This window comes from Myodes glareolus, chromosome 21 (genome assembly GCF_982192425.1).
Source record: "Myodes glareolus chromosome 21, mMyoGla1.1, whole genome shotgun sequence".
NCBI lineage: Eukaryota > Metazoa > Chordata > Mammalia > Rodentia > Cricetidae > Myodes > Myodes glareolus.
Window position 1 is genome coordinate 9084406 of NC_142046.1, and position 72089 is coordinate 9156494.

The following is a 72089-nucleotide window of genomic DNA, read 5'->3' on the forward strand; positions in this document are numbered from 1 at the left end:
CATGCACCACTCTGTCTGTGTGCAGACATGCACCACACTGTCTGTGTGCAGACACGCACCACACTGTCTGTCTGCAGACACGCACCACACTGTCTCCGCAGACACGCACCACACTGTCTCTGCAGACACGCACCACTCTGTCTGTACTCACGCACCACTCTGTCTGTCTGTACACACGCACCACACTGTCTCTGCAGACACGCACCACACTGTATTTCTCTCTGCCTTGCTTTCACATACATTGTGAACAGCTGAACTGAGATCATCAGGTTTGCACAACAACCTTTTATCCACTGCGCAACCTCCCTGCCCGAGTTCTAGTTCTCACTGTCACTCACACTAGCTTTTGTCGAATCTCTTCATCGGAAGACTGTGGTTGAGAAGGAAGGGGAGCACATCTAAGACGTTGGCACTTTCCGTGAGCCTGACTAAAAGACGGGCAACAAGCACTTCCCAGCCTTCTGCGCTCCACTGTGATGTCAACAGTCAACTGTGGGACCGTCTCATGGCCTCTGTAGTGTCCCAAGGCTGGAAACAGAGACAAAAAGCTGGGCGTATTTTCAGCCCTTTGGATACTTTTTCCATCACAGGTAACTTCCCACATGATGAGTCTGTGATCTCTCCAAGATCCAAGCCAGTCAGAAGATTCAGTTCCTCACCCCCGCTTAGAGCTGGGTTCAGACATATAAGCTTGTCTCCAGGGATCATATATGAAATAAACATGACCAAAATAGGAAGTGAGCTGCAGGCACCACATAGAATCCATTTTCTAACAAGGATAGTGAGAGTAACCACCAGCTCTCCAGACCCATGGATGTGATCTGAGATGACAGCATCCTCCAGGCCAGAGGCCTCTGTCCTTAGGCAAGAAGCTCGCAAGCCTGGTTCTGCTCCTGTCAACGTCTGTGTGAGCTACGCAAGCCTATAATAACATTCTTCCCTCTTCTGAAAGGCTAGCATGGCTTCTATTGTTTGTACTGGCCACCCTGAATAAAAGCCAAAGAGCAGTCCTCCACGGAGGCAACCGTGACAAGGTACAATTGTGTATAATACATACAGGGGAAAAAAATCTTTATGTGGGCAGTTGGTCTCACACCGCTGTTGGCACTGGCAATCTAGACACAGGAAGGAGGTTCACAGAGATGGTGTTGGCAAGTCATGAAGCAAGCTTTTTGTTGGTGGTGGTGGTTTTTCAGAAACAGGTTTTTGTTCAAAAGCCTTACAACTGACTAGAACAAGCCCACCTACATCACCAAGAGTAATCCTTGCTAAAATCAGCTGGTTCTAGAAACGAGCTGCATCTAGAGACTGTCTTCACAATGGTCCCTGCAGCCCAGCCCCCACCAACCCAAAACCCCAGAAGGGGTGCCAGCGTGCCTCCTTTCACTTTGACTGAGACCTCTTGTTTAAATCAACATGTTTGGTTTGAGGAAACTTTTATCCAGGCCAGAGCAACGGCGCAGGCTCCAAGCATAACTCCTTGAACTCAGTGTCTGGTGATCTGACGATGCGGATGGAGGAAATCTCACAGGGCCCAAATAAAGAAATACAGGCAATTAATGACTGCTGAGAGAGGGAGAATCAGTATTCCTCAGGAATGAGTCCTATAAATGATTATCTAATAGCAAATGGTCACCCCTAAAAGTGTGTGTGTGTGTGTGTGTGTGTGTGTGTGTAAAACACTAAATTGACTCAGCAGGTTATATCTACATATTTATCCACATATACGGAACAATAATAGCTAAAGAGGCATGAATTTGAGGGGAGTGAGCATATATGACACTGGAGGGGTTGGAAGGAAGAGAGGGAAGGGGAAGTGAAGTAATTACATTTTAATTAAGTTTTTAAAAGGCTGACATTAGAAAGGACCAGAAATGGGCAAATTATCAGGTATTGAAAGGGGGAAACAGATACTTGGTAAACAAGAACAAGACACCAGCGCACGCTGGTCATGTTTGATACCCAAAGGATCCGTATGTTAGAAAGAGTTGGGAAGTGGGGTGGCAGTGATTAAATTCTTGGTGTGCAGCAGGGCCAGGAAGAAATTCTGAGAGTGGCCCCTAACTAGACAACTACGAACAGGCTTTCTGAAGGCCAGGACCCAGCCCTGAAGACCTCCAGCCGAACCCTAGTCCCTCTCTTTCCACGGCCACAGTTCTGGCAGTATGCTAGGTCAGAAGAGTGGAGCACAAAGGCTTTTCCTGACCTTCACTGCCATAGAATCTGTGCGGTAAGGTAAAGAGAACCAGGATAAGACTGGAGAGAAAAGGTGCCAACAGCCAGATCTCCACTGTGGTGCCTGTTGTCTGTTCCCTCTCCATTGAAATATGAGGTCTGAAGAGCAGAAGCCTCCTCAGAACTGGCCCCTCACAGCCATGTCCTCATCAAAGTGCCCCCTGCACAGTCAGCACTAGAGAAGTAAGCCCTGGCCATGAGCAAGCATCCAACACAGCACATAAAGTGGAAGCCACCTTCCCACCAAACCCGAGCCTCTCAGGTTGACCAGAGGCCAGAGCCAAACAGGAGGGAGATGAACTGGCTTCCAAGCCTGGTTCTGGGTCCTATGGGACGGGCATGTCACTTGGTCATCCTGTAGCTCTCAGGTTATACCACCCACTCCGCACTGTCCCAGTGACAACAAATGAGAATCAGGTGTGGAAAGCTGGCATAGAATAGTACGCTCTTCTTCCCAGGTGTCCAGGGTCTCGCCTATCTCTTCCGTAAGAGGATGCCATTTTAGTCGGCTAACAGGAACTACATGATACATCTCCAGGGCTTGGGAGTTAATATTCTAGGTGAACAGACTGACAAACGCTGATTTTGGCCCAAAGATAGAGATGACGCATAAAGGAAAAGGCAGGTGTGCTAGGACAGATTCCAGGGTTACCCTTGGAAAGTTTCATGCCACGCCTCATGCACACGTGGCCTGTGGGTAGGGCTGCATCTTATGCACACGTGGCCTGTGGGTAGGGCTGCATCTTATGCACACGTGGCCTGTGGGTAGGGCCTCATCTCAGGCACAGCTGGCCTGTGGGTAGGGCCACATCTCATGCACACCTGGCCTGTGGGCAGGGTCGCATCTCATGCACACCTGGCCTGTGGGTAGGACTGTGTCTCAGACACACTTGGCCTGTGGGTAGGGCCATGTCTCAGGCACACATGGCCTGTGGGTAGGGCCACGTCTCAGGCACACATGGCCTGTGGGTAGGGCCACGTCTCAGGCACACATGGCCTGTGGGTAGGGCCACGTCTCAGGCACACATGGCCTGTGGGTAGGGCCATGTCTCAGGCACACATGGCCTGTGGGTAGGACTGTGTCTCAGGCACACCTGGCCTGTACGTAGGGCCACATCTCAGGCACACGTGGCCTGTGGGTAGGAGGAAAGCCTCATCAGGGTATTCTTGCAGATGAGACTTAAAGAGATACTTAACAGGCAACTTTGGAAAGATAATTTTATTAGCTTTATGAACAACAGCTGCCACAAGGAAAGAGCTGGAGGGGGACAGAGCTGTGGTGGATTCCCACCTGTCCCCTCTACACCTCTGGAAAGGGTCTAAGTGTGGCTCCTAAGAACAACATCGTACTTGCCCTTCAGCATAGGAACAGAAGTGGGCAAGGCAGTCCTTGTTGGACATTGGGGCCTTTTGTTCTGTGTCCATTCCACCGAACAGGAGAATTAACCAGTTCCACATTCTAGACATTCAGATCTGGACTGGTCTGGCCCATGTTATGGACCATTGACCAGGAACATGACCTTCTGAGTTACCAATCAGAGTCAACATTCTGGAGGGGCCCCAGATTCTAGGAAGATAATTAAGAAACCTTTTACCTTTCAAGGGATTTTGTTAGGAGCTCTACATCCTAAAGTTGTTTGTTTGCTTGCTTGTTTGTTTGTTTGTTTGTTTGAAGACAGAGCCTCACTGTGTAACCATGGCTAGCCTAGAACTTACTATGTAAACCAGACTGGCCTCAAACCTCACAGAGATTCACTGCCTCTGCCTCTTGATTGCTGGGATTAAGGTGTGTGAGACCACACCATGCCCTATAATATAAAGTTTTAAGTCTATATTCCAAATCAACAAGAAATCTAACCTTCTGGGTTGTCAACAAGGAGTCAGGTTCTGGGAAGTCAGTTGAAAACTACTCCTATAGTTTTAAGGGTTAACGAAGAATTCAGCATCCCAGAATGGCAAAAATCACAACATTCTAGACAAGAGTGAGATCCAAAGTTCTAATTGCCAGCTCTCTCAGTGCTGTGCCGAGCCAGGAAACAAACTCTGACATCCATCTACCTCACCTCAGCATCCCAGAAGGACAAGCACAAAGCTTATCCTTCCAGAAGGTTGCCTCCATGCCCCTCACAGCTCGGAGGACGGTCTCTCCACAGCAGGCCCATTGTCTCCGGGTGACTCTGGCACACTGAAGGAAACATAGGGGCAGGTCTTGGTGTTGAGGCAGATCAGTTTCTTCAGTGAGGCTGTGTTGACAAGGTTGAAGCCCACATCACCACCGAATGTGCTGGGCTTCCAATACTCTGGAGAACAAATGGGATTCCCTAGGAGACCCTTGAGGGAAAAGGGAGCCCCAATCTCTATCATGCTCTCCCCAAAGATGGAGTTAGGCTGGCACTTTTCCAGAATCAACCCTGGGTAGAACTCTAAGGCATCGATGTCACCGTACAGCTCCTCCAACTCAGCTGCCATCTCCTTCTCTCCTGCAGGGCAAGAACTTACCGTCAGAATCAGTTTTGTTAAGTTCAACCTGGGGATGGAACCTTCTAGATTCAGTTTTTCTCTAGGGATGACAGAGACCCCAAGAGAACAATTTTGTCGACTGGGAAAATGTCCTAAAATTTGGCCCTGCTGGCATCGGGGAATAATTAGGAACGAAAGAGCAGATAGACACTTTAACTCAGACTATGGGGTGACAAAGGGCCTAGAGGCCTAGATCAGTCCCCAAACAGTTCGTGACCTCAAACTCATTCCATTCTCTGGACTTAATTCTTGGGCCATAACAACATGGAGAAAACAGCCTGTATTGATCCCCTCGAGGAAGATTTCAAGGTCTTACCTCTGCCCAAGCCCTCTAGACAGGACAAACTCAAGCCTTCAGCACCCACGATTCTAGTTCAGTGCCAATCTCCCTTCACCACATGGCATCTCCCAAGACAAGCCCCTTGCTCCGGTCACATCTATGGCTGTCCTCCCAGAGACCTACTTTCTTCGCCTCTGTGCCTTTGTTTCCCTCACTTGCCATACCTGAAGTTCTTCTCTCTCTATTTCCAACCTGGAAAGTTCCCATTTATCCCTCAAATCCACCGGGAAGGTCATCGTCTCCCCACGTAGGGTGCTGCCATATCACTGCCTCCCCTCACAATGCCCAGTCACAGTACTGGCCATCTGCAGTCCAGTCTCTGTCCTTGTGATCTCCCTCACTTCCTTGGCATGTCTCAAGGATAAAGACTGTGTCCAGGAAGCAGTGGCCGCCGCCTACCTGTGAGTTCCTGGAAGGAGGTGTAGGGCTTCAGACCAAACCTCTTCCGGTATTCATTGAAGGGCTGTAGGCGCATCTCTCGGGATTCCTTGATGACATCCATGGCCACATGAAGAACGTGGTGGTTAAAGTTCCTACCCCCACCAATCTGCCAAGAGATTAACACAGCTGTCAGCCTAAGAACCAGGCCAGACTGTCCTGTGTAAGGTCCTAAGAGGAGAACTCCAGGTCTTTCTGAACCAGGACAGAGAATGAGGTGCAGCCCAGTGGTCATGACACTGTGGTTTGGCTCTATCTCCGCCTGCTTTCCCAACACTGAAGTGTGCAGCACTTTGGAGTCACATTAAGAGGTAGTGTCACTTTTGTTGAAAGAGAAAAAAAGTCTACGTGAAAAAGAAGGACTCTGGATCCCCAGGACTTGTGGACCGGCCTGCTTAGCACACTTGGCAAGCTCCAGGCCAAAGTAAGAGATCCTGTCTGAAAAGTCAAGTGAACAGCTCCTGAGGAGTGACACCCACAGCTGACTTCTGCCACACACACACACACACACACACACACACACACACGCACACACACACACATACAAGACCCCACAAAAAGTCATAATAGTTACAAGGCACCAGTTTAAAGGAAGCTCTACTTCTGAGATCTGTTTTGATTGCACAAGTATAATTGAGCTGGAAAGAAAAACAGTTGAATTGAAATCATACAACTCAGAGCAAAGCAAACTTGGAACAGCAAGCAGAGAGTGATTCCAACCCCAGCTCTGCCCACGCCAAGCTGTGCGGCTGGAATTGTGCCCCCACCCAAAGATGCACTATCTAACCTGCAGCACCCACAAATATGACCTTAGCTGAAAACGTAATGGTCTCACCTTGCTGATGGCTTGGCTTCACACACTTTCCATCACCCACAGGAAACTACAATCTGATAATATTTAATGGAAAATTCCAGAAATAAACAATTCCTAAGTTTTAAATTGTGTGCTATTCTGAGTAGCGTGATGAAATCTAATGAGGAGTCTCTCGATCCTGCCCAGAATGTGAATCATGCCTTCATTCAGCATGTCTGTACTGCACAAGACCCCTGGCTTGTCAATCATCAGGCATCTGTCAGGTATCAGGTCGACTGTCATGATATCGAAGTGGTATGTCCAGGTAACCCCTACACGGTACACTAAGCATCATATACCTGTCTCATTCATCTCACCCTATGTCCTCACATAGACACAATATCAGCTCACATTATCCTGAGGGGCGAGTACTGTACACCACTGAGAGGGAAAAATCACACTGTATACTTTTATTACAGAAAATTATTATGCATATATTCAATGTTTCTATTATTACTATGTTTCTTAGTGTACCTAATCTATAAGTTAAACTTTCCCACCACAGTTCATATGTACATAGGAAAAAAGTATGTATGTGGTTCAGTCCTCTACCATTTCAGACATCCATTTGGGAAGAAGTCTTAGATGCATCCTCTATGAATAGGAGAACTATATAGTCTTCACTGGTATAGACAAAATAAAGTCATGCTTGATTAGGGAAGATCCTAATCCAAGAAGTGATGCCTTGTTTGTTTGTTTTCAAGTTTTGAGGCAGGGTCTCATGTAACCCACGCTGACCTAGAACTAGCCCAGGAGCTGAAATGACCTGGTGTTCCTACTTCCACCTCCAGGGTGCTGGAATTACAGTGTACCTCTGTGCCCAGCCCAGAGACACAGAGAGGACACCATGTGACAAGAGGAGGAGGAGGCAGGCAGTTGAGTGACACTTCTTCTACAAGTCAAGAACTAACCAAGGACTGTGGGAGTCTAGTGAGAAAGGCTAAGGACAGATTCCTCTCTAGAGCCCTCAGAGAGAGTGGCCACGCTGCCACTCAACAGTGAAGGACATGTCTCTATTACCTTAAGCCATCCACTTTGAAGCATTTTGTTGGGAAACCCTGGCAAGCAAACACAAGGACAGACTATGCTTGCGTTTCCTCATATGCAAACATAGGGACTGAGGAAGCATCCGCCTGATGTGCTGTAGTAAAATGAAGGGTTGTCACAACGCCAGTCACATGGCAGCATCACACAGTGGCCATCATGATGTTCACTGGAGAAAGGCCTGCTTTGTCCTGCCTCTGCTCCTTTTTAATACCCTAAGAGTCAACAGCTGCTATCTTCTCCCAGTTTCAAAACTCAGACCTTCCACACACTTAGCAATCACACAGCCCCACACAAAGGCTTCTGTCCCGTCTCACACCTGTGTCCCCACAGAGAGCAGAGGATACTCAGGGGGGCAGCAAATGCTAATTGCAGTCAAATTACCAGGAGGAAATGTAAACCCACTAAATGTCACAGCTTCCTGTGGGCTAGGGGACAGAGAAGACAGAGAAGCGAAGGACTCAAGACAGGTGGAGAATGGGGAGCTTCCAGCTGTAGGGAAGAAGTGATTGAAGAGGGGTTGACTAAGAATCCCAAGAGAATGCATTCGTCTACCAGGGCCATGACAGTGGTGTCTCAATTAACTGAAGCTTAGTCTCCGTGTGAAGTCTAGGGTGCTTGGTCCCTTCTGAAGCCAGCCTCTTTGGTTTATAGACAGCCACTGCCTCCCTGTGTCTGCACGTGGCTCTCCTTCTGGACGAGTCTGTCTTAATCTCCTTATCTTACAAGGATCCCAGTCACATTGGATTGGTGCCCACCTCAATTTCCTAGTTAGTCTTAATTGTCTTTTTAAAGACAGTATCTCCAAATGTTATTCTGAGGTCTTGAAGGTTAGGATCATAGCATATTAATTTGAGGTAAGACACAATTCAGCTGATAGGAAATACAGAATTCAAAAGGCATTTCAAACAGGCACGGTCATGTATATTACCAGATCCTAATAGGGCCCTCATGGCCCTCAGATTCCAAGCCCTCTGACCCTCAAGCCTTTGCACACGCTGTCCTCTCCACCTGGAACACACATCACCTGTCACCATCACCACCCCTCTCCAGGGGAAATCCCTGCCCGTCTTTGCCATCTCGACTTTGCCATCGCCCTAACACCCAACTGGGTTACAGAGTTGACAGAGTACCATGGCTTTCTGAAATATGGTCCTCAACATCTTATCATTCTGAGGACATTAGCGAGCACCTGTCATGGTGCTAGTTCCAATGATGTTAGCTGTCATTGGACTGTCTTCCTTTTACAGTGTATGTGTCAAAGGGACAGGGTCCAAGAACCACGTCAGTCTTGTTCACTACCACATCCCAAGCATCTGGAGTAGTGTCTGTGCTGTGGTCTGAACCTGAAACATATCCCATAGGTTTGTATTTTGAACACTTGCTCCCCAAATGGTGGCACTATTGGAAACACTGTGGAGCCTTCAGAAGGTGTGGCCAAGCTGAAGAAAACATGTCACTAGAAGCCAGACTTTAAAGGCTACAGCTCAGCGCCTGGTTCCCATCTCATTATTTCCCGGTCTGCTGTGATGTGAACAGCCTCTGCCTTGAGCTTCCGCTACCACAGACAGGGTCACTCTGCCGTGGCTTCCTCGCTGTGGCACTGCCAAAAATAACCCTTCTTCCCTTGAGATTTTTCTGTAAGGTATTTGAGACATAATAACATGAATGTGACTAATAAACCCTGGTACTTGTCACCTGAATGAGAGAATTCCTAAAGAGATATTTACAACCACCTGTAGAAGTGACGCTATGAGCCAGGCGGCGGCACACACCTTTGATCCCAGCACTCGGGAGGCAGAGGCAGGTGGATCTCTGTGAGTTCGAGGCCAGCCTGGTCTACAGAGTGAGTTCCAGGATAGTCAGGGTGGTTATGCAGAGGAAACACTGTCTCCCCCCCCCCCAAAAAAGTAAGTAACACTATGCTCATCCCACGATGAGAAAACGGGGCTTTGGATCAAGTCTGTTGGCTCCCAGAGCCCACCCTCTGTTTCTCTGAAGCTTACCCGGCCAGCCCTCTGGCGGGAGAAAGCATCCACCAGGGCCTCGACACCATAATCCACCAGCATGGAGGTGTTAAACAGAAACTGTTCGTAGCTGTACTCTTGCAAGCCCACTTTGAAGGAGTCGGGCATGAGTGGGTGCCAGTGATAGAGATGGTTGAACTCCACGGCGATGCGGTTTTGGTACTGGAACTGGGCTCGGAACAGCAGCTCCGGATCGAACTTGAGCTGCAGGAAGTAGCCACTCAGGTGCTGCACATACTCCTCAATGATGATTTTGATGGTTTCCCCTGCGTAAGGAAGATGGGGAACGGAGTCAGCAGAGCTTCATGTGTGGAAAACCGGGCAGCTCATGAGAAGAGCTTGGTTTTGCCCCCACCCCTCCACTCATACCCACCCCACCCCCACTGTTGCTGATGCTCATTCATTCCCCTGTCACTTCTGCTTTCTGTCCTTCTCAAGGGATGTGAAAACACTATCTCAGATTTGACTGCTCCAGAAGGAGGCCCTGGGCCCTGTAAGGGAGAAATCCAGGGGCTAGAGGGAGATGGAAAGAGATCAAGAACACTGGCTGCTCTTCTAGGGGACCCAGGTTCAACTCCCAGCACCGACATGGTAGTTCACAACCATCTGTAACCCCAGCTCCAAGAGATCTGATGTCCTCCTTTGACTGCCTCGGGCACCAGGCATGCATGTGGTACACAGACGTACATGAAAGCAAAATCACCAAAATACATAGAATAAATTTAAAAAAATGTTTTCCCAGCCCTGATGTAACCTCTCTCCTACAGACTGTGACAAGGGTCTGGAGAAGTCATGGTGGCACAAGCCTCTAAAACCCAGGACTTAAGGAGCCAAGGCAGGAGAGCTGCAAAGTTGGTGTCCGAATGACCTACGTTAAAATAAATAAATAAATGAATAGAATTTTTAAAAAGTTTGTCTCTAAAAAAGAAAAAAAAATTAAGCTGAGAAACTCTGAAAGATATAAAAATCCAGTGCTGTGTTAGTGAGGAGTGTCATTTCATGCAAACGCTTAGTGAGGGAGCAGGCTTCAGAGACACAAATCTGACAGCTACTGCAGAGAAAGTCGCGCTGCTGGGGAGCACAGCACTGCTGGGGAGCACAGCACTGCTGGGGAGCACAGCACTGCTGGGGAGCACAGCACTGCTGGGGAGCACAGCACTGCTGGGGAGCACAGCACTGCTGGGGAGCACAGCACTGCTGGGGAGCACAGCCTTGGGCATTCAATTAAGCATACTATAGTTTTCATGTGTCATTATGTGCATTACAGTCTCATGGACAGAGATTTCCTTTGACTCCTTGGGAACCAGCTAGACACAGTGGAAACAGCCAAGAAAGAAGTAAGCTGGCCGCTCCAGGACAACAGGATACTCGGCCAGCAGGTAGTTAGAGGAAACCGGTGTCTGGGCCAGGCCAGCACATAGCTGGCTTTTGAGCAAACTGACCTGGAGCTGAAGGATTTGGGGTTAGCAGACGTGGCTTCACAGGCCTCCAGCGTTTTCATATGTGAGCATCTGAGCTCGGCTCACCCTTCTTACCTGCAAACTGTGGGCTCTATAAATTCCCACGTGATTTCCGTGTGCCCATGTGTCAGGCCATGGGGAGAGCGGACAACAGGCCAAGTTTATGCTGTTGGTATGGGACAGGCAACCTCAACCACATCAACACAGGTTAGCCACGGTCCTGACTTTGATCACAGTCTCTTCACCAACCGAGGTACTGGGCAACCTCTAACCAGAGACCTGGCCTCTCTGGTAAAGGTCTGTGAGATACAGACTTCAGAAGAAAACTCAGCTGGTCCACCTTCAGAGTACTCTCATCCCCAGGGCCCGGCTCTTCCTGAAGCCAGTGAATACACCGCTGTAATTGGGACCAGCCATGCCCAGTAATGCCCAGAGATGGGTGACTCACACAGAGTCCAGTCAGAACAGAGGTGTCAGGGTCCAAGCTCCCAGGCAGGAAGTCATCTGACATTTTAGGTTATGGACCCACCCCTGTAGTAGACACAAAAATATCTTGTCCCTGAGTCACCGAGCATCTCCCAAACTCCACAAAAGCTGATAGACTGAGAGAGGGGAAGTTGGGAAGTTCCTGAGGGTTGGGTAAACTGGAGTTTGATCCTGGTGTGCTGAGATCTTCGTGCCAAACTGGGTGGGAGCCCAAGCAGGGAGATGGGTACAGAACGGGAGGCGAGGGGGGGGGGCGGGGTATAGCAAATCGTTCCAGCAACACATTCAGGATCTGAAGCTGCAGCCTGGGGGCCCCGACTGAGGTCTCAGACACCAGCAACTGTCCCTCTCACCAATGTGACCACACTGACTAAATGTCTTTTTCTGCTTTTCACTGTTAATTTGTCTTACTTTTATTTGGGTTACTGAGTATGGGTGGCCAACCCTGGCTGGGGGCTCAGGCTGTGAACTCTAGAGTCCTAACGTCCCAGCTCCTCGGGCATGCTCACCTATAAGGATGAGGCGAGTGGTCTGGAAGAGCTGCTCGTCATCCCAGGTGGGGTGCTCCTCCTTCAGCAGGTCGCACACGCGGTTGTGCTCACGCAGCCAGATCGTGGACATGACCATCAGCCCTGGGAGCAACCCAAACACCTCCTGGCCCACGGCCATCTGCTTCTCGGGCGGGACACCCGGTGGGTAGCGCATCATCACGGACGTCTGCTCCACCGACGGTGGGTACACCTCTCCGTCCTGCACCTGTGGGATGGGGCCGCCTGGCAACCTAGGGCCGGGCAGAGCAGCCGCAGCTGACTCCAGCCCTCCTCCAAGAGCCCTCTCCACATCCGGGGCCCTGTGCTCCAGCTCTACTTCCTCAACCCTAACCCGTCTGCCTGGTACTCCCTAAGTACCTGCCCTAGGCCAACTCTTGCTCTTAGACATCCTTCTAGGTACACAGCAGTCAGCGCACCCACTTAACAACAACAGCAAAAACTTCACCTCTAGCATCACAGGCTAGCTATGTTAGCTTGAAACTCTGCCAGCCACCGTCCGCTCTCAGCAGAGGTCAGAAACCTACGTACTACAGACGCCTGCTCCCTCCTTTAACCCAGTCGTTCCTTCGCACACCTGGATCCTGCTGCCTCCAAGCTTCTCACAGCTAAACCCTGGGAGAGCTGACCCTGGCCTCGTCTTGGCTTCTGCAGTTCTGCTGTGACTCCAACTTCTTGAGGAGCCCTCCTAGCCTCAAGGCCCTCCAACGCTAGCAGCTGCTTGGTGGCAGTTATACAATAGTAACTAGGTAGGTGGTCGCTTCTTCATCCATGCATGAAATATACACACTGCCAAGATATATGCCAAGTACTGAAGACGCCCCAGTGAATTTTCCTTCCATTCATTCAGATTTCCATAAACCAATGTAGACACCACTAGCACTCCAAATTTGACTATTTTGTTTCATTTAGATTTTACTTGACTTTTCTTTTAAATTTTTCTTTTTTAAGATTTATTTTTGTATGTATGTTTGTATGCCTCATGTGTGGGGATGCCCACAGAGGCCAGAAGAGGGCATCAATCCCTTAGAGCTGGAGTTACAGACAGTCCTGAGCCTCTTGTGGGTCCTAGGAAGCAACCCCAGATCCTGTGGCAGAGAGGCAAGTTTTTAACTGCTGAACCATGTCTCCAGTCCCGTAATTTTAAATTTTAAAGTGGATGTTTCAGCTATTGGGTACATGAATCTACTTATTGAATCATAATTTTTATGAAATCTAGAGAGAGATCAGCTCCCTCCAATGAAAACCTTTTTAACTTTTATTACATTTATTTATTTATTTATTTATTTATTTATATATTCGGCACAGTGGTGCCGAAGCGAACCTGTGAAGGTCAGACGACAACTTGTAGGAACAGGTTCTCTCCTTTCTCCACATGGGTCACAGGGATCAAACACTGGCTGTCAGGTTTGGAGTCAAATGCCTTTACCAGCTGAGTCATCTTACCAGCCCAAGTAAAGTATATTATTAAAATCCATCTTATCTGTTTTCACTTTTAATATGGCCACTAGGAAATTTGAATTACATATGAGGTTCACACTACTGTTTGACAGCTCTGGTTACCCAAGCAATCTTGCTACAGCTGATACCCTGGCATTCATGTGTGTGACCCCTAATGAACTGTGGTTTCCCATACCCCGGTATTCATGTGTGTGACCCCTGATGAACTGTGGTTCCCATACCCCGGTATTCATGTGTGTGACCCCTGATGAACTGTGGTTCCCATACCCCGGTATTCATGTGTGTGACCCCTGATGAACTGTGGTTCCCATACCCCGGTATTCATGTGTGTGGCCCCTGATGAACTGTGGTTCCCATACCCCAGTATTCATGTGTGTGACCCCTGATGAACTGTGGTTCCCATACCCCGGTATTCATGTGTGTGACCCCTGATGAACTGTGGTTCCCATACCCCGGTATTCATGTGTGTGACCCCTGATGAACTGTGGTTCCCATACCCCGGTATTCATGTGTGTGACCCCTGATGAACTGTGGTTCCCATACCCTGACATTCATGTACATGATCCCTGATCAACTGTGGTTCCCCATACCCCGCCATTCATGTACATGATCCCTGATCAACTGTGGTTCCCCATACCCCGCCATTCATGTACATGATCCCTGATCAACTGTGGTTCTCCATACCCCGCCATTCATATATGTGAGCCCTGATGGACTATGGTTTCTCGATGACTGGCCTATAGCTAAGACGGACTCTGCTCATCACCTGCACAAGTCCCTTCATGGTGACCATTCCACAAAGTGAGTCAGCAAAATGAATGAAAGCATCTCTGGGAGACTAAGGAAGGTCATGGGAGGCCAAGGGAGGCTATGGGAGGCCAAGGGAGGCCATGGGAGGCCATGGGGAGTCATTGGGAGTGTGGGAGGCCATAGGAGCTGTGGGAGGCCATAGGGGGATATGGGAAGTCATTGGGGGCAAGGAAAGCCATGGGAATTGTGGGAGGCCATGGGAGGCCATGGGGAGGTCATGGGAGGCCATGGAAGGGCATGGGAGGCCATGCCTGTTCTTTATTTGCTTTTTGCCCTGTTAGTTTCTCCCAGCCTTTGAGCTCTATCCCATTCCCTACCCAGTCATCTTTGTAAGAGAAAATGAGGGAAGCTCTTCCCACTGCCCCTCCCCAAGTCAGCACTACCTGGTACTTGAGTTTCCCATCCTTGAAGAGGCGCAGGTGATACTGTCGTTCCAAATTATCTCCATAAATGTGGCCAAGGTCTACCTGAGGGCGGAGAAAGGTTCACTCAGATCACCTGGATTCTGGTCATAGCCTGCAAGTGTCATTGAGGTCCCGCCTGCATACTCACCCCGTGGCCCAAGGCCTTGGTAAAGCCAGGACCCATCTTCCCAGAGGTCTTGAAGAACTGGTGGGTGAAGTGTTGAGCAAAAAAGGCAAACAAGATACTGGTCCCCTGGGGGGCTGGAATGAACTTCTTTCTCAGCAGTAGTCGTTGGGCCAGGAGCTGAACATCAGGCAACTGCTTCTTTCCTGGTTAGGGAGGGGGAAAAGAACAGTAGATACCTAGATCCTGTTTGTCTTCCTGCCCTGGGGACCACTGGGCTCCCAGAAATCCCCAGGCAAACTATCCCAAGCAAGAAGGTCAGAGCATCCTCGCTAGGACCTGCCCTTTCTCCCCACAAGTAGCCTGTAACCTGCTCTCCTGAAAGACTTTGAAGTATTTGCCAAGGAAATGGCTGACATTTGGAATTTGTTTTAAAATTCCCTACCAAGAGCCAGATATGATGGTGGACATCAGCATTGGAGAGCCTAAAGCAAAAACATCTCCGATTAAAGGCCTGCATGGGTTATGCAGGGAGACTGTATCCCGAAACCATACAGGAGTCCAGGTAGATGGCTCAGCAGATAAAAATACCTGCCACAGAAGCCGAACCACCGGAGCTCAAGCCCCCAACCCCCAATCATCAGTCACACGTGGTGTCAAAGGTTCTCATGCTGTTGGCTCTGTGCCCAGAAAGAGAAGCATCTGCAGAAGGGATCTTGGCATGTCTGTGAAAACCAAAGGGAGGTGCCTCCTGCCGGGAGCCAACAGTCCTGGGTCTGCCTGACTTTGCTCTATGTCTTTGGCCAAGTAGCTCTCCCTGAGCCTCGGTTTCCCTGACTGAGCCATGTGTGAAGCAGAGACTGGACCTGGATGAACTGAGCAACTGTCTAACTTGACTGCTGAGGCGTCACTGAGACCACAGAGCTATGGAAGGGGATGGCAGGCAGAGGGGTGGGGCTGGACACAGGGAGGGGCTTCACTGTTAGGGGTTCACGGGGTGTGAGTAGGGAGGAAGGGGGGTGGATGCAGAGTTCGCACACCATCTCAGGAGATTTCTTTCCAGCCAGGCTTCTTGCGTTCTCTCTGCTCTTGTCCTCTCCAAGATCTTAGAATACAGACCCCCCCCCCAACTTCACTTAAGTCATCTGAGATTTTTAGGGCAGCTCAGATCTTGGGGTCCCCCTCCCTGCCACTTGTACTTTATCCTTGGTTTTGAAAAACCTCTTTCCTGGAACTGATTGCTGAACCTGGGGAGGCCAGGTGGAGAGGAAGTGAAGGGATGGCCTGATGTGACCATTTCCTGGTGGCCTTTTCTGGTCTCAGCTTCCCTACCTGCACAGTGGGTGTGATGAAACGGGCTGTTCCCTCCCTTCTGCAGAAATGGAAGGCTAGTGGCAGATCCCATTTTCCTAGTGTCTAGATGCTCACACAGATTGGGGGGGGGAGCTCATCTGGGAGGAACCTGTCTCTGACTTTCCTTGTCACCCTAGACAAGAACCTTAGCTGCCTTCTCCAATCCCTTCCTTGGTCCTAAACATGTTGACTGTCTTGCCTTGCTCCACCCATCTATGAAATCAGTTAGTAACGGCTCTTCTGCCTGCTTTGGCCTGAAAAGGAGAACTCAGATCAGCTCCTGACCGCTGCCCCTTACCTTTGGTCCCCATGGGTGTGGGGCAGTCTTTGGGTACGGAGGGCAGAACTCGAGTGTAGTAGCTCATATTGGAGAAGGACTCCCAGCTGATATAGTCATGTGCTAAGTTGTAGGTCGGAGGGCTGGGGATAAGGTTGGACCGTACTGCAGATCAAAAGCAATGGTGACAAGGCTATCCCCTCCCACTCTACTTCCTTGCCTCCTCCCATGCAGGGCCTTGGGAGTTTCTCCACCCACTGTTTTTTATCAGGTGCCAAGAATCCCAAGAACTGGGGGGGATTCCTTGCTCCCCAGATTAGAGGGACCCAGCCCCATACCCACCTGTGAGTATCAGTCGCATGAGTGTTTCTCTGATGAAGGAGGTATTCACAAACTCCCAGAACCAGCGCCCATGTGTCAGCAGGAAGTGGGTGAATGAGGGGCTGGGCCTCAGGAAATTTCGCAGCCATGTCCAGAGCTCAGCTGCAGGGACAGTGAAAGCCACTGAGTCCGTTCTTTCTGATAAGACCAGAGCTACCCATGATGAGAAGATACGGACCAAACAGGAATCTATAGGTAGCGCCCTTAGGAGTGATGACACACGGAAGAGCCAGGACCCAAAATGAGGGCAGGGGACAGGGAGCATGGAGAAGAACTACCACAGAGTGGACGAACCAAGAAAAGAGCCCCATGGAAGCCATGTTTGAGCAGGGTCAAAGCCAAACAGGCAAAGGAAGCCATCGCCAGAAAGGAAGGCAGGTGTAGGGTATAGAGGAAGACCCAGAGGAGCAGGAGAGAGGGGCCTGAGGCGTAGCTCACGGATGGTGCAGTTGGGGCCCGAGTAGCCCGTGTGAGTACAGTCACACTGGTAGCGGTCGAGGCCGAAGCGGACACAGACACCCTGGTTCTGACACGGATAGTAACAACAGGGGTTGACTGTGGATGAGAAACAAGTATTAGGGATACCCTCAAGTAGCCCCCAACCCCACCCACTCCCTGAGTGTGGAGAAAGGGCACAGAGGCAGCTCTCTCCCAAATAACATCTGGACTCCTCTCTGACCAACCCTACTCCAGCGCCAAAGACATAAACCCCTACTCCCTGCCCTGGACCTCCAGCCTAGTCCATGCTCAGGGCCTAGGGGAAAGGCCCCCGCCCTCCCTGTTGCCAGGGGGTCAGGGGAAGAGTGCAGGCCCAAGCAGTTGATACCAAGGCTGGGAAGTTGGGAAGCAGCTGATAAGACAACATGCTGTGAGCTTCTGAGAGCTCACTTCCTGCCCCATCAGACCCAAGTGACAAGGGTTTATGTGTGGGGGCTTCAGAAAGGAGACAAGAGTGTTGGAGGGTTCCTCCCAGATGAGCCTCCCCCCCCCACCAATCTGTGTGAGCATCTAAACACTAGGAAAAGAGCATCTGCCACTAGCCTTCCATTTCTGCAGAAGGGAGGGAACAGCCCGTTTCATCACACCCACTGTGCAGGTAGGGAAGCTGAGACCAGAAAAGGCCACCAGGAAATGGTCACATCAGGCCAACTGTCCATCCCTTCACTTCCTCTCCACCTGGCCTCCCCAGGTTCAGCAATCAATTCCAGGAAAGAGGTTTTTCAGAACCAAGGATAAAGTACAAGTGGCAGGGAGGGGGACCCCAAGATCTGAGCTGCCCTAAAAATCTCAGATGACTTAAGTGAAGTTGGGGGGGGGGGTCTGTATTCTAAGATCTTGGAGAGGACAAGAGCAGAGAGAACGCAAGAAGCCTGGCTGGAAAGAAATCTCCTGAGATGGTGTGCGAACTCTGCATCCACCCCCCTTCCTCCCTACTCACACCCCGTGAACCCCTAACAGTGAAGCCTCTCCCTGTGTCCAGCCCCACCCCTCTGCCTGCCATCCCCTTCCATAGCTCTGTGGTCTCAGTGACACCTCAGCAGTCAAGTTAGACAGTCACTCAGTTCATCCAGGTCCAGTCCCTGCTTCACACATGGCTCAGCCAGGGAAACTGAGGCTCAGGGAGAGCTACTTGGCCAAAGACATAGAGCAAAGCCAGGTAAACCCAGGACTGCTGGCTCCCGGCAGGAGGCACCTCCCTTTGGTTTTCACAGACATGCCAAGATCCCTTCTGCAGATGCTTCTCTTTCTGGGCACAGAGCCAACAGCATGAGAAACTTTGACACCATGTGTGACTGATGATTAGGGGTCGAGAGGGTAGAAAAAAGTCAGAGCAGCCTGGCATGAATGAGACAGTCATCAAAGAGGTCCACATCAGAGGACCTGACCTGAGCAAGGCCTAGCCCTCCAGCCTGTATCCGCAGCTCACAGCTTCCATGGTGCAGGACTCTCCCACCACCAGGAACCTCTGGATGCCCCCAGAACCACCATCACCACACACAAACCAGCAAAACTAGTACAGGGCATGCAAATAGTTTTGCTTAAGCCCTGGTGACTTTGAAAAACCCCACAATGATATTTTGTGATCTCTGGCAGGAGTTTGGAAGAGAGAGGCCAAGGGGAAGAGGGAGAAAGAAAAAGGCCTTATCAAGCTGCCACAGGCAGGCCTGGTAAGCAAGACTCAGGTACAGCAGACCTGACAGGACCCCAGCTTTCCACATCCCTGGATGTCCCCAAGCTAGTCACAGCCCCAGAAAAACCGAAGGGGCCTGGATCCACCTCCAGCCTGGCAGGGCTGGGGCTTTTCCGATCATCATTTGCTCAAGTGCAACTCACCTACCATGAGCCAAGTAGGACTCTGGCATAGGGCTCTCCCATAGCTAGGATGTCTAACCATTCAGAAGACACAGAGGAAAGGTCCAGGCCTCCTCTGGGCTTCAGTTTTCTACTTCTACCTCAGCAGGAGTCTCAAGAGGTCCTGAAGCTCAAAGGGGCTGAGCAACCTCTCTCCTGCCACCACCCTTACCTAGGCTATACTTCTCTCATCTCCCAGCGCTCCCCACAGAAGCCTGCTCTGCCTCCTGCCCAAGCTTCAGCAAGTCTCCACTCTTAAGTCCTCCTTGTCCTTCCTACAGTCTCTTCTCTACCCTGAAGGAGGGACACACCTTCCCAGACATCTACCTCCCTACTGAGTTGGGCTCACAGCCTGGATTTGGCCCAAGTGCACTGGACAACCACTGGAGACCAGAGCTTAATAAATGTGTGTGGAACTAATAAAATGTCCTGATGAGTCTCGCCGTTCCCTGCTGGGCAGAGACACTTTTCCTCCTGCTGCAGCAGGGTTTGCTCCAACTAACCAGAGACTCCTGCAGCACCATGTCCTGCCTCAAGCCAAAAGAGGTCCCTCCCTCCCAACCAGACTGTGGCCGGTTTCCCTCACTCCTCCCCACTCTCTTTCCATAAACACCAAATTTCCCAAGGCAGGAAAAGTCCTCTTGAGCAGGGACAACAGAGTGTGCAGAAAGGAGACCGGGTGCCACTTTGCCATGACAACTGTGGCAGCCATGCTGGGGAAAACTGGGGTTGTCACTGACCAAGTCCATGACCTCACACCCCCAGGGTGTATTTGTCTTCCAGCACCCAGGAGGAAGATGGGCGAGCCTCCTATTGCACAATGAGGAAATCCAGGATCAGAGAAGGCAAGAGGCTTACACTAACACTCAAGCCCCATGGCCTCCTGGCAGCAGAAGCGAAATGTTCATCTCCTTCCCTTTCCCTGCCCAACTCCTCCTGGGAATGTCTGGGACTTGATTTTGGGGAAAGACACAACAGAGTCACACTGACCTATAGGTCATAGACGTTGCTGCTTCTTCAAAGTGACCTTTGCAAGTCCCAAGTGAATATGGAAGCCTGGGGTCTCTGCCTCCTGCTATAAGCAGACCTCCAGTCATTCAGCAGGAGGTTGTCCTTTCAAAACGACTTCATACCTGCAGGATTCCATGCCAACCCAGTCCTCTGCCGAGTAGAGGGGACCACTCTACTGAGACCACCCATCTTTCTTGATGGAATTAAGGAGCCATCAGGAGAGAGAATTGGGAGGGGCAGGCACCCACTCTGATTCAAGTGACCCACACTCAAGCGCAAGTCGGCCACCAAAGAAGAACGCAGGAAAGATGAACTCAGAAGTGGTGCTGTTCCTGGCTGTAGGGCCTTGTCTGTCTGTCTGTCTCATAAGCAGGAAGAATGGGTATCTCAGAGGATGCCTCCCTGACCCCCACCCACCCACCCCTGTACTCTAGAGGAAGCCATGCTGTTCTTCTAGATGATTCCCCTCATTCTCCTGCCCTCAACACAGAACTCTGCAACTGTTCTCACTGAGTGCCTGACACCCATGATGCAAGACAATAGACAGCACTGTGCCTGCAGGACACAGAGATCTGAAGGCCAAAGCAGTCAACCCTTGTCCCCACAGACAGCCATGACCAGGATCTCCCAGCTCTAAAACCCATCCATGGATTTGAGTAAGATATCCTCCAGCCTGAAAGCCGGGGCTCTGGACTTAAAGGCAAGCAGGGCAGGGGACAGGTATGGCTAGGAACACCAAGCCCTCCCGAATATAGAGGCAGCATTAGATAGAAAAGACTGTGCCCAAAGCCTCTAAGAATAATATTTATAGAAGCTGGGGGTGGAGGAGCTGGCAACCAAGAGGAAAGTAAGCCTGAGTAGGCAGTCCTGGGTCTCCCACGCCTGTAGGCAGATCCAGGCCCTATGCCTCCAAGGCAGGCCAAAGAAGCAGCCTGAAGCAAGAAAGAAAGGTTCCTTGGGGTCCCCAGAGAAGCTGGGACTGGAGACAGGAGCAGTCAAGAAAAACAGAGGGAGGCTTTGGCATGTATTAAAGTCTCACTCCACATGTAGGAGTTAGCTGGCCTCAAGTTCCTCAGCCTGGCACACAACTCTACTCACCAGGTTACACCCTCTCCTTAGGTAGGCATGGGGCACCTAAATGGTCCTGGCATTATAGTGCAGGCCTTTCTTTCTTTCTTTCTTTCTTTCTTTCTTTCTTTCTTTCTTTCTTCCTTCCTTCCTTTCTTTCTTTTTCTCTCTGTATAACAGTCACGGTTGTCCTGGAACTCACTTTGTAGACCAGGCTGGCCTTGAACTCACAGAGATCCACCTGCATCTGCCTCCTGAGTGCTGGTTTTAAAGGCATGTGCCACGAACACCTAGCAAAATGTTGGTGACTTTTTTTATTTGTTTGTTTTTTGATATCTTTGTTGTTGTTGTTTGTTTTTCGAGACAGGGTTTCTCTGTAGGTTTGGAGCCTGTCCTGGAACCTGCTCTGTAGACCAACCTGGCCTCAAAGTCATAGAGATCAGCCTGCCTCTGTCTCCTGAGTGCTAGGATTAAAGGTGTGTGCCATCACCTCCCTAAAGAACATGCCTTTAATTCCAGCACTCAGGAGGCAGAAGCAGGTAGATCTCTGTGAGTTTAAGGTCAGCCTGGTTTACATAGTGAGTCTCAGGGCTACATTAGACACACACACACACACACACACACACACATGCACATGCTCTGGAAGGGAAGCATTTGAAGACTGTGGGTCCCCAGCACAGTCTTGAGCTCCAAACAGGGCACTGTCTCTCCCCAATCCATGGCAGAGGCCTCCTTCCCACAAAGTGTCTGCAGCCTTGCACTCCAGTCAGAAGCCCAAGCAGTTCAAGCCTCTGTTTACTACAGACTTGGGGTCAGGCAGGCACCCACCTGTCCTGTCCTCTCCTTAACCCTTGCAGGGGTCTGTGTCGGACTTCTTAGCCTCCAGGCTCACCCCAGAATCATTCCTCATTGTCACATCCCCAGGGACCCTGTATTCACAAGCTCTCCTGTCCAACACCTGCCTGCAGTACCACTCCCTGCTTCTTTCTGTAAGAAAGACCCTCACAAAACGCCAGCCGAAAGCAGTCTCCCCTCCCACCACCTCCTTTCCTTCAAAGTCTCATTGAAATAAATGCCACCTCCTTCAGGAACCCCTCTATTCCTCTCATGTGCACAGATCTCCCCTCCTTGGCGTCCTTTGCTTCTCTCATCCTTAGCCATTGCCCTCACTCGCCTCCTTACGTAACAGTCCGTTGGCATCTGTCTCCTCCATCAGATTGTGAACTCCAGTGTCACCCTGGACACCTACATCACTCCACATCAGACTGTGAGCTCCACTGGGCTCTGCGTCACCAGGGTCCCAGCCAAAGGCTGGCACAGAAGAAGCCCTTGGAATGCAAAAATTCCACTACAGCACATGCACTATGAGCACATGCAGAAGAGATGTTATGGCTCAGATCACAGCTCGGGTACTCTGTGCAGCTCAGGTCACCAGGTCATGCCTGCTCCATGGCTAAAGAGAGCCAAACCCAGGGGCTGGATGTTAAGCACTGTGGATTTCCCAGCAGACTCTTGCCCTCCAAGCTAAATCCCAACCCCTCCTCCCCAGGAATCATAAGCAAGGAAGACAGGTGAGCCAGCACCAGGTACTTAGGGGCCCAGATGAGGTCAGATGAGAGCTGGACTCATCCTGACCTTGATAGTACAGGCGGAGAACCAGCATAGCCAGCCCTGGCTTGACCACCAGCTCACTGGGATCCCCAACAAGTGAGCCCACAGCCTCGGCATCTCAGAGTTCTGTTCTATGAAATAGGTCTAATGCATCTGCCCTGCAGGCCTCTGTGAGCACCAAAGAAAAATCCACCAGAGTTGAACTTGGTAAGCTGCAGTGCGGGGTCAGAAAAGTGCCCTCCCAAAACCCAGGCTTGTGAGGAGGTGGCTATCTCCGTCCTTGCTCAGGTTTCCCTAATTCTTCTCACACAAACAAACCCTCTCCCCCAGGAAGCTTGCCCTGACTCCCCATTCACTCAGATTCTGCTCTTCCCTCCTCAGAGCTCCAAGTCTCGGCAGCATCCAGCAGAAAGTCGGGACTCCCACTTCCCCCTCTCCTCCTCTCCCCGCTGTCAACCTTTCTCGGCCCCATTTTACAAATGGGCATCCAAACTATGGAGAAAGAGGAAGAAAAGGTAGGAGAGGGGGAGGGGAGAGGGGCTGAAGTGGAAGGGTGAATTCTTTTTCTTTCCTGGAACCTGATACTGGCCTGAAGGAGGGATCAAGGACAGAACTTCAGGGGACCTGGCTTTCGGTCCCATTCACGATGAAACTAGAAGGCTCTCCGAGCCATTGCAGGTATTGGGGAGTTCTGAATTAGGTTAGTTCTGAGTTCACACCTACTGAGCCTCAGTTTCCTCATCAGTGTGTGTCCACCTCCCTATTCCCAGGATAGCTGGTGTCCCACCCCAGCCCCTCTCTCTACCAATGGGGGGAGGGGGGAGATTGAGCGTCAGGATTAGTTCTCCAAGTTAGAGGCTGAAAAATGGGAACTCATTGTCCAGCCTGCCTTTCCCTTGGTGCCTGCCGCTTCCTCCCCAAAAGAGCCCCCACAGGAAACTGCATGCTTTTGTGGGAGAAGGGGTTTGGAGGCTGATTGGAAAGTCAGAGCCCAGAACAGGTGAAGTTAAAGAACAGTCCCTACTCCCCCTGCCGGCTCCGATCTCAGTTGGCTGGGTGCCAGAGAGATCCTAGGTAGGACCTAGCCTCTGCTATACCCCTGGAGTTCTCCGGGGAGCCGCAATTCACAAACTCAACACCGCACTCACAGCACCGCGAGCAGAAAGGGGAAGTGGGGCCTTCTGGAAGGGAGAAGAAAGAGATGCACCAAGTCAACACAGGACTCAGGATCAACATGGGCATTGGAGGGGGGGTTTGCCTACCGGGTGAGAGCACCCCAGAATCTGCTAGGAAGACCGGGGATGGCAGCAGCAGCAGGAGCAGCAACAGCGGGAACTGGAACGAGAGACTCCTTCCTGCAGAGGAGAGACAAGTTGAGTCTGGCATTCAAGGATCCGCCTGCAGGCCACCGGATTCCCGGGTGCGTGGGGGCACCGGGTCGGACTCACGGCTCATGGCTCTGGGAGTTGATGGATGTTAAAGCCAACGGCTGGCTCCTGGAGCGCAACTCCAGCACTGCCCCAGCACTGGCGGGTCCCCTCCCACCCATCCCCATGGCTCCACCCCCACTCCTCCCTCCAGTTGTCACCTCGACACTACACGCCCGCCCGCTGACTTCTGCTCGGGCCTTGGCCAAGACAAAGTTTTATTAATTACTGCGTAGTGGCCCATAAGACTGTCACTCAAGATCCCTGAGGTGCACAACCTTTTGAAAGTGTTAGAAATGCTTCCATTGGTATATAGGAAACCGAGAATCGCTGAGGATAGACATTACAGAGGACAGGGCTTAGGGACAGAACAAACGCTGATAGAGGTGGATTTGAACCCGTTTGCAGATGACAAGGAGAAAGGAAGTGAGAAGCCCAGCACCCCCAGCCCTGTCTGTACACGGGGTCCTGCACCGAGCCAGCAGGACCACCTCCCTCCCTGCCTGGATTCTGCCCGCCAGAGATGAAGGGCTGTAGCTTAGATTCTGATTATACAATCTGCCATCTGGGTCATCTTAGACGGGGTACACACTCATCCTTGCTGGTCCTCCGTGTACTTATCCGTGGGCATATAAGACCACCCTAGACAATACACAGATCTCATATGCAGTGGTTGCTCTGTGGTCAGAAGACAAGACTCCAGGGCTGGCCGAGTGTCATCCCCCAGCTGGATAGCTGTCAGCCAGCCTTAAAGGATCTCAGCTTTTGACTCTTTTTCACAGCTGGAGAAACTGAGCAAAGAAGAAAGAGATATAGGAACGAAGTCCCAGGTCCTATCATTTGTAAGTTCCTTCCCTTTGTTTTCCCAGCACACCTAGCCATCCTCTGCCAACACCCAATGTGAGGGCCTGGTGGAAGGGCCCATGCAGCCTTGTGCTGACTGTCAGGCATCTCTGGGTACAGGGAAAGAACCACACCAGGTGGGAGAGGTGAGATCTGCCAGGATGCCCTTCCAAAGAACTGTTCCCATGCTCTACTGGGACAAAAGCCAACCGCTCTAAGGAGACAGAGCAAGCCGGGGCAGACCAGGGGAGGAACCAGAGCCCCAGGACACTGAGATCAGCTTCAGCCTTCTCTGCATCCGAGGCAGGGCCCCTATTAACCACCCAGCAGGACAAGGAGCCCAAGTCAAGTAACTGTCAGCAAAAACAATGAGGTCTGGGAGGGAAGTTGAGGTTCTGTTGCCCAGAGGAAAGGGGACCTTCTGGTGATGCAGAAATAAAAGAAGAGCTGGCATGAGCCTCAGTCCTCTACGCCCAGGCCCACCCTCACCCTGGGCCTAGACCCAGGGAGTAACCACACCTGTAGCCCAGACCTCCATCTCCCTTAGTGAAAACAACAAACACTAACTAGCTCAACCTTGGCGTCAGAGGGAGGAGACTTAGCCTGGGAATCAGGAAATTAAGTTAAAGTCTCCCTTCTTTGCTATGACCATTGCGGCGTCTCTAGGGCCTGCTTCGCATTCGAACACCAGGATAATCGGATCAGGGGTTAATAAGGACAGGTCTCTCACCACTGGAGAGCAAATGAGCCCTTACTATAACCTTGCTTTATGACTAATCATGGAATTCAAAGATGGATGCAGCGAAGGAGATGCAATGGGAGTGTGGAATTGAAGAAGGACGGATGCAGTGGAGAATCCAGAGGCCGAAAGACCAGCTGGGGCGCCAATCCAGGCCTCCAGGGATGGAGACAAGAGAATAGTGGTTGACACCAGAGTATGGACTAGAGAGGTGGAGCCTGTTTAGATCCTGCCAGGGATAACACGCGGGGATGGGCGGTCAGTTGGAACAAGTAGAGCTTGAATCTGGTCCACTACAAAGGAACATGCAGGTGCATACCCAGCTTGGGGGGACATCCAGACCAGCCCTCAACCTTCTTCTGCTAGAGGGGTCAGAGTGCAGGGCCGCCTTTCCTGACCCTCTGCTCCAAAGCCACTGTCCTCAAAGTGGACGGTGTGGAGGGTGGCACACCTTTCACTCTCTCCTGGAGGAAGCTCTTCCCTGCATTGTCCTCTCTCGCCCTGAGCTGTCACTGTCTTGGTCACCGTGACCTCCCTAAACCCAAGCATTAGGAGCACTGGTTGCTCCGACAGAAGATCTAGGTTCGGTTCCTAGTACTTACATGGTGGCTCACAACCATCCGTAACTCCAGTCCCAGGGAAGCTAACACCTTCTTCTATCCTCTGTAGACACCAATCACACCTGTGGTGTGTGTGTGTGTGTGTGTGTGTGAGAGAGAGAGAGAGAGAGAGAGAGAGAGAGAGAGAGAGAGACGAAAAAGAGAGAGAAAACACTTAAACAACATAATCTAAAACAAAAAAAAAATAAATAATTATATAGGAAAAAATCATGTGCCTGAGGAGGCCAGAGTGATGTTTGTCAATGCGCCAGCTGCTAGAGCAACCCTCCAACGGCTATTGCTACCTCAGTTCCCACTGAGCCCACAAGTTAACACTCCTGACAGTCCCATAGGTTCAGCTCCACTTTGAGCCAGAGCTCTTCCAAGCCAAGGCAGCAAGAACTGCTTCCCTACCCAGTGACAAGACTTTGTCTCTCTGAGGGCCCCACCTCCTGCCCCACACCAGCCACAGGCCCTCCTGTCTACCTAGGGCCCACATCTGAATGTCACTGGGGAGGTCTCACCCAGCTGGGTCCCACCCAGCATTTGGAAATCCCAAGCTGACTCTCATCTGAATCATTCCTGAGCCCAGCCCCACCCCGCCCCACCTCACAGACAGGTTCACAGAACAGAGAGTTCTGTAGTCAGCTTCAGATCTCTTCAAATCTTGGTCCCAAACCCCAATCTCCACTCTCACTACCTGAAGCCTTCAACTGACTTTTGTGGGCCTCAGTTTCCCCACCAGAAAACGGGTTTACTAATTCCATTTCTGCAACAGCTGCTCTGAGGACAACAAGAGCCGGTCCATGTGGGCATCCAGCCTTCACAGGGACCTCAGCACTGGCTCTCCACTGCCCCTTCTTTCCTTTCCTACCTGAGCAGGTACCTGCTCAGTGCATGTTTCCATTAAGTATTGAAATAATAAAAATAACAATAATATTTTTATGTATGTACTATGTATATATAATCTATTTTTTAGATTACAGATTCCCAGTAGCCCTGTGAAGCCAATACTGTTATCTCCTTTGACAGGCAAAGAAGGTTGAAGCCCAGGACGGTCATGGTTTGCTCAAGATTCACTAAGAGGAAGCAGAAACCCTTCAGGGCAGTGGGAAACTGGGTGGGGGCGCCAGTTAAATTACACAAGCAAGTCCACCTGAGAAGCTAAGGACTGAAAGCCACAGATACCACTTGTTTGTCTTTCTTGCTTAAATCTTTAAAACAACCCTGAGAGGAAGGAGATGGTGCAGAAGGAGAAGCAGAGGCCCAAGGAGTCCCCGCGATCTTGCGTGAGCTGAGGAGGGAGAGGGGGACAACAGCCCCTACCGGAGCATTTTGTAAGATGAGAGCTTGTCGCTCACAGCACCCATGATGGGCTTTGCTTCTTCTTCCTCTAAGCAGGAAACAAGCTGACCCACCAGGAGCTGTACGCTCTGGGCTCTGATCTGTTGCTGCGGTCCTAGAGCGTGGGTAGTTTATGAGAACTGTAGGGCGAATGATGGACGGCATGTTCCAGCTTCCTGTGTCAGGACTACATTTAGTTGCATATGACAGAAAGCACCATATGAGAGATTTCATCAAAAGAGAGGATGGGAAGGGGGTCTTCCTCAAATGGCAAGAAGTACTTAGGTTGAGATGCCAGTCATGAGGACACATGTCATGAGGAGTGGACTCTTCAGTCAGGCCTTCTGATGGCTATATCTGTGTGTCACCCCCTGCCCGGGCTCCTTGCTCCAAGTGTGGAAAGGCTGAGGAAAGAACAGACACCCCCACAGACCCGCATATATTTCTCTTCTGCCAGACTGTGTACATGGCCTCCCTTAACTGCAAAGGAGCTTGGGAAATGGAGTTGTACAATAGGCAAACAAAGGGCAAGATGCGTGGAATGGAATGGCCAGGTACAGAGTCTGCCAAGAGCCAAAACTATTTCACATGTGTGCTGTGACTCCTCAGGAGAACGAAGGCACAATTAAATGCTGCAGTTCTGAGGTGAGCAACAGTTTCCAGTCAAGGGAAGAAGTCCAGAAATAGCAAGACCACAGTAAGGCACAACCAAGGGCTCCCAGAGAAAATCCAGTTCAGCTGCCTACAGGTAGAAGAATTAGATCCCTCCTCTGTACCCCTCTGGCCTCTTCTAAAATGGGCCAATTGTTACGATTTTGCTGACCTTCCCTGTCAGTACCCTGTCCCTTTAAGAGATGAGCTCTGTCCACTCCTGATCTTCCTCTTCCCACCAGGCAAGCTGACCTCTGCCCCCTTCCCTTTTCTTGTTCTCAGCCCACTGTTCTTCTGAAGAGGCAGGTTTCTGTCTCTCTCCCCATCCTTTCTTCTCTCTCATCTCGGCCCCCTAGCCCTCTTTTCCTCTTTCTCTCTTCCCCCATAACCCTCACCCTCCCATACCCTCCCAACACCACTAAATAAGCTCTCCGCCCTCAAGCGCTCTCTGCAAGGCGTATTGTCTGTCCCTTACCCATGGGACCTGCCAGGGTCACTCACTGTAAATCTTTGATCAATCACGTAAGAAACAGCGCTGCACCAATGCAAGGGCACCACATCCTTGGCAAACAAGACCACGGCTTAGAGACTGAGAGCGCAGGAATTTATACTTCAAACAACTTCTCCATCCTCAGGCCAAAGCGGTACAAGTCCACTGTCTAGAGCCTTGCAGATAGAAGCGGACTGCTGACCCACCCCAGGCAGGGAATGTGTCCCTGCTTTAATGCTTTGTTGATCGCTCAGAACCACTTCGCCATATACAGCCTGGAAACATTCTCACTTACGTCAGCTTCTCATTTGATCTCGGCAGCAAGCCTTCAAGTAGGGGTTTCACCTCTGAATAGGGAGCCCCTGAAGAAACCAGGATCGTTTCCAATGCAAGAGACAGACATCCAAGGTCACTTTGGCAAAAAAGTTGAAAATCAGGATAGAGATGGCTACATCCAAATTCCTATTCATTCCCTCTCCCTCCCAAGACTTGAGTACCTCCAGGTTCACACTGCCCCCGGGGCCCAGTCCTATTTGATAGGATAATGTCTTTCTCCTAAGAGCCCCAAGAGAGGTTCCTGACACTCTTGATTATTCTGCCTTAGCTCCAGTAACCAGTTTTGAACCAATTGCTATCACCAGGAAGGTGGAATGTTCTGAGTATTCTGGCTGACTCGTCTTAGACTGTGCATGACAGACCGGGAGCAGGATGCTTCCTCAAGAAACCTGGGTGCAGCCAACAGATCTGCTGGGGCAATGATGGCTTGAATAGTAAAGATCTAGTGTTGCAAGCATGAAGAACTAGGTTCGGCTCCCCCAGGCCCACATAGAGCCTGCTTCTGCAACACCGCCTGTCATTCCGCACTGTACAGAGACAGGAGGATCCCTGGTGCTCGGGGTCAGCCAGACTAGCTTAACCTGTGAGCTCCACCCTCACTGGGAGACTTACCTCAAAAAATAAGGTAGAACTGGGCAGTGGCAGTGCACACCTTTAATCCTAACATGAGGGCAGCAGAGGCAGGTGACTCTCTGTGAGTTCAAGACCAGCCTAGTCTTGAGAGAGTTCCGGGACAGCCAGGGCTACACAGAGAAACCCTGTCTCGAAAAACAAAACAAACAAATAAACAAAAAACCAGAACAAAACAAAAAGGTAGAATGCAATTGAGGATGAAACCCAGCATCAAACTCAAGCTTCATACACACACACACACACACACACACACACACAAACATCTACACACACAATTTTGTGATTAAGTTAAAAGAGGAAGGAAGAGAGGCAGGTAGGAATAGCTGCGGACCCTCTCTCCCTCTAGGTAACAAGAAAGGCTCAAGAGTGTGCTGAAGCAAGGGGGCTTTGCCTGTAGCCCAAGAGCTGGAGGTGAAGGAAGGTTAACAGCCTTTGACCTTGGGCCTGGATGGAGAGACAGGTGACATGGGGGTGGGGGAACCCAACTGTGGCAGAATTCAGGGCCTTTTCTTCTCTGCCCTCAGGAGACAGAAAAGGGTTGGCCAGGAGTGCTGGGGCCAGGCTTTCTTCTACCTCCTGCTCTGGTTGGGGCAGGAAGGGATCTTTACATCTGGAGAGTAGCCAAGGCCCACAGGACAACCAGACACTGTCCAGAGACAGTGTTCCGGGTTCCCTCGTTAGGCTTCTTAGTCTCCGTAATGAAAAATGGACTCAGAAGGAGGCTCGAGCTTTACTGGAGTGTAAGAGAGAAACAGCAGGGCAGGTAAGCTGTAAATCTTGACAGCTGCCAGGGAGAAGGGAGATGGAGGAGAGGGAGAGGGAGAGAGATCCCTTTAACAACAGACAGCCTCAAACAGCCTGGTGGCAAAGAGGAAGAGAGGCAGGCAGCTTCAGAGAGCCAATGAAAAAGTCCTGTTTGTGTCTGGCCAGTACCTAAGAACTAAGGAAAAGTTACACATTGAGTTAGGGTGCAGATAGTGGGCATGGCCACACAGGGCTCCAGATGTTGCCTGGTGAAAGCTCGGCTAGCAGGTGCCTCAAGGGAGAGGCTTCTGGGAAGAGAAAGTATATTATCTCATTAAGATAACTAATTATATCCTCTCCTTAGCATATCCCCTCCCGATGACTCAGATTTCAAGAGGTGGGACCCTTGGCCAAGTGATTGGCAGTCATACCTGGCTAAAAGAAACAGATAATCCCATGGGTTGTTTTGGGTCTCTTCCAAGGGCCAGAAGTAGAATTTAGATTTTATTTTAACCAGAGAAAGGAGGAAGTAGCTTTGCCTTAATGGGCCTCAACAAAGCCAGATACCTCTGCCTTTTCATACGGTAATTTAAATCCTGAGAAATGATAATGGGGCTATCACCAAGGAAACAGAGGTCCCTCCATCTGAACAGGTAATCTTAAACCAGTTAGGAACCAGACCAGGGACCAAAATCCTCTATACTAGTAGCATTTCTTGGCTCAAAGCCAGGAGAGAATCAAAAACATTTCAGATTTTAGCTGGGATGTGAACCCCCTAAGTGCCTGTCCTGCTTATACCTCCCATCTTCATCAACACGGTCTCTGTCCTAGTAGCTGCTGTGATGAAGCACCGGGACCAAAGGAAACCATGAAGGAGTACTGCTTACTGGCTTGCTCCCCATGGCTTGCTCAACCTGCTTTCTTATAGCATCAAGGACTACAGACCCAGGGATAGCTCCACGCACAGTGGGCTGGACCCTCCCACATTAATCACTAAGAAAATGCCCTACAGGCTTACCTACAGCCTGATCCTATGGAGGCATTTTCTCAATTGAGGTTCCCACCACTCAGATGACTTCAGCTTGTGTCATGTTGTTATAAAACTAGCCCAGTACAGTCTCTAAACATGTTTTTTAGAGGTGGGAGCTGAGCCTCACTGAGACAGTCACTTGTGCAAGTCACACAGTCATAAAATGGTAAGTTTGGAATGACTCCCAGGCTTGCACACCCTCTTGAGCAGTTTATTCACCGGTGTTACTGACATTTTGTGAGGGACTGGCCTGCACAGGGCAGGAAGCTAACAGTGAACTAATAGTAATCTCAGTGTGACAATAGCCCAAATTCAACGTTGGGCCCAGCCATGACAAGCTCAATAGAGGCCTGAGTCTCAGTAGTTTACCCTGAGACAATACCCAATTCCAAGAAAGACCACAAACTGAGACCACCCAGGCACCACCCAGGAACAGACCATCCCAAGAAAATGCCTTATGTTCCAACCATTGTAGAAAGGGCCACCTGCCAGCACACACACACATTGCTTTTCACCAGGATGCCCCTAAACAAATATCAGCCAATCAGGAGTACTGAACCTTAGAAATCCCTCACCCCAACCTCTGCTATTATAAAAACCCCACCCCAACTGAGCTAGGGCCTCTCTGATAGTGCCAATACGTTGGACACAGGGAGAATCTAAGTTCAAACTTAAATAAGAATAAAGGTTCTTTGCTTTTACATACAGGACTTGGTCTCCTAGTTGGTTTATGTGGGACTCCGTGATCTAGGCATAACACTCACACCCTGCAGACTCAACTTCTGCTCCTCTCCTACCACCCTGTGCAAGTCTGGTTCCTTTCCATGGGTCCTGCAACACATGTGTTAAATCGGTGGATGAACTACTCTGGGGCAGTGTACTCAGATACAAATCCTGGCAGGACCATTCACTAGCTGGAAGTCATTGAGAAAGTTACTTGGCCTCTCTGGGCCTTAGTTTCCACATCCGTAAGATGCATCCTCACAGGGCCATTATGATGTTTGAGTTTTTATGAAACACTTAGGATACTGCCTAGAGCCTAACAAACACTGCATCAGTATTTGTTAAGTTAGCAGGACTGTGTGTGTGTGTGTGTGTGATGTCTTACTACACATTTTGCATACACTCTTGTGTTGATGATCTTTCGGGAGCCTTTCCATGACCCTGAAGTGTGTTCTGCACACCTTGAGAAGATGAAGATCCTCTGCAAAAAGAGCTGAGTTGGCCTAGCAGGGGTCTGCAGGTTACAGGTTACTTCACTGCAACCCCAGAACTACAGACTCCAGCCATTCAGCATTTCCCACACCTGCAGGCAGATGGACATTCTTTAAGCTAGAAATGAGCAAGTGCATAAAAGAGCTGCCCAACTTCTGGAAGCATCCTGGCCCACAGTTGTGAAGAACAAGGATCCCCTCCAACCCCAGTTTCTCTCTCCAGCTACTGTGTGTGTGTATGTGTGTGTGTGTGCGTGCATGCATACATGTGTGTGTGTGAATGTGTGTGTGCAGGGGTGAGTCACTGAGGTACTGAAAAAGGAAGCACAGCCATCCAGTCAAGACCACAGGACCACAAGAAAGAACTAGGTGGTAAATGAACATTGAACCATGCCCATGCCCACACACTCATTCTGAGAAAGAGACTGTAAGGCCTGTGGTTCGGGATGGTTTGCAAGTCAGGCAAGGACCTAGAGACTGAAACACAAGAGATGTGGGTCATCCATGAAGAGAGAATGCAGAATGCCGTTTATTCAAGCTTAGAAAACCTTCTATACCTAACTGCTGCACAATGGAAATCCCCCAGGCAGATGGGAAATTACCAGGCTCAAGACAAAGTAAACAATGGCCCTATAGCTAACCACCAGGGAGGGCAGAGGGAGCACAGGAACAAACAGGATGTTTTGCCAGAAACTGCAAACTATGAGCCCTGGGTTATATCTGTGGGCCCTGCCGATCCTTTTTTATAAATTACATGACTAGGCCTGTCTTAGGTGGCATTGGACGTCAGGCAACAGTCCTTACCCATCATGGGAAAGTGTCCAGGTAAAAACACATTTTCTGCCTTATGTTAGGGCAGCCCCGCAAAGAGCTCACTAGTCATTCTTCACCATGTTCAGCCAGATTTGCACTGAAGGATCCTCTGGGGCAATAGCTAAGAGAATTTGCGGAGTGGCAACATTGACCTGAGCTTCCTCTGGCTCCGGCGCCATGAAAACATGAAGATGATGCTTCAGCACATATAAGCACTCCTAAGGAGGCTGTGCCTGCCCCATCCTTAATGAGTCTGCCTGTAAATTGGAGCCCTTTAAGTATGGTCTCAGGGCTAGTGGGTATTGTTAACTAGAATAATCTCATGAGCCAATTTGTAAATTGTGCACTCCAAGGTCCATGAATAGCAGCATTAAACATTTCACTGTATCTGTTCAGTTGTAACCTTAGCTATTAATATCATTTTGAGTGACCAAGGCATTTGCAACCTGCCCCATAAGGAATCCACTGTGCTAGCAGTAGCAACTGGCTGACTAATGGCAACTCCAGCAGCCGTAGCCACTGTGGCAGCCACGGCAACGGCCACCAATATGACTGCTGTAATGCCAAACTCTCTTCTTGCTCGATGCAGGATGAGTTGGTCATCATGGGATGGGTTGACAGGTAGAGGAACAATCCTCGGCACTCGGACCACCACAGCCAGCTCCTCAGAACCCCAGCAACTCTTCAGTTGACAAACCTGCTTAGAACATTTTAAAACTCCAGAAATATTAGCAGGATGATGGACAACAACAAAAGAGAAAGGGGCGGCGATACAAACCCCTGCCTGGAAAGTACAGATTTTTGCTAAATGGGATTTTAGAGTCCAGGGGGAGGCTGTAATGCACTTGGCCCAAAGTATGGAAAGACTTCAGTTGTATCTCAAGCGCCTAGGCCAGTAGCTACTGACTGGAGCTGGGCGAATTCTGCTAACAGAAGTATCTACAACTGAGGAATTTTCCAAAGCCCTGTGATTATTTTGGGTAGTATTCAAAGACACAGTGGTTTACCTTTGCTAAAATTGGTAGATAAGAAATAGGGCCACATAGGGCTGTCCAATCCTACTGGCAGCAGAAACAGAGGGTTCTTTACCAGGGTCCATCTGATCTCTTGGCTCTGTCCTGTCCTCAGGCTCCTGGAGAGGAAAACCCACAGCATGCACCAGATGCTCAGGTACCCATACTGGACCACACCAAGTGCCACCTGCTAGATTCTTCCATTTGACGTGAGGCATCCTGAAGAAACTGGCCACCAATGTTGGTTGGCAGCAGTACAAGATTGAGCATCAACAGTCAAAAAATTTAAAATGTATAAAATAAAAGATAAATGGTCTCTGGGGGTGGAACAATATTCCCCCATTTTTTGTTTTGTGCAAATAGGATTCCAAAGATAGGAGAATTTTGCTTATGTATTGACTGTACAGCAATCAATTCAGTCACCTGAGCACATTTAGCATCAACAGGCTGAATACCAAAATCAGAAGGGGAGGCCACCACAGCCCATCCGGTGGAAGACCCATCAGTAAACACATTCTGAGCTCCTGTCAGAGGTTGCAAAGAAATAACTTTAGGGAAGCATACCTGATGGCTTTTGAAAAAGGTGACCAACATATCAGAAGGATAATGATTATCAAACTTGCGGGAATTAGTACATAAGAAATTAGTACATAAGGTCCAGTCTTCAGCAAAATTTTGCAGCCAAGTTATTTCTGCCTAGGTATATCATGTAATAACCTTACCAGGTAAAATTCCAAAAGTTTGCAAACTAAATTTATATCCTTTCTGAATAACACATAGCACAGCAGAGGGATAGAAGATAACAATTTTTTGCAGTTGACACATGTTCATGTACCCATAGGATGGGTCCTTGCTGCCAAAAAAAAAAAAAAACTCCAGTCGAGGGGAAAATTATCAACAGCAGAGGCTGGCTATAGTCAATATAATGATTATGAGCAGAGGCAAGCTTTTCTTCAATTAAAGGAATGCATTGCCTTGCATGATGTGTCAACTTACAGAAGAAAGTTGGATCTGAATTCCCCTGCAGAATGTCAAAAGGTGGTTTTAAGGCTCCCACAGAAATTCCAAAACTGGGCCGGACCCAATTGAGGTCTTTAAGTACCTAAGCAAAGAGTAACTTTCTTTGGTTTCACTCCTGTCTGCAACAGCTGGCATTACTGATATGGAACTGCCCCAAGAACTGGTATGGAAACTGTTGTTGTACCTTTTCAGAAGCAATCACAAATCCTGCATGTGCTAGGCATTCCTGCAAGTCAGCAAAAGCCTCAAGAACTATACCTGGGTCCCATCCAGCTAATAGAATGTCATCCATATAATGAATGATATACAGTTGAGAATACTTATAACGTATTGGAGCAATAACCCAGGCCACAAACATTTGGCAGATGGTAGGACTATTAGCCATACCCTGGGGTAATATTACCCATTGGTAGTATCTATATGGTTCTTTGAAATTTACAGACAGTACACTGAAGGCAAGTTTATCAGAATTTTTTGGATGCAGTGGAATGGCGAAAAAACAATCTTTGGGGTCAATAACTAAAAGATGATATCCTGCAGGAATACCCACAGGCTGAGGTAGCCCAGGTTGAGTTGTCCCCATTATTTCCATGCAATCATTTACTGCTCTAAGATCTTGCAGCAGCATCCATTTACCAGACTCATCTTAATAATAAAGATAGGAGTATTCCAGGGAGAAGTGCATGGTACTATGCATCCTGCCTCTATCTGTTCCTGAACCAGAGTATGAGCAACCTGTAATTTTTCCTTACTTAGAGGTCATTGCTCTATCCAGACAGGTTTTTCAGTTTTCCATTTTATGGGAATACTTTCTGGCTGCTCTGCAATGGCCCCTAAGAAAAATTTCACAACCCTGCACACTGTCAGGTGACTATTGTATTATTTTCTTGACTGCTAAAATTTTGCCTGCAGATTTTGCCCAACCCCCACCCAGGGACAAAGTCCTGGTCTGTTAACTTGCACTGCACAGGTAGGAATAGTCTTGGGAAGAAGTAGTTCAGCGCTTAAAGGAATTAAAATTTTACCAGGAATTATAGACTATGATTATACTGGAGAAATTAAAATTATGATTGAAGCTGGGGTGGGAGCCCTTGTCATCCCTCAAGGAGCAAGAACAAGTTCATGGTCAGAACTGCTCACATAGCTTGCAAATATCTCTTCCCCACAAATTGAAAGGAAGGTGTTCTAGGACAAATGGTCTTTTAAAAATGCCATTATGGCCTTCTTCATCCTTCCAATATAAATATTGGGTACTGCACTCTGGAGAATTGGCCATTCCTACCCCCTGTAATGCCAGAGTGGCCAGGCCATGGGCCAGTGTTTTCTAGCAACCACAAAAGAATCAGTCCCTGTGTCTGTAAGACCTTGGAACTTTTCCCAATTAATTGTTAATGTAAGTGTGGAGTGGTTCTCTAAACTAGAAATTCAAAAAGCTCCAGAGTCAAACTGTGGAGTCAAACCCCTTATACCCTCATTCTTGTTTAAAAAATGGATTAGCTGAATGACACATGAATAAAAGTACTAGTTGAGCTATTCTTGCTCCTTGAAGGATGACAAGGACTCCCACCCCAGCTTCAATCATAATTTTAATTTCTCCAGTATAATCATAGTCTATAATTTCTGGTAAATTTTTAATTCCTTTAAGTGCTGAACTACTTCTTCCCAAGACTATTCCTACTGACCCCTCTGGAATAGGTTCATATACTCCAGTCCCCAAAGCCTGCACACCCATTTGTGGGGTCAATACTGCCCAGGCAGAGGTACAAAGGTCCAGTCCTGCACTTCCTGGAATACCGCAGACAAGGTTGTGGACAGTGAGGTGTTTCTTTGAGGAATGAATCTGATGGGAGCAGCTGGTCTGCTCACTGCCCTGTACACTTTCATTTGGGGGCCTGGGGCAGGCCCATCCTCCTGTTTCCCAACATGGGAAGGGGATTTCCTTGAATGTCAGTTTTACAGCAGCAGCCATTAGCCCAATGGGCCCCCTTTTGACATTTTAGACAAACACCTGGATTTTCCCTGGGTTGTCTACCTGCCCCTCTACCTGCAGGGCAGTTCCTTTTGAAATGTCCCAGTTGTCCACATTGAAAACAAGTCTTTGATCTAGCTCCAACTTGACTTCCCCTAAGAGCAGAAACAATTACTTGTCCCATCACATGAGTGCCATCAACATCCTTGTAAAACCAGATATAGTCATTTAAATTCCTATTTTTATGGGAACGTATAGCCTCCTGGCAAAAATTTGTTAACATTTTCATAGGCTAATTGCTTTATGAAAGGCTTAGCTATATCCACATCCCCAAAAATGTGATCCCCCCCCCAGTTGTAACAGGTGGTCAACAAACTCAGGATAAGGTTCTGTGGGTCCGTGAAGAACCTTAGACAGTTGTTCCCCTGCTTCTATATTAGGTAGAGCTTTCCACACTTTAATGGCTGCAGCAGCTATCTGAGCATAAATAGCAGGGTTATAATTAATCTATGCTGTTAAGCCCATGTACTGTCCTATGCCAATTAATGTGTCAAGATTACACTGGGGGAAACCCACAGAGGCATTATGCCACATGGTATCTATGCAATATTCAAACTTCTTTTTTAATAGTAAAATCTCCCTTTCTAAAGTCTCTTCTTCCTCTTCTATATACTTTTTATTACTTTTAACTTCCCCTTCCTCAAAGTTCTTAATAGACTTCACAGATTCTTCATCCTGAATCTCCTCAAAGGTTTTGACCAAATTCTCTAATTGTTCTTTTACTTTTACATCATCACTGAGAAGAATGTTTTTGACTAAATGCCATAATGAAAATGTTGCTATTGGAAATTCTTTTGGCCCTTGCTCTTTTAATTCTTTTTGAAGGTCAACTTTTATCTGCTCCCAATCAGAAATATTAAAGCTCCCTGCTTGTAGAAGCCAGGGACTAAACTCTAAAACTGTCTTAATGAACTCGTATGCTGTCTTAGTTTTGAAAGTGGTGCCTTGCTTCTCTAAAAGAACTATCAATTGATGCCTTGCTTCTCTAAACAAACTATCAATTGACCCATCAATACTGAAACAGAATTACTAGCACCCATCTTCAATTCACCCTCACCATCAATATCTTACATGCTGGCCAGCCTTCTGAGGGCAGTATCTCTAGGTTCCCTATTCCCAATCTCTCTGGTGGCCTCCAACTATAGCACCTGTACTATGGGACGGTCCACGAGTCAGGCAAGGGGCTGGAGATTGAAACACAAGAGGCATGGGTCATTCATAAAGAGAGAATGTCAAATGCCATTTATTCAAGCTTAGAGAAAACCTTATATACCTAACTGCTGCACAATGGAAATCCCCCCCCCAGGCAGGTGGGAAATTACGAGGCTCAAGACAAGTAAACAATGACCCTATTGTTAAACACAGGGGTGGGGGGGCAGAGGGAGCACAGGAATAAACAGGATGTTTTGCCAGAAACTGCAAACTATCCTCAATATGAGCCTCAGGAGGAGGGGTAGACCTGTGGACCCTATAAGAGACAGACTGGATATGTGGGTACCTCAGAACCTCAAAACTTGGAGCCCTTCCTATAAACAGTAGTTTCTCTGTCCTGCAGCTGCTTCAAAATAACCATTTTGAGGCTCATATTAATTTTAAATATTCATCCAATACTAACTAGCTCTTGTATCTTAATCCATATTCTTTATTTATGTTCTGCCACATGGCAGTACCTTTATTAGCATGGCACATTCATCACTTTACATCCGACTGGTGATTTCTGACTCCTTTCTTCTCCTTTCCACATCCTTAGTTTGGTTGTCCTACCTGGCTACTGGCCAATCAGCATTTTATTAAACCAATTTGAGTGATGAGGCTTTACATTATACAGGAGGATTATTTTACAGCATGTCCCCCTTTTTGTCTAATTAAAAAGAAAGATTTTTAACTTTAACATAGTAAGATTATATGCAACAAAAACAGTTACCAAGTAAGAATTATAATAACAATATCTAATCTATTAGCATTTGGCAAAATTAGAGAAAATACTTAATTAACTTGGTGAATCTAAAGTTTTGCATCTAATATGCTTTCTATTATAACTATGAAAACTATAATCATAACTATTTAGTCTTCAACTCTATCAGTGACCCCAAAAGATGAAATGTTACCTAATAACAGGACATCAGGTTATCTGAATAATAACCCAAAGTTCTTCAGTCTCCCAAAGTTTCTGTCTCTGTAATATTGGGGCATCCATCTTTGGCCTACAGGCCTAGCATATCTGACAGACTTTCCTGTGAAGCAGGGAGTTTTGAATGACTGTCCTACCTTATCTTGGCAAAGCTTAGCAGTTTCCTTTTTTACATCCTGCTGGTCCAGTTTGATCAGCAATTTAGGCAAGGGCAGTTTCTTTGCCCACATGGTTAGCATTTGCCATAAGGAAAGCATACTCCATATGGAGTTTCTTTGATGTTCATTATCTTCTCTGAAGTAGATCAGTGCTGCCAGAAACAGATGTGTCTCATTTTTATGAAAAGCCTTAGTTCTGAAAACATTTTAAATGTCATATTCTGTAGGTCTTTGAAGGGTTTGAAGATTGCCTGTCTATCTGAACTATATCTCTCTACATATCTAGAAAGCCTAACTAACATGACTATAAGTTTGTTATTATAGATGACTATAAATTTGTATTTTAATCATACTTTTAAAATACATATAATTAATTTTTATATAAATAAAAATATTACAAATATTTTTAAATAAGCTGCATAAACATAGTGACTTAAACAAGAGTAGAAGTATACATACAGTATAACAAAATTAACTTCAAATTTGTACCAATAAACCAAAATACATACCAATGTATAAGTGGAGACTGCTCATTTATGTCCCAGCTGCCCAGACCCAAATAATCACACAGAAACTATACTAATTACAGTAATTTTGGCCTATTAGCTCAGGTTTCTTATTAACTAACTCTTTTTTTCTTACTAACTCTTACATCTGAAATTAATCCATTCATATTAATCTATGTATCACCACGAGGCTGTGGCCTATCAGTAAGGCTCTGGCATTCCGGCGTCTTTCTCTTTCAGTCACTACATTGAGTATCCCTAACTCTGCCTCTGTTCATATTTCTTGCTTGGCTTTATTCTGCTAACTCATTGGACAAAGCAGCTTCTTTATTAATTAATGGTAATAAAACATATTCATAACATACAGAGGGAACCACAACATCTCCTATTTTCTGTCTAAATAAAAAGGAAGGTTTTACCTTTAACATAGTAAAATTACATAAAACAAAACAAGTATCAAGCAAGAATTACATTTTCATAATAGTTTATTTGAATCTGGAAAGTTTCATATCTAACTTATCTTTTATCATAACTAAGGAAAACTATCACTATCTGTCTTCAGCTCTTCAAAGACTACAAAAAGATATAATATTATCTAAGGAAACAGAAAGGGCATTGTAAGCAACTTCCAAAGTTCTAGAATTGACAGATACATTTTGCTGCCTGAACAGTCACCCAAAGTTTTTCTGTAACATTGGGACACCCACCTTCAACCTACAGGCCCATAGTATCCAGCAGACTTTTCCATGGAACAGGAAATTTGAAGCTCTATTCTGCCTTGTAATGGCAAAGTTCATCAGTTGCTTTCTTCTGTGTTCTGCAGAATGTCTGGCAGTTTCTTCTGTGAAGCAGGAACCCTGAAGGACCATCCTGTCTTTTGGAAAGTTCAGCAGTCACTTTTCTGTGAGTCCTATATGTCCAGTTCATACAGTATACCAAAAAGCAATCCACACAAGAGCAGTTTCTTGACCAAATGGCTAGCCTTGTCACATTAAAGGCAAATTCTGTAACAAGTTTTTACAATGCCCATAAACCTTTATGAAGTAATTGGTGCTGTCAGAAGCAGACATGTCTCACTGTGAAGAAAAGTCTAAGTTCTTAAACCATTTTAAATGCCATATTCCATAGGTCTTTGAAGTGTTGAAGATTATCTATCTAACTGAAATATATCTCCGTATATCTAGAAGACTTAATATAATTAAAGGTTTAATTATTAGATAACTATTAATCTGTATTTCTTAACTCTATATTACATTTTTAAATGAGCTGCACAAACAGTACCTTAAACAAGAGCAGAAATTCATATACACAGTGTAACAAAATCAACCTTATATTATTGTCAATAGACCAAGATCCATACAATTCCAAAGTCTTCATCTCTATATCATATATCCCCACCCCCTTTCTAAGAAAGAGATTGACTGTGACCATTTAGCCATTTACAATCAACCCTCTTTAAATAAAAAAAAGACATTTATAAACAATCATTTTGAGAATTTGGGCATAGTTTTCTCCAAACTGCTTCCTGATGTTTGTTGGGCAAAGTATTTTTAGGGTTCATGGAGACCTTTCAAGGGGTCTTATTCCATCAAACCACATTAGCATGAAAGGATTTTACAGGTTCTCATCTTCTGTGGAAACAAAAGTAGAACACCTTTTCCAAAGCAACATATCCTTAGACTCAAATTTTGATTTCAAGATACCTTTAAAATATATATGTTAGTTTTGCTTAGCAGCCCATACAACAAAATGTCTCTCTGTACTTAACTCATTCATAGCCAAAAGATTCAAAGAAAACCCAATAATATGCACAATCCAGATTCTTTGTGTATTTTCCATCTTCGCATGACTTATTTTTTACTTCTTTAATCTATGACCAACTATCTGTACTCATTTATATTATAACTGTCTACACTCTTTTTCTTCTCTCTACCAAGACTATGTACATTTTTAAAATAGACTATGCCACATCCAGAAGTTTATTTCTGTCTGAATCCGTCTTTATTGCATATCTGTAATTTATTTTCTGACCAGGTACACCCTTTTTTTTAAATTCTAAGCAGGTGTGGCTAGGATCAACTCTGTGGCCCTGCCCATTGGCTCTGCCCCACCCATCATGGCGAAGGCATGTACACCGCCTCTTTGAGCCATGCTTATCACCCCAGCTCCAGGGACACAGCAGGTCAACGTCATCATTAAACCACTAGTAGCATTCTGCTCAGAAACCCCATTTAAGTGCAGGACCTCTGGAAAGGGCCAAAGGTCTTGCTGCCAAAGTTCAGCATGAACCAGGGACTGGCTCTTAAAGAAGCTATGCAGTTTTTGCTGCTAATTCTGAATTAGGAAGCCTTCTCTGAAAAGAGCCGCACCTCCACTCACCACCAGCAAACAGTGCCTATCTGAAAAAATGCGACTACCAGAACTCCAATTGACTCCCATTTTTGTGTGTCTAGAAGTGCTTTTTTTCCTTAAGCTTTTCTTAGGTCTTATATGGATCCATGCCTCAGACGGTGGACACCATTTTGCAAGCTGAGACTGCTTGTTCATTTCCTGGCCACCCAGACACAAATAACCACACAGAAACTATATTAATTACAACACTATTTGGCCTATTAGCTCAGGATTCTTACTAACTAACTCTTACATCTTAAATTAACCAATTTCGGTTAATGTATGTATCACCATGAGGCTGTGGCCTACTGGTAAGGTTCCGGCGTTCTGGCATTTTTCTCTATCAGCAGCTACATGGCATCTCCCTGACTCTGCCTACTCTCTCTATATATTGTAAAACTCTAAGCCATTTCTGATAAAGGCCTCTTAGCCTTAGTGTTTTCCCTCCTCCCCTGGGAACCTGACAACTACACATGCACATACTGGAATATTGGAGACTCTCTATTTTCCTGTGTCCTTGTGGATATTCTCCAAATAGAGCTTCACTCCTGGAATTAGGACAAGATAACCCACAGAAGTCCACAGATGTTTTGACTCAGTCTTGGTAAAGGGGTCAAAGTAACCCTCAGATGTTCCCTCTTACCTCACCTGATCTGGCAACAGCCCTCCAGCCCTGGCTTAAACCAATTATTGTTAATAGCCCTTTGAATAAGCCAATCCTAATAGTTGAAGAACAACCCCCGAGCTTCCCCCCACTTGTTTCTATGGATTTTTACTTTAAAAGTACCAGGTAGTCGGGATCTTTTGGCTTCTCGTATACTGAAAGACCCTGTCGTAACAGAATTAAAATTCTCTTTATTTTACACCAACTGTGGTGTGAGAGTGGTCTCTTGGGGCTACTCCTCCTCGGTGATTGGACTTCAGGGTCCAACAATATCTCTGTTCAGATTTCTTGCCTGGCTTTATTCTGCTAAGCCATTAGTCAAAGGAGCTTCTTTATTAACTAATGGTAATAAAATATATTCACAGCATACAGAGGGGAATCCCACATCACCAATGTAAAATATCCTGAGATTAATAGCTGATTTTGGGTTAAAGTAGATTCAATAATCTATCCTTTTATCTTATTTCTATATCCCCTTTTCTCTTTTTATAATTAGATCCCTGAATCGAATCTCCTTTGTTCAGCTTTTTTCCTGACCATTACCAAAAACAGATTGTAACCAACCCCCATAAACAATGACAAACATTTATAACCAGTATTTTAGGAATGTGGGTTTAGTTCTCTAGACTACTTTCTGTTGATTAAGGTGTTAGTAATCTTTAGGGGGTCCTAAATAAATTCAGGATTATGGTCAAGTCCTGGCTGGAGTATCATCTCAGCCAGCAGTCTGGAAGTCGTGCTGGATGTAGAACTCAGAGGAAGCCATAGCAAAGGCATTCTGAGATGTTGGGTCATCTGGCCCATTTGTTTTCATCGATGCATGGTCTCCTTGTTCTGAAAAGACATAAACATTTAAACATTGGTGTTGGGGAATATTATTTTCAGGTGTGTGACTTTTATTTAAACTTCATTTGCTAATTCTGCGAAGCCGTGTTGCTGTGCCTGTCTAAAATACCTGATGGTCCTAATAAGGAGACGACCAGCCAGTAGCAAGGCAGGAGCAGGGAGAGGCGGGGCTGAAGGCAGAGAGAATAAACCGGAGAAACAAAGAGGAGAGCAATGAGAGAACTAGGAGAGAAGGGTGTCAGGGGCCAGTCACCCAGCACACAGCAAGCCATGGAGAAAGAAGGAAAGAAAGGTATACAAAAACAGAGAAAGATAAAAGCCCAGGGACAAAAGGTAGTTGGGAAAACATAAGAAAAGTTGGCTAGAAACAAGCCAAGCTAAGGCCGGGCATTCGTAAGTAAAAATAAGCTTCCATGTGTGATTTATTTGGGATCTGGGTGGAGAGGCCCCCAAGAAGTAAAAAGAATAAAATATCACATAACATTTTGGCATTCCAACATGAGGCTCAAATAACCATCTAGAGCTTGAGAAAGCCGGGGGAAAAGTATATGGCTCCTTTTAGAGGCACTGCTGCTCAGCCCACAGAGCTCAATGGAAACTAGAAATGGCAAGTTAAGTAAAAGACCACTTGTGGCAGTGCAAGGACCAGCTTCCACAGCTAGGAATGTTTAACAGTTCTCAGTCATGAACCTCTGACAGGCTGCAAGTGTTGGACTTGGCTTATGAAACAACCCGAGTGGGCAGAACCAGCTGCTAGAGAGGTGGAGGATTCAGATGTTTCTTAACAGGCTAATGTTGGCTTGTGCAGTCAAAAAAAGGCTAAAAGATATGCGGTAAAAGAGGTCCAGATGGAATGAAACCTTTAAACAGGTCCCAGAGTGTTTTATATTGTGCATAGGCTTAAGAAAGAAAGAAAATGAGCCGGGTGTTGGTGCTGCATGCCTTTAATCCCAACACTCAGGAGGCAGAGGCAGGAGGATCTCTGTGAGTTTGAGGCCAGCCTGGTCTACAAGAGCTAGTTCCAGGACAAGCTCCAAACTACAGAAAAACCCTGTCTCGAAAAACCAAAAATACAAAAACAAAAAACAAAGAAAGAAAGAAAAAAATAAATATAGGAAGTCATAGAAAGAAATAGATTAAAAAATTAAAGTCTTTACAGAGACAGTAAAAGTAACATAAAAGAAAAAAAGCCACATAAAGATGGGAAACATAGGGAGTCTGGACCTTATATAGTATTGTGTTGATTCTGAATATTTTGATTGCTGAAAAACAAAGGACATCCGATAAGAGCCTGAAATTGAGACAAGGACTATTGAAATAAACCAACATAGATACTTTAAGAATGTCTTAACTTTAAAAAAAAATGTACTTGTTAAATGGAAGTTAAAAATGCTTTGGAGAAGTGGTTTTCTTTTGTTTTCAGAGGAAACAAGAGGCTGTGGATTCATTCCAGGTTGATTTGGATCTGGTTTGATCAGCGGAACCTTCTGAATCTTGACAGGTGATATCTATCAACAAAGCTTATAACTGGTCTTCCCAGGACTTGACCATTACCTCAAATTTTCTCTCTGGGACTCTAAAAACACTTCACCTACATTCAACAGGAAGCAGTCTAGAGAAAACAATGTCCACATTCCCAAGAATGGGATATGGGTGATCTTTGGTTATTTTGTTGGTCATAAATGTTTGTTATAATTTAGAGGAATATAGGATTAATCTCAGCTATTTTGCATTATCATGAATTTTGGTATATGGGTACAAATTCAAAGTCAATTATGCTACACTGTGTATATGTTTTTACTCTTGTTTAAAGGACTTCTTTATATTGATACAAATTTAAGGGATTTTTTGTTACAACACACTGTATATATGTTTCTTGTTTAAATGATTTTGTATTATTGATACCAATTTAAGGTTATTTTTGTTACAACATATTCTATATGTTTTTGCTCTTGTTTAATGTATTGTACCTATGCAGTTCGTTTAAAAATGTACGGTAAAATTCTAGTTTTGAAAACTTTTATTATGAATTATATAGGACAATCAAGAAACACAGGCGAGGGGCTGGAGAGATGGCTCAGCGGTTAAGAGCATTGCCTGCTCTTCCAAAGGTCCTGAGTTCAATTCCCAGCAACCACATGGTGGCTCACAACCATCTGAAATGAGATCTGATGCCCTCTTCTGGCCTGCAGGCAGACACACAGACAAGAATATTGTATACATAATAAATAAATAAATAAATAAATAAATAAATATTAAAAAAAAAGAAACACAGGCGAGTAGTTAGTCTTCTATAACAATCAAATTTGTAGATATTCTAGGTATGTTTTCCAGATCATATGGAGATATACTTTAGATAGATAATGATAGATAGATAGATAGATAGATAGATAGATAGATAGATGGTCTTCAAACCATTTAAAGACCAACAGAAAATGAAATTTAAAATGTTTTGCTAATTTAGGGTTTTTTATGACAATGAGACACATCTGCTCCTGGCAGTACCAATTTACCTCAGAGGTAATGGGCACTGAAGAAACTCTTTATGGAATTTGCTTTCAATGTGACAAGGTTAGCCACTGAGCAAAGAAACTGTTCTTGCCTGGACTGCTTGATAATATGTTGTATAAACTGGACATGCAGGACCCGCAGGAAAATGACCATTGAATTTACAAAAACAAGGAGGGATGGGATGGTCCTTCATGGTTCCTGTTTTACAAAAGAAACTGCCAGACATCCTGCAGGACATGGAAGAAAGTGACTGACAAACGGCCAATATAGGCAGGACAGTCTTTAAAATTTCCTGCTTCATTGAAAAGTCTGTCAGATTCTATGGGCCCGTACACTAAAGATGGATAACCCAATGTTGCAAAGGAACTTTGGTAGTCAGATGTCTCTGCCATTTTTCAGAGTCTTTGGAAGTTGTTTGCAATGCACTTTTTGCTTATTTAAATAATATCATATCCTTCTGGTGCCTTTGATGGAATTGAAGACTAGATAGTTATAGTTGTAGTTTTCTTAGATATGATAGCAAGTAAGTTAGATGTAAGATTTTAGATTTACTAAGATAGGATAGATAATGAAATATTTCCTTTAAATTTATCAGACAACGAATGAATTGGAATTCAGTACACTGTAAATGTAATCTTTATTGATAATTGTTCTTATTTTGTACAGTCTTTCTATGTTAAAGTTAAAACTTTTCATTTTGTTAAGAAAAAAGGGGAAATGTTGGGAAATATTATTTTCAGGTGTGTGACTTTGTAGTGCTGCATTTGTTTAAGTCTGTGAAGCTGTGCTACTGTGCCTGTCTACAACACCTGATGGTCCTAATAAAGAGAGGAATGGCCAATAGCAAGACAGGAGCAAGGATAGGTGGAACTGGCAGGCAGAGAGGATAAATAGAAAGAGAAATGAGGAAAAAAGAGAAACCAGAGAACAAGGAGAGGAGGACATCAGGGGCTACCCAGTTATACAGCAGCTACAGAGTAAGAAGGAGAGAAAGGTATACAAAAATAGAGAAAGATAAAAGCCCAGAGGCTAAAGATAGTTGGGATAATTTAAAATAAGGAAAGCTGTCAAGAAATTAGCCAAGCTAAGGTCAGGCATTTCTAACTAAGAATAAACCTTCATATGTGATTTATTTGGGATCTGGGTGGCAGGCCCCCCAAAAGTCAAAAGAATAAAACATCACACAATACATTGGGCACCATATGTAGACAATAGTTTCCTTGTCCTGATGCTGCTTCCAAATAACCACTCTGAGGTTTATATTAATTATAAATGGTCAGCCAATAGCTCACATTTATTATTAACTCACTCTTGTATTTCAAGTTAACCCATATTCCTTATTTATGTTCTGCCATGTGGCAGTACCATTATTAGCATGACATGTTCATCTCTTTGTGTCTGGCTTGTGACCTCTGACTCTGTCATTCTCCTTCCCATCATCCTTAGTTTGGTCTTCCCTCCTATACTTCCTTCCTGGCTACTGGCCAATCAGTGTTTCATTAAACCAATTCAAGTGATAAATCGTTACAGTATACAAGAAGATTGTATCACAGCACCTCCCCATTCCACCCACCTTCTGGATGGTACACAGGAGGGACCTCATAGCTCTGCTCCGTTCCACCCATCCTAGAAATACTCAGCTGGCATCCAAGCCAGCTGCTAGGCAAGCCTTTGAGACCAACACCAGTCATCTCAGGGATCTGGTAGGCAGTGGGGTATGCATCCAGAACAAAAGACAAAGGGTCGGAGAGGAGTTTAAGGGCTGCCTTGCAAGAACTGTCCAACCTAGATCCTAAGAGGGTCCCAGCTCCCAATGCAGAAGGTCATACATAAGTCAGCATGAGTTTCAGACTCCCTGGAGAGGTCTTAATAACAATGGCATCTCTGGGGTGCCTACCTTTCACCTTCTCCTTTCTCCTGCTGCCCTTAAATTCACCAAGTGTCCTACCCAGTCCCCTCTCACATTCTTTACTGAACTCCACCCTTTCCCAACTGGTTCTTCACTCCCTCTGAGCTCTGCCCATCCAAGCCTGTATGTTCCTCTTTCACCCTCTCGCCATAGAAGACCATGCCTGCTTGGGCTTCTGACACACAGTGTGTTCTTGGCATTGTTGTTTAAATTTCATGGGTCTTAGTTTCTCTAAAAGATGGAAAGATTTAATGTAACAGTCGGTGTGAAAATACTAAGCACACAGTAGGTGCTCAATTAGTACTACATTTTCCCCAAGAGCTGAGAAGTTGAGAGGAGGTCTTCTGACCTTTGCTTTCTCTCTTCAGCCATCAAAAGAACCCTCCGATGGCACCTGGAGTCCCAGAACTTGTCAGGCAGAGACAGGTCAACCAAAGCTAAACCCTACTGCAAAAAAGAAAGAAAGAAAGAAAGAAAGAAAGAAAGAAAGAAAGAAAGGAAGGAAGGAAGGAAGGAAGGAAGGAAGGAAGGAAGGAAGGAAGGAAGAGAAACACACACACATAAACAAACAAAAAATCCGCCTACAGGGATTCACCCAAGCAGAATTCCCACAGGAGGGGAGAGTCTCTTAGATCTCCTATCAGATGCAGAGTCTTAGCTGAGAGGTGCCTAAACTACCTAGGGAACCGGGAAGATTGTTCAGTTGCTAGGAGCACTCTCTGCTTTTCTAGAGGGCAAGCCCTTGGTTTGAAACCCATGTCAGGTGGTTCTCAACCACCTGTAATTCAAACTCCTGGGGATCTGATGCTCTCTTTTGGCCTCACAGGCACCTGTATGCATGTACACAAACATGCACGCATAAATAAATAAAAATATATCATTTAAAACTCACCTGTGCATTTGCATTTTGTTACACACTCACACATACAATGCAGGCATTCATAAGATCCCTACTCCCCACTTTCTATACTAAGACATAAACAACATCTGTGAGCTGCATTGCCAGTAGAAGTGTCAAGTGATTAAAAACCAGAGAAACACTGAGACGGATCACATAGAAGCCAAAGCCTCTAGATTCACAGCTTGGCTTCAGTCTCGGCTGGGGACAACCCTGATTAGGTGCCCTCTCTGTCATTGTGCTCCTCCTTCATGGCCTATGGTCACCAGGATCAGGGTCCCTCTTTACTCTTTTAACTTTCTTGTCAAAGCCAAGCCAATCTCATTCAACTCATTTCAGCCCATTGCAGCCTCCTGTTATGATTTATGGCTTGGGTGGCCCTGTCAGGTCCCATGGCGGGTGGGAGACAGAAAGATATGCCATGCAGAGAGACCTTGGGTATGGAGAGTTTATTTTGTGTGTATTGGGAGGGTAGGGAAGGGTAGGGAGTATGGGGGAAGAAAGAAAGAAAGAGGGGCAGAGAGAGAGGGAAGAGGAAGGGAGGAGGAGGCAGAGGCTGCCTCTTCAGAAGAAGGAAGGAAGAGAGAAAGGAGATTAGCTTGCCTCTGCAGAGGGGGAAGGGTGGGAGTTGGCAGAATCTGTCTCTTAAAGGGACAGGGTACCCAGGCAACAGTGCAGGCCAGCATAATTATAACAGTAACTCCACCTCAAGTCCATCTGTTTGAGTTTATTTTCACCTAATCACTATAGTTGGATGTTCTTTTGAGACCACCAGCTGCCAAATAATGACACAGAGACTTCTTACTAATTATTAAATCTTGGCCTTTAGCTTAGGCTTGTTCCCAACTAACTCTTATAACTTAAATTTACCTGTTTCTATTAAGCTATGTTTTGCCACGTAGCTTTTTACCTCTCCCCCAGTCTGTATGTCTGACTCCCTCTGTGTGTCACTGGCGTCTCTCTCTGGCGTGCTTAGATTCGTCCCAAGTTCCTCTCTCTGCCTAGAAGTTCCACCTAACCTCTCCCGCCGAGCTATTGACTATCTAGCTCTTTATTAAACCAATCAGGTGCTGTAGAGCAACGCATCTTTACACAGTTTGCTCACATGTCCCACAACAAACCACCCAAACCCAAGCTCAATTAATTCAAGCAAATTTAGTTTCATGCAACTTACCCCATAGATTAAAGCCACAAACTCAACTTATCTCTACTCCATTAGATATCCAGTTGACAGGGGGTAAGCTTGTAGTGGTTAATCTTGATTGTGAACCTGGCTGAATTACGATGTCCTGAAGAGAAAAGGAAAACACTCCTCTGTGTGTGTGTGTGAGCTCGTTTCCAGAAAGGGTTGGCTGTTGGGCCCGGTCTCTCCTTCCTCCTTGGGGCAAATTTCTAGGACGCTTCTGGCCCCCCAACTAGCAACCTCTTTGCTCCTGTGCTCATTCTGCTATAGCCTGGTGATTTAGGGGTAGGGATTTTGTTTTATCTTTGGTATGGCAATTTCCCACCTGCCTGGGAGAATTCCTACACAGGCGCCAAGTTCTCTCTCTGTTGCTGTGGCTGCTCTCCGCCCCCAACCCCCTGCCTAGGAAGGAATCCCTACAGCCAGGTCCCAAATGGTGCCAGGTCCCCTACGGTGCCAGTTTCCCCTCTGGCTGGGAGAGAATTCCTTTACTGGGGCCAAGATATATTAGCTTTGCATTAAGCTGAATAAAGTGGCATTCGGTGATCTCTTGTCGAATGACCCTGGTCTCTTGTGTCTTTGTTCAATCTCCAGGCCTTTGCCCAAACTCGCGTAAAGTACGGAGGCACGCGACCCGTACTGAGAGGGTAACACAGAATCGGGTGTTACAGTTAGCCAAGGGGAAGACCTGCCGTGAATGCTGAATGTAGATGGTACTATCTCACAGTCGCCCCTGCTACGCAACCCCGGCTACTCTGCTTCACCAAGACGGACTAGAACCTCTGAAACCAGAACCTCAAGTCCGATACATCTTTCTTTCAACCTTTTTTTAAAATTTAATGTGTATGAATGATTTTCCAGAATGTGTGTCCATGCAATGTATACCTAGTCCCTTCGGAGGCCAGAAGAGGGCGTCAGATTCCCTGGAACTGGAATTATAGACAGTGGTGAGCCTCTACATGGGTACTGGAAATCAAGACCTGTCCTCTGGGAGGGCAGCCAGTGTTCTTAACTGCTCATGTGTTGCTTTGCTCAGGTATTTTGTCAACATCATAAAACATTCATCTATCAGTCAAACCAAAATCCAGTCATTCAACTAAAGGAAAGTTAATCCAACCCACCCCGATATGACATAACACAGCTGTTTCACCCAAAGCAGCTACACTCAGCGCCCATCATTCAACTCATCTAGACCCACACTGTGCAGTGTAGTGCACTCTCTGCACCTGTGCACTCTACAATGCTCTTCTGTTGCTGTGGCAGAACAATGGCCAAGGCCGCCTATAAAACAAAGATCCAGTCACACTCATAGTCCTTGAGGGTTGGAGTCCATGACAGCAAAACAAAGGCATGGTGACAGGGAGAGCTCACACGGAGGAGACACACACCTACACACACGCACATGCGTGGATGTACATACACACGAGAGAGAGAGAGAGAGAGAGAGAGAGAGAGAGAGAGAGAGAGAGAGAGAAACAGTGACATAGAGGACTGGGATAGCATGAGTCTTTTGAAACCTCAAAGCTTGCCCCCAGTGGCATTCTTTTCCAACAAGATCATACCTCCTAATCCTTCTCAAACAGTTCCACTGCTAAGGACCAAGAAGTCAAACATCTGAGCCTAAGGGGCCATTTCCACTCCACAGAGCTCTGCTCCCACTCCACCCCTGCTACCAGATTCCCCATCCTCTCTTACTTACAGACATGTAAAGTTAAAGAAAGATTGGGAATTGTTCCTTTGAAATATCCATGGATTTGCTCTTTCCCCAACCCTGACTACATCCTCACATAATAAATGTGTACATCCAGCCCTGGCTTTAACATTTACCCCAGCTCTTAAAAGAGCCCCAAGGCCATGCAGCCTCATACGTGGGAGGGCCCACATTGCTGCCAGAGCTATCCCTCTGTAAATCAGAGAGTGACTGGTCTCAGTGCTTTCCCATTGTTGACACTCGATGCTCCCACTAGTGATGGAGCTCACAGTGGGCACCTGAATCTCATGGTTCATGCATGTGAGTATGCACATGTGTGAGTATTCATGTATGTGTACATACATGTTCCGGTATATGTGTGTACGTGTGCTTATGTCAGTGTTCTTGCATGTCACTGAATGTGCCTATATTTGTTGTGAGCATAGGTGTAAGGATGTATGTGGTATGCATGTGTGTGCAAGTGTGTACATGAGTGTGTATACATGTGCTTGCAAGTATGTGCACACATGGGCACAGATGTGTTGATACATGTGTGAGGGTGTGAAAGTTTGTGCATGTATGTGTTTCTTCAAGTGTATGCATACATATACATGTGTATACATGCTTGTATACACATATCTGTGCATGAACAGGTGTGTGCCTGAGTGTGCATGTGTATCTCTGATGTACATGCATATGTGTCTGTATATATACATGCTTGTTGTAAATATGCCTATAAGTGTACAGTATATGTATTGTACATATGTATGTATACCTACATATGTGAGTATAGGTGTACACATGTGTGAATATAGGTGTATGCTTGGGTCTGCTTATTTTTTTTAATCCATGTTTATAGGTGATGTGGAATTTGCCTCTGCATGCTATGAATACCATTGGCTAATAAAGAAACTGGTTGTGGGCCTATTGCAGCGCAGAATAGGGCAAGAAGGGAGCTTCAAGCAGATGTAGGAGGAGAGACTAGGCAGAGTCGATGAGAAGCCATGAGCCGACTCAGGAGACAGACGCTGGATATTGGATGGAAACTTGCCAGTAGGCCACAACCACATATAGAAACACAGATTAATAAAAACGGGTTAATTTAAGATGTAAGAGTTAGCTAGAAATGTGTATAAGCTAATAGGACAAGCAGTGTTTTAATTAATATAGTTTCTGTGTGGTTACTTTGGGTCTAGGGGGCTGGGAAACGAACGAGCGGCCTCTGCCTGTAGGGGAATGTGGTACAGTAATGGTGGTGGGATATCCTGACTGATGGGAAGCCAGGATGTACTTAGAGGGCAATAGGACAGCTGGGGGGAGGGGTAGAGCCACAATAGGACAGCTCTGGGGGCTGGAGCTGCGAGGGGACAGCTCAGCCCTGGAGGAAAGGTATCCTGACTATCAGGAAGCCAGGCTACCTGAAGCTGGGGTGCGGTGGGGGATGGTCTCCCCGCAGAATATAGGGATCCTGCTCTTCTCCTGAGAGCCACTACAGCTGAGTTCTGCTCTGTTCCCTTAGGGGAGCATCCTAGCAGAGCTGTCTGCTTCTTCTCCAGTCCAAGATGTTTCTTCTGCCAACATTCTGCTAAAGGGAAGCCCCCTGCAGAAATGTAACAAGCTCCTCTGAAGGGGTGGAGAGGCTTATATAGGGCTTCTTAGGGGCGGAGTTGTCCCAGGAAGAAGGAGGATTGGTTAGTTTTTGCCTGCTCAGGAATTGATCAGCTTAGCTGGTCAGGGGCAGAGATGGCTCTGACTTCATGGTCAAACTGTGTTTCTTTCACTGGTTCTTTTTAGCTTTTAGACTCTAATCTTAGGACCAGGACATATTTCTTTCACTGGCTCTGATTCTAGGGACAAAGTGTGTCTCTTTGACACTAGTTTCAGAGCCAGGGCACATGTCTTTAGTCCTGGGTTCAGGGATAAAGGTGTTTCTTTCCTGACCTAGGCCTCAAATACAGGGTGCTTTCTTTCACTGGCTCTGGGTTCAGAGACAGGGCGCTCTGTGATTGTTTGGTTTTCTGTTCCAGCTGTCCCTTTTACCCTACACTGCCAACATTTATGTATATGTAAATGGGTGGATATGAATGAATGTATGAATCTGTACGTGCCCATGTGTTTGCATATGTGACTGTTTCTGTGTACACATGTGTATGTGAATGTGCACTTTTATGTGTATGCAAGTATATACACAAGCTTTTAAGGGTATATGTGTGAATAGACCCATGCACCAAACATGTCGGTCAACATTTCCCAATGTATATGTGTGCATGTGGGGGGTTTTGTGTGTATACATATATGTGTGATTATGTATACATGTTTGAGTATTTGTGCAAATATATGTATATGATTGCCTATATGCATGTTACTGTATAAATTTATGTTTGTGTATATGTATACAATTATGTATACATACATGTCGCGTCCATCTTATCAGCAATGAAGACGTAACACCAGACTCTTCTTAACTGCGGTTTATTCAGGCCCTTAAAATAATCTTCTCATCCTTTCGCTACCTCTCGCAACCTCTCGCCCCGGGGAAAAGCCAGTCTACAGCTTAAATAACCTCTGGGTAGCCAACCCCAGCAAGCCACGTGGGAGACACAGATAGGTCCAGAAACGCGGAAGCAAGCCAGATCTTTAGCATTAGCCATATATGGAGTTGTTACACATCTGAGAGCATTCACCGTTGGAAAGGTGGAAGGTGGGAATCAGCGCCACCTGTAAGGCGTGGCATCACGTGGCTCTCTACACATACATTTGTGGGTTTTTTGCACATGTGTGGGTGAGTATATACACATGTACACAAATATATATTCATGTCTTTGTGTGTGATCTGTGTGTGTGTATATGTATGTTTATGTCTGTACAAGGTGTTGCATGTATGTTTTATGTTTATGTGTGGACATGCATAAGTGTGTCCAAACATGTGCAGATTCATACATGTTTATGTAAATATCTGTCTACATGTGTGTATTCATGTGCATTTGTATGCCTCTGTGTGTATATGTGTTGGGTGTGTACTCATGTCTATACATTCATTTACATTTAGTGTGTCCCCATGTGTATGTGGATGAGCATGTATTCGCAAATGTGTGCACATGCCTATTTGCACACACCCACAAGTGTGTGTACATGTGCTCATTGTGTGAGCCTATATGTGTGTTTATGTTTTGCATATGTAAGCACACATGAATTTATCTGTGCACCTGTGTGTTTATGTGCTCATGTGTGTTTTTATGTATTTATATGTGTATATGTGTGCCCATCCGACTTTACCTGTGTGCACATGTGTTATTCTATCTGTGTGCATGTGCATGTGTGATAGGGGACTCCTGTCTGTATGCTGTGAATATCATTGGTTAATGAATAAAGCTACTTTGGGCCTATTGCAGCCCTGACTAAGGCAAGCCAGGAACCACAGCAGGAGATAGAAGCCGAACTCTGGACAGAACCTTACTGGTAGGCCACAACCATGTGGCGATACACAGATTAATAGAAATGGATTAATTTAAGAACTAAGAGCTAGTTAGTAATACGCTTAAGCTATTAGTCAAACAGTATTGCAAATAATACAGTTTCTGTGTAATTATTTCGGATCTGGGTGGCCGGGAACAAAAGAACAACCTCCTGTGTGTGCGAACATGTGTCTACCCATGTGTACACATGTGAGTGTATGCATGTATATATGTGAGCTGAACAAATACTGGCAGGTGTGTTTTCAGTTCTTCCCATAGTATGGCATATGCCACCTAAGAATTCAGGTCTGGAATCTTCACTGCTCCACAGAGGAGTTCTATTGGGGCAAATCACTGACTAGGGAGAGTTTGGTTTTTTTAAGCGGAATGAAGGGAGAGTGGCAGCAAAGGCCAGAGAAAATGGGGTCATTCCTCCCCAAAGAAGGCCTCCTGGAGAGCAGAGGGAAACAGCCCAGTCCTTGCCTGGAGCCTTGCAGGGCATAGTCTGCCTCCAACTACCGGACTCACCTGCTCTGTCCCTGTCTTGTTGGCTGCACGCATGCACCTTGTTCCCCATCCCATCCTTGTTTCTTCCCCCTTTTCTTGCCATCCTCTCTGCACTCCCTCCCTCACTCACTCTGCCTGTGGGTAGGCCTAACTCTGCATCTCTGCCCTAGACCCTTTCTTCTTGCTGTCTCTGTGTTCTCTCGTGTTCCCTGTCTTCCGCTCCTGCCTATGTTTTTATGGCAGGAGCTGTTCCGCGTTGCCCACTTCCCTGGTCAAAAGATGCCTCCTTCCTTCAACCCCCTCCCCTGATCAAAGATGCTTCCTTCCTTCAACCCCCTCCCCGCTCCACCTCTCCACCTCCTCCCCTTCAGCCAGGGAACCAGTCTGAGAAGTCCTTAGAGGCTGCAGCACTAGGTACTAGGTACTAGTACTGAAGTGTACTGAACCCTGGAGCTAAAGCTTCGCCCCTGGCCAGGTGACCAGCACACACAACACTGAGAGAGACTAGGAGGGGCTGCCCGGCCGTCTGCAGTCAGCGCAATGAGAAGGAGGAAGCACGGTGCTGAAGACCCCAGACTCAGAGGAAGGAGACTTGGGAGAAGGAAACTATGAGAAGAGGTATAGTGCTCACCCCAAATGCCATGGCAGAGCATACAGAGACTGAGTCCCGCTGAGACTTTCAGAGCGATTCCCCTCTACCCTCTCGAATGCCTTCTCGGGACAGTGGGAGGTGAGGACACAGGAAAGAAGATCGCTGCCCTGAGGCAGAGGAGAAAGTCAAGCTGAGGGCTTCCCCCCAGGCTAGGGCAGAGCTTAGCCTGCTGAATTTCAGAGTCCTTAGTCAAGGCTCCCTGTCCAGCCAGGTACAAGGCTGTTCCAGGCAGAGCAGGCTTCTGGCTGAAGGCCAGAGCTGCATTCCTTCTGCCCCACCCACCACCAGCCTCTCAAGCCAGCCAGGTTCCACCAAGAAACTTTATTCCCCAGGACAAGGACAAGAACAGGGCCTGGACAGAGAAAGGACCCTTTGTGCTTCCCCCTCTAGAGGCCTTTGGGCCTAACCTCCCCGTTTCCCAAACCCAGAGCCACTTTGTCTTCCTGAGCCCATGCCACTCCACACATGGCACCACACCACTGCCCTGGAGAAGCCTCCACAGCAACTGAGTTCTGGGTTCCCCCGCCAGCCTGTGCCTTCCTCAGAACTCTAGGATATCTGAAAATAGAAAAGGAGAAGACAAAGATATGGTCTATGTAGTGGGCAGAGGAGAAGCTGGGTGGGGGTGGGGTGAGCAAGGCTCAAGTTGTGGACAGAGGCTGGAGAGACCCATTCAACTTGACCTCCAGGCTCCTCCCCGCCTGGTCTGCACCCCTTGAGTGTGCAGAAATGGCCTCAGGTTACCCACCTACACTTCTAGTCAACATATTAGGAGACTGAGAGTGTGCACGCACGTACACGTACACACACACACACACACACACACACACACATGAGGAGTTAGTCAGGACACATTGCAGAGCTGAGTCCAGAGTTTCTAGCCCCTAGAACTTTTCCTGTAGGCTCTCAGAATGGAGTCTGTTTGAGGCCTTGATTTCTGCTCCACCTGTCCTGGGGAGCAAATTCAAGGCCCACTCGCAACTCTGGAGAGCCTTTTTTCTCAGAGCCAGAGATCAGCCTGTGCCTGGTAACCCTGAATCATGGCTTCTTCCCAGGGGCTCTCTCCCTCCTCCCTCTGCTCTCAAGATGACCTCTATGCAGGGTGATCTTCCTTCCCCTTTTCCAGGTCCCCTCTTCCCACGCAACCCTGGGTCCCAGCTCCAGCCTCCCTAACTGAACCTCAAAACACCCTAGGTCCCTACCCTGGGCAGATGGGTGGGGTTACCCTGTGGTAACCCCTCAGCACACAGCGTCTATCTTAGGAAGGCCGTGGGGCACATGAAACTGGAGTCTAATTTTCTAATCTCCAGAACCCACGGACCATCACTTCCTCTGCCCCACAGCCTGTTAGAGACAGGCAGGCTGCCACCAAGTTCCTTTGAAGAGGTCATAAGCCGGGTGTGGTGGTACAAGCCTTTAACCCGGAAAGGCCGGAGGACCTTTAAGCTGGAAAGGCAGGAGGACCTCTGTGAGTTCAAGGACAGCCTGCTCCACAAAGCAAGTTCCAGGACAGCCAGGGCTACAGAGACACACCAGTCTCGAAAAACAAACAAACAAATAAAAAAAGACCTGAGGGAGCCAAACTGGCTCCTCCTGTCCTTGGGAAACTCACACCCAGGCTTCTCTAACGTGGAGGCAATCAGGCACACAAGAATTTAAATGAGAACCAAGCTGGCACAGGCAGCCTTGACCCTGAACCACCCCCCCTGCACTCAGCTCCTAGCTGAGTTTCTGTACTTATGTAAGTAACAGGCTCTGTATTAGACTCCTGCCTCCTGCATTCAGATCCTTTCTCCAGGTCTAATCTGATTTTTAAGAATGGTGGAGAATTTAAAAATTAATGTAATAACTGGCTGCCTAATGCTTACTCTGTGAAGAGTACCTGAGATAGGAAAGACCAGGACAAATGCCCTCTTGCACCAGGGAAGATGGGCACAGACAACTGACAAGACCATAGTGGTGTGGCACAAGAAAAAAAAAAAAAAACCATGTACACCAAGGGCACCTACCTACCTCAACCCTAATGCTTTTTCCTGAGAGACCAGCACATACGAAGGCCCAGAAGCAGGGGAGCTGTGAGAAGAAGAGAGTAACATAACAATGGAAAAGCAGACACACCTGTGTAGTTATGAACCTGACCTCACCCTGGGCTTCTGGCAAGTTTTCTGGACCTTCCGAGTGCTGGATCTCCTTGGGGCAAACTAGATATTCTCACAGGTGTGATTAGGGTGGGACAGCTATACTTGCATTGTCTTAGGGTGGGGCTGGCCATGAAGCCAAGCACATGGCTTAAGGCACAGGTTTTGAACCCTGATACGTCGGTCAGCAGACAGACTGAATGTGGGCCAGTTGTGCCATATTACATCAGCTCTGAACATGGAGGCACAACTGAACTTGACCTCCTGGCCACACTCCATGAACAATGCCAAATCCATGCTGAAGAATACCACCACATCCAGGCAGACAGCTCCCCTCCCCGAGCTCCATCTTTTCCTATGGCCAGCTTCACATGCATACTCCCTGGAGCCAACCATAACCTGAGTACATCAGCTCCAAGGGGAGTTCTGTGAGTCTTTCTAGAAAAGTCTCAAACCTGAGAATGGCTGGAGGAGCTGTGAGGGTGGTCTTGCCTATCACAGTACCTCAAATCTTGTAGATGTCCCCAACTCAGCACAACTTCTTATAAGGCATTTTTAATTTTTATATGGCACCCTAAAAATAGCCCCCTGAAGAAGGCACAATTTTCATTTCCAGCTTGCGTTCCAGTTTGGGACACCGTCAAGCAACCTGACTGAGGTTATAGGGGTGTCCAATGACAAAAGTAAGCTTTGAAAGTGGGGACCAAGCAGTGGAATACAGCATGAGCCATTGTGGGGCTCTGCCCGGCCAGGGCTGGCTGTAAGGAGCAGGGAGAGGTGGGGGTGGAGCTGAGCTGGTCTTGAAGATGGACTGCAAGGGACACATTCTGTATCTGCCTAATGAATCTGGGGTCCCAAGAGAAGAGCCGCACAGTCCAGAGCAAGCAAGTTTGACTCTGCAGTGGGTGCGCAGCCTCATCTAACTGACTCTGCAGAGGGTGCACAGCCTCATCTAACTGACTCTGCCTAGGGTGCTCAGCCTCATCTAACCAACTCTGCAGAGGGTGTGCAGCCTCATCTAACGGGCTCTGCAGAGGGTACGCAGCCTCATCTAACCGGCTCTGCGGAGGATACGCAGCCTCATCTAACCAAGCGGAGATCACCTGTTACTTGGTTTGGGCTGGGTTTTCACTCCCAGTACAGCGGATGGAGTTCCCTGCATCAGAGCTCTGCCTCATATTCTTCCGCGACACTAATTTACAGTGTCACCATTTATAATTAGAAAGCAATTGTGAGCACCTAGAACACATTTTTATTGTTATTATTATTGCAGAAAGTGCTGGTCCTGGGACTGAAGAGAAAGCTTCGTAGTTAAGAGCACCAGTGCACTTTGATAGGACCCAGATTTGACTTCCAGAACCCACATAGTGTGGCACAGCCACCTCCAGTCCTAAGGAATCTGACGCCCTCTTTTGGCCTGTCTGGGCACTGAAAGCACTACACTATAGGCAACACACACACACACACACACACACACACACAGAAACAAAAATTCAAATTGAGAAAAGAAATGCTGACCTTGAAGGAATTTGAGTTTCTGCCTAGCAGCTTCTTTACATTTTTTTAAAATGAAATTTGTGTTGTTTAACCTTCGGATAGGAAAGATATTGTATTTCTTTTACATTTCCCACGGGGACAGACTGGATTTTGCGATGCAGGGAGAGGAAGGAACCAAGAATGAACTCCAGGCTGCTGCATAGACAGCCAGGATGCCCAGTACCCAGGTTTAGGAAATGCAGAAAGCAAACCACGTGACAGGATCCTTCCGCAGTAAAGGTCTCCAGAGTCGCTAAGGGCAGGACTGCGCAAAATCCTCTGCACAGAACATTGCTCCGGAATGACCACCAGGTGGCAGCATAGGCCACCTTTTTCAAGTATGCTCGCTCAAAGCCAGCTGGAAAAGGGCTTCCTAGGAGCCAAGCTTTGGGCAGTCTGTCTGCCCCGACCACAGAGGAACTAGGATGGGACCTCCACCAGCGCCCCTCGGGAGGCACAGTGTCCAAAGGACCCGGTGGAGAAGGCAGGCGACTTGGGGGCTCCTTACTGCCTAACCACAGTAGGTGTTCTACTCTGTGAAATTCCTTATGTGTTCGTCTCCAAGAGTTGTGGCCTCGAAACAGATTTTGAGGCAACGTTTTTGTTTTAAACAAAGTAGCCGATACCCCAACTCGAGTCACAGTGTAAAACTGAGACCAGATTTACGCTGACCTGCTATTGTTGGAACGGAATCCTGTTGAGAAGCTTGAAAGCCCCCTCACCTGCCATTGACACCTCTCACCCCTAGCTCGGACCCACTTACTCCATCACCACCGGGCCATCTGTGTACCGCCTTAGTGTTACCTTGGGAAACCCCACCAGCAGCAGCAGCAGCTTCCTCGGGAAGGCTTTCCCCAAAGCCTCTGAGGAAAGTGGCACCCCTTCCCACATTGTCTGTGACTTGTACCTTGGCCCTCCAACAGATACCAAGCACTTGGAACAAGCAGATCCTGAGTGTGTCTAGGGTGAGGGACCTGCCTGATAGCAGCATGCCTGGCCTCACCCACGTGGAAGGTAGCAGGGAGCTCACAGAGACCTGAGCAAACCGGCTTTCTGTGCAGGGATCGCTGTCAATGCTGAGATGGTGGCCGAGGACTGTTAAACTCATCACAGGTCAAATGCAGGAAACTGCCCTGGCTGCCACTGAGCAGTTACTAGCCAAGGACACAGTTCCAGGGCCTGGGATCAGCAGTGAGGAAGACGTGGGGGTGGGAGCCGAATTCCAGACAACATGCATCCAGGAACAAGGCTTTAGCGGCCAGAAAGACGTCCCTTCTTCTCTTTTTTCTTCACAGGAGCTGCAGCCTGGCAGAGCTCTGTGCTCTCACAGGGGGGCTCTCCCAACTGGCACACAAAGTGTTCTGCTGCCAGGCACCCTGCCTGTGCCCCTGCAGCTGTGCCAGGCTGCTAGCAGATGGAGAGAAGAAGCTAGAGGCCAGGGATTAGCACCAAGACCAGCCCATTTGTGTTGACACAAATGGGAGAAAGTGATGGACGGACACACTGCAGCCACACACTCAGAAAAGGCCTTGCAGCAACACTGCCCAAAACAACAGTGAGAAAGACTAGGGATGGTGAGGTGGGTCAGCAGGTTGAGGTGCCTGCTGCCAAGCCTGACACTTGAGTTCAATCCTTCAGACCCACATAGTGGAGGGAGAAAAGCCACTCCTGCAAACTGTTCTCTCTCTCTCTCCCCCCCCCCATACACACACATACACACACGGTGGGAGGAGGTAAATTATTTTTTTTTTAATATTTTTATGATTTATTTAACTTTATTTTATGTGCATTGGTGTGAAGGTGTCAGACCCCCTGCAACTGGATCTTCAGACAGTTGTGAGCTGCCATGTGGGTGCTGGGAATTGAACCCAGGTCCTCTGGAAGAGCAGTCAGTACTCTTAACCACTGAGCCATCTCTCCAGCCCCGAGGTAAATTATTTTGAAAATAATCAAGGAATTGAGTTTTCAAACTATGTCCTTCAAAGCGAGGGATCTGCAGGGGCGTCCTGGGGGCAGCGGGAGGGGACAAGGCAGGTGACAATCATACACATGATTGGGAGCCTGGAGCTCCCCAGTGGGGCCAGAGAGAGCGGACCACTGGTAGAGCAGGAAGCCACAGGAACTGGAGTTTAGAACCAAAAAAGGGTGAAGTTGTGCTGAGCTGGGGTCTGGAGGTCAGAAATGAAGCTTCAAGGTCATATTCATCTGTCAGAGGTCAAAGAGTCACTCCTGCAGAGGCTCCATCATTTAGTTGGTATTTGCTAAGCACCCACTATGTGCGGGCACAACACTAGGACCCCTGACTGTGAGCAAAGCAAAGCCCCTGCCCACCCTTAAGCCAGTGTAGCTGAATAAAGGACTGCCCCTGCCCGTAGGTGGGCTGGTTCCTAGGGGGTGGTCAGGGAGGGCCTCCCTGTGGAGGTGACATTTGAGCCTGTCTGACTGAACTTGGGCCAGCTGCTCAGCTCCTACCCCGAGAGCTTGCAGATCCACTCTGGAAAGAGAGGCTGCCCGAGGGGCAGGAAGTCTGGCCCCCTGTAACAGTATCCCCAGGAAGCAGGAAGCCTGGCCGCTTTCAGCAGCCCTATTCATCAGGGCCCAGCACTAACCCCAGGCAGAACCCGAGGCTCCGCCTGGGGAGGGGACCGTGGGGGCGGGGGAAGAGGAGGGAAATAGGGAGAGAGACCTGGATTCCCTTGCAGACAATAAATGCTTCCAGGTTCCCGGGAGCATTCCTTGGGTCACAACCACATCTGATCTCAATTACCCCTGGTGTAGGGTTGCCGGGTGGGGGCAGGGGTGGAAAGGAGGCAGTTCCTCCATAATCAGAATCTCTAGGCCCAGCCAGCCAAGGAGCTTCAGGGCAGGTCCCCAACATCTCAGTAGGCAGGAGGAAGGATGTATCCAGAAAGGACGTCCAGGTACAGAGGCTTGGGTGGAAGTCGGGGGCCTTACTTCACAACCTTTTGGCTTTGATTAACTTGACCTCTCTGGGCCTCGGACTCTCCCAGCCTCACTGCAGAAGGTATGGGGGTTCAGGGAATTGTGGTGTGCAGCTGGCTCACTCTCACGGGGCTAGTGTTAATTCAATCCACTACAACCTACATTGACAAAGGTGTCTGTCCAGGGCACACATACCAAGAGAGAAGTTCCCTAGGATTGTCAAACTTCGCAGTTAGCAAGACTTTGTGGTAGGTGACCTAAAGCCAGTATTATCTTCCCCCAGGCCTCAGTTTCCCCATCCACCACAGTGCTCACAAGCAAAATTCTGCCCAGACTAGGGTCTTTTAGGCTCCTGTGTGAGAGCCTCTTTTGCACTAAGAGACCTCAATAGAGCTGTGTTACTGCTAGTTTCTTTTCGACTGCTAAAATTCCACTTAGCGACTGAGCTGAGGAGCAAGTGGGCTGGAGGGAGCTTGCAACCGGCCGCTGGAGTAAAAGGCATCTCAGGGGAAATTAAGGGAGACTTCGGACAGGGATTCGAACCTAGATCCCCGGGTTTCGAGGCAGAAAGTAAGCCGGGGTCAGCGGGGTGCAGGTCGCAGGGGGCACAGCTTTCACCCCTTCTGTGTGCGGCCGGGAACTCCCCTCTGGCCTCGGCCAGGGAACAATGCGCCGCTTCCTGCCTGCCCTGCGGCCGCCGGGAAACGCGCAGGACCCGGGTCCCCCGCGCGGGTACACGAGGTCGCGCCCTTGGAGACCGCGGGGGAGGAGGCTCCACTGACCGCCAGGCTGCGCGCAGGAATGACCCCCCTCCCCCGCTCGCGCGTGCTACTGCGCGCTGCGCCCGTCAAGTGAGCTTGCCGCACCCGCCCTGTGCCTGGCGCGGGAAGAGGTCTGCTGTACAGCACCCGAAGCCCCGGCTGCTGCTTCAGCAAACGCAGTTCTGGCCTCTGCAGCAAGCCCAGGCCCTTTGCGAGACACTGGGAACCGAGGCTAGTGAGGAAGAAAGCAAGCCATGGGCTGTCACTGTGCAATCGCGAGGGCCTTAGTTCGAATCCCCAGCATCTACAACAGTGTCATCTAGGTGCCTGGGCCTCTGCAACTTGTGTTGGAAAACAAAGACAGGCAGCTCCTAGAAGTTCACCAAACATCTTCCCTCTGACCTCTGCACAGCTGCGTGGTCACCCACCACTGCACCATAACAACATATACAATACACTCAGAACGAATGATGCTTCACATTAAATTACATTATATTTTATAGAACACAATAAGGAGGGGATGGAGATGGGGCTGTATTAAATACAGAGGTTGTTAACAATTTACCTTCAAGGTGACATGTAGCTACGAGGAACATAGCATGAATACGCAGATGCATCTCAAAAGTAAATACAGCATGCCAACATATCCAGACACTGTGCCATTGTATATATGCATACATACATGTAAGCACTACACACGTACAACATGTGTGCCCACTCTGACAATACCAGCCAGGACCATGCCTGCTCCTCGGGTGACTGTCACTACCCTGCGAAGTTTCATCTGTGTCATAGATGTCGAATACATATTTATCCATGACAGGTATCTTGGGACATCATTCATTCTACACGAATTTGCACATCTTGTGATCTTCCTGTGAAATGTATGTGCATGTATTATGAATCATAAGCCCTTTAAAAAAGTAGTCGACACACATTTCTGTGTCGAGCATAAATGAGCTTTCTCCCTATTTTTCACACATTCACAAAGCTGTCTGGTACACCCCATGTGCACATATCACGTGCCCATGACATTTACTGGGTTCTCGCTGCATGGTGAACTGGGAACTTAGGATGCATCTGCATCGTAGGTGCAACGTGGAGCCTGGCAGTGCAACATTGCGCTGCAGTCGGACCGCTGGGTTTGCCTACTTCACTGTTACCTAGGCAGTTCAGGGCTTCTGTCTCCCCATCTGTGAAATGTAATGAGCACACGGTACAACACCAGACATCTATGTGTTTGGTACGTAACTGAGAGATCCTAGCTCGGAGTGGTGGTGTGGCACACCCACCCTGCTGGCTGACGCTGTCAGTTTGATGCTGTCTAGAATTACCATGGAGACCAGTCTGGGCTTGTCTGTGAGGGAACTGGTGGATGGGCTAACTGAGGTGGGTTAGTTGGGAAGGACTGTGGAAAAGCAGGAATGGAACAGCAGCAACGGCATCACTCCCTGCTTCCTGGCGGGAGACCACGCCTCTTGACCATGGTTGACTGTTCCTCCAAACTGTGAGATAAAATAATATAAAACAATAACAAGCAAAATAAGAGGAAAGGGGTATTTTTACATTTATCTGTATATGTGATTGGGGGGGCATGCAATATGTCCATGGGAATCAGAGGCCAGCCCATGGGCTCAGCTCTATCTACCTACCAGGCTGGTTCCAGGGATCAGATCCAAGTCAGCACGGAGCCACCTCACTGGTCACAACCCTTCTGCTAAGTTACTTCTATCAAGTGTCTTAGAAACAGTGAAAGTAAAAAATACACCCGTGCTCCACAACCAGTCAGTGGTGATCCCAAATCTGCATCACATGGCAGGGCAGGCTTCTGAAGTACTCCAGGTACTGATGCACAGTTCATGACCCTGATGACACAGTAGGAGAGTACACACTCACACACGTGTGCACGTGTACACACACTCACACCTCCATACTCATACATGCACACACACTCTCTCTCACACACACACACTCACATAAACAGACATACACATACACACTCCAGGTAGTCTATACTCACAGCTTTGAAACACACATCACACAGCTCTCAGGTGCCTTTTATATAAACTCGTTCACCAGCTCTACCTTCCACCTCCAAGCACCCCACTGGAGCGGGGGGATTTGACCCATGTTCTCACGGCATTTAAAGCCCAGCACACATCTCGTATAACCTATGTACACATGACTCGTATATGTACCACATCTGATATCCAGACAACATGAATATACTGCACAAGTTTGTGTCCCCCTTCCCATGGGCCAAACAGACAGATTAACTACACTCAGTTCACACAGAGAACGTCTGTGTTCTTACAGCTATCTCCACACCTGCATTCCATGAACCCCACATACAGTGTGCGTACCACAAATGCCATACACTCGTTCTTCACTGTGTCATCGTATCCTACTAGTGGACACAGTCCTAACATCTATAAACCAAGGGCAGACAGCACACACAGCCGACACGGGTGATTTGTGTGACAGTTTCCCTGTCCTTACTGATGCTCAGGCAAGTTCTGGGTGGGTCTGGCATGGAAATGGGGCTCAGCAAAGCAGACCCCCATTGCAGGAGAAAGAAGGTGGCCACTGGCTTCACGCCTGATGACCAGGAAATCATAGTCGACACAAAACCAAAGCAGCGTCTTCGCAGTCCAGGTAATCAGGCCTCTCCCAGATTCGGCCTGACAGTTTAAATGTTCTAATTCCGCTGCCAGGACGGACTCCCCCCTCCAGCCTCAGCCTGGCCCTGGCCTGCTGATGTAATTAGACCCACGTTTTCATTACCCTGAGATTAGGCAGGTCCCCTCCGGCTGGCCAGAGGACGCCCACAGCTGCGGGGAACCATCCTTTCCATGCATGCATTTACCTGATTATGGAGTTTACTTTATAGCAATTGCCCCAGAGCCCTGAGGCCTCCTTTGCCCCACTGCAGCCCCGCAGGCCCTAGAGGCCTCAACCAAACCTGGACTTGTGGATTCTGCCTGACATACCCATACCGCACCAATCCTGCAGGCTCTGCACAGGCGTGGTCTCCTTTATAAAATGCACTTAAAGAATTCCGGGAGGGATAAAAAGCATGTCAGGAATCTCGGGGTACATCAGGGGTCTCTAAGGGGGATCCTCCTCCCAAAGCTGTGTTTCAGTTATTCATTCAAGAAACACATACTCAGTTCCTGCATTGAAACATCTTTGCTAGATGAGGGAATCCGTCCATTGCACACCAGCTGCGTGTCAGGAGAGACTACACACGGGGCCACTGCCCTCTGGGAGACCCATCTGAAGAGGAGACCTGTGGGCTTTCACAGCCCTTGCTATGTGTTAGGGTAGAGCCATTCAATCTACAGGGTCATGTAGAGTTAGGAGGGATGGGGTGGGGAGGTCCACTCCAGATGGAAGACCCAACCATTGTGTCAGTCTGCAGAAAAAAGACCCCATGTGTGGAAGGAACTGAAACAGGAGGAACAATAAGATGACTGAAGACAGTTTGGGGTGCCGGGACAATGTGACACCTAAGACAGGGCCCAGACCCTGACAGTGCTTTACGCTGAGGACACTGGAGCCACCGGAGTCTTGAACAAGTAAGGGACCCACCTGCTGTGTGCCAGGGCTGGGTCCAAACACCCTGCTATAGTGACTCAGCTGTCCCTCACATCAGCCCCACAAGCCCATCTTCACAGCATTGACACTCAGAAGCCTCAGTGGTATTCATGCATCTGTTAAAACTGACCCAACGTGAGGGGGCTGTTTGGATATTTTCTCACGCGACCTGGTGCACGTGTTTGTGCTTAGTGTGAGCTTGCTCATGAGAGCTGTCCAAGCCCCAGAGGGTATGGGAGCTGGTCTATTTGACTTACTGGCTGGCTGAATGGCTGACTGAAAAACAGGATCTCACGTAGCACAGACTGGCCCTGAACTTGCTGTGTAGCAAGCAATGACCTCAAACCTCTGGTTTCTCCTTCCACCTCCCAAGTGCTGGGGATTTGCCCAGTTTTATTAGTGCTGGGAATCCAACCCAGGGCCTCATATGTGCTATGTAAGCACTCTCCCAAGGGAGCCATTCCCAGGCCTCTCCTAGACTATCCGCTGAAGGATTCAAAGCTTCTCTGATTAGGGCAGGCATTGTAAATGGGCAATCCTTAGTCAACAGCTGAGGAACCACCACAGGCTAGGTTCAATGATGGGACACACGGGGACAGAGACAGCAGTTTTTCCTTTTGATTTTCTGAAATGGGTCTGGGGTGCAGATCCTCTGACCAGTACCTGCTCTGTACCCAGCCTGTGCTTGTGGGCACTGCCAGCCCCACCTCACAGTTGAAGCACACAGGAGTCAGAAGATGGTACAGTCTACTTGGTCAACGTCCTACAGCAAAAGGGCAGAAGCACTGAGGTAGGCAGTGTGATGTCACCGGGACTTTTCAGGGGGACCAAGATAGAGGCATTAATTACACCAAATGGGGAGGGGGAAAATGGACCTCCTTAAACACAGGTCAGGGTCAGAAGTGCCAGAGCCAGATCACCAGGCATCATAACTACTATCCTCAGGCCCTGGTGACAGTCCACCCATCACCCTCCCTACCAGCCCCAGAAAAGTCCTCCCTGATTCCTTCAAGCTAGGCTCCCATCTATACATTCAGAGCTTCCAGTGAGGTCCTCTTTACTCCCCTCACTCTGTGCCTACAGCTTCTCCTCCCCAGAGGAAGGATAGTGTCATAAGAGCACCCAGTTCTGAAGCCGGCTAAATGAGGGTTTGGATCCCAGATAGGACACTACCCAGCTGTGTGGCCCATGACTGGTCCTCCCTTGCTCTGGGCCTCAGTTTGCCCTTCTGAAAGTGGAGCTAATGGGCCAGTGTGAGCGACAAGCAAGGCCTCTACCTGGGGCGGCTGGTCTACTGTGGGCACTGCCTGGGGTACTACTGACCCCGTAAGGTCCTCTGTCATTCCTTTCCCTGACGCAGAGTGTCCAACTTAAAACAAGCCCAGCCCTCCAGCCTGCTCCCCATACTGCAAGGTGCAGCCTGTGCCATCTGCCACCTGCCTTCCTTGGGATCCCTGGCTGCAGCTGCACTGGGTATTTATGCCCCTGTTTCAGGGCTTTCTTCGTCCACACACTGTCTCTCATGCCACTCCTGACACCCACCCAAGTTCACATGCTTAGGTTCCACAACTCACTACTGAGTGAATGCCTACTTTGTGCTCAGGTCGGGACCAGGTACCATCACAGCTAACCGGATGACAGCCGGCAAGGATGGATGGCTACCTGCATCTTACAGAGGAAGAGATGGACTCAGAGAAGTTGCTGGCCTGTGGTAGATCGCTAGCTGTACCGGACAGAGTCCTTCCTTGTAAGGCTGTCACGGGGTTAGTTGTGAAGGTACCTACAGGTATCACAGTTCAAGCGGAGAGGAGGGTGCAGTGCAGCTCAGTTCAAGGGAGGGGGAGGGGGAGGAGGGTGCAGCCCCTCTGCGCTGGAGTTGGAGTGCATATGGAGCGGAAGTTGGCAAAGCTGCTCAGACCCGAGGGTAGAGAGACACCATCACCCTAGTCCAAGTGCTGAGTGGTGAGGGCCTTGAGCTCTCCTAGCCCCACCCTTTGGACAAGACAGCAGTCAACCATGGTTCTGTCCTCTTTATGTGCCCCAGCTGGATCCTTCCTGTCAGGATAATGACCCATCTGACCACGTTGCCGGTGAATGCCCGACAGCTTGAGTGTCCACATGACTCTTTCTGGGTCTCAGACTCTTCCTCCATCACAAAAGGGCTGAAGAAATCCAGAAAGAGACGCTGAGAACAACTCTGAGACAGCTTCCAAACTCTGTCTATGCCTTAGGCTGGGTTTTTCATTTTGCTGATTGCTTTCAGAAGCACAGTATAAGCTGCCCACAGAAATGCTATAATAACAACAGCACCGTGGGCTCTCATCTGGTCAGAGCCACCACGTAGAAGGAATGCACGGGGCAACTCATCAGCTAGTTAGAACACTAAAACACGTGTCGTTAAAGAGCCTCCACCAAGTCACCTCTACCATCCCTCCACGAGCCCAGGTGTAGAGGTCAGGCGCTCCATTTTGGGCCCAGGCAGAGAATCTCCACTCTGAGTATGCCTGTGCCTCAGGTCACTTGGAGAACTTCGTGCAGACTGGGATCCTGCACTAGCGTAAGGCTAGCTACAAGCCTCCCTCCACCCTCCTGCTCCTCGAAGCCCCTTTCCCAAAGCCTGAGCAATCAAGACTGCTGCCTCCCGGGCTAGAGCTAGTGCCCGCCTCCTCTCAGCCCCTCCCCTCGGCTGCAAACCCAGCTCATTTGCATGTGGATCGCGCCTGCCACCATGGGTGCTGGGGTCAATTGAAACTCAAGAAAAGAGAAGAAATTTATGCAAAACTGTTGATTGCATTTGTATGTAATGAAATCATCCAATATTCATCTGACTATAGAATCTAATCTGAGAAGAGAACTGAAGGACATGAGTGTCACTGCAAAAGCGTAATGAGCCACTGTAGTGATTAAAAAAGCTCTTGAGCCTTCTGAAAAATCCAGGCAGAAATAGCGTCTAATCAACTCTGAATATAGGAGGCGAGATTGGGCTGGCGCGCTGCGCACGGCCCGCCTGGGTGCTGGGGGTGCGTGGTAAACCCTGGCGGTCGTGGTCTGTGGGTGCCAAGCGCCGGCCACAATCAGCTGAGGCCTCGGTGCACAAAGCAACTGACTCTCGCCACGCAGAAAGAACCCTATCACAGCTGTTGCGAAGAGCAGCTTGAGCTGCACCCACGGCGCAGAGGCCCCCTCCTGAGTCTTTGCTTCAGCGGGAAGGGCTGGAGAATCTGGGCCTGCCACACCTGGTTGCCCCTTGGTCCAGCCATCCCCGAGCAGGGGAGAGCAGTGTCTCTCAGAAGCCCATACTCATCCCACTGGAACGCCACCTCAGAAAGGTGTTCCCTGACAATATCCCTCTATTTTCTAGCTCCAGGCTTTGTCTTCCTGCCCTTGGCATTATCTTATGACTACTTGGTGAATGTCGGTCCTTCCATCAGACTGTGAGGTCAGCAACCGTGTGGTGACTGGTTCACCTCTGGAACCTGTGGAAGCCGCCTCCGAAGATCCTCACCAAACACGGACAAGACGCTGAAGAGTCTGCTGAATGGATAAGCTCATCCCATCCAGCAGTCAAATGTGTTAAATCCGTTTGTTCATTCATTGATCTTTGACGAATGGACAGTGTGCCTGAGGCTTGGTTCCTGGCGCAGAGAAAGCTGGGCAGGTTAAAAAGGTTCCTGCCCTCTCAGCGCTCATAGTCGGGGCAGAAGGATTAAAGACTACACACAATCAGATCAGTCATGGGGGTTGGGGAGCGGTAGGACTGCTGTCAATCGGCACTTAGGTGTCAGGCTGGGACCTGAGTCTGTAGATGAGGCACCGGGGTTCCCAGGTTCCGCGCCTCTTTACAATGAACCATAACAGAGACACACGGATGGCAGGAGCGGAAAT

General features: G+C 48.0%; 1 protein-coding gene across 4 annotated transcripts; it reads right to left on the reverse strand.

The window, feature by feature from the left end:
• Positions 1-3439: 3439 nt before the first annotated feature.
• Ptgs1 (prostaglandin-endoperoxide synthase 1) lies at positions 3440-24354 on the reverse strand. Of its 4 annotated transcripts, none has more exons than XM_085681298.2 (11): positions 24252-24354; positions 24066-24158; positions 17200-17316; positions 16723-16863; positions 16402-16545; positions 14775-14956; positions 14606-14685; positions 11913-12184; positions 9437-9723; positions 5495-5642; positions 3440-4715 (listed from the first exon to the last, which is right to left on the reverse strand). In XM_085681298.2, exons 1-11 carry the CDS (start codon positions 24256-24258, stop codon positions 4360-4362), a joined length of 1827 nt encoding a protein of 608 aa, XP_085537424.2. In that variant the 5' UTR covers positions 24259-24354; the 3' UTR covers positions 3440-4359. The 4 variants fall into 4 exon arrangements, with proteins under 4 accessions (XP_085537424.2, XP_048288232.3, XP_085537423.2 ...); XM_048432275.3 differs by having other exon boundaries at positions 11913-12159; positions 14606-14689; XM_085681297.2 differs by having other exon boundaries at positions 11913-12159; positions 14771-14956.
• Positions 24355-72089: the final 47735 nt, after the last annotated feature.

Coding starts and splice junctions, on each gene's coding strand:
- Ptgs1 (XM_085681298.2), bottom strand. Junction 16,546..16,722: donor CATGCGACTGATACTCACAG/GTGGGTATGGGG, acceptor TTTGATCTGCAG/TACGGTCCAACCTTATCCCC. Junction 4,716..5,494: donor CTCCTTCCAGGAACTCACAG/GTAGGCGGCGGC, acceptor CTTGCCCTGCAG/GAGAGAAGGAGATGGCAGCT.